The sequence below is a fragment of the Panicum virgatum genome, chromosome 3K, assembly GCF_016808335.1.
Source record: "Panicum virgatum strain AP13 chromosome 3K, P.virgatum_v5, whole genome shotgun sequence".
NCBI classification, from domain to species: Eukaryota; Viridiplantae; Streptophyta; class Magnoliopsida; order Poales; family Poaceae; genus Panicum; species Panicum virgatum.
Genome location: NC_053138.1, coordinates 22,410,399 through 22,475,819, shown reverse-complemented (window position 1 = coordinate 22,475,819; position 65,421 = coordinate 22,410,399). Strand labels below are relative to the sequence as shown.

The window sequence follows — 65,421 nt, the reverse complement described above, 5'->3', positions numbered from 1 at the left end:
GCAAGTTCCAAATCATGGGTCGGGTAGTTCTGCTCATGAGACGTGAGCTGGCGGGAAGCATATGCGACGACTTTCCCGTCTTGCATCAGTACACAACCCAATCCTTGTCGGGATGCATCACAATAGATGACAAAATCCCGATGAATATCTGGTAGCGTCAGTACTGGAGCGGTAGTCAATCTTCGCTTCAGTTCCTGGAAACTCCTCTCACACGACTCTGTCCAGGTGAATTTCTTCTCCTTCTTGAGCAGCTCCGTCATGGGTCGGGCTATTTTAGAAAATCCTTCAATGAATCTCCGATAATACCCAGCTAATCCAAGAAAGCTTCTGATCTCACTGACGTTGGTCGGTGGTTGCCAGTTGGAGACTACTTCGACCTTCTCGGGGTCCACTGCGACTCCTTCTGCGGTCAGAATATGACCAAGGAAGGCTACTTTCTCTAGCCAAAACTCACACTTGCTGAATTTGGCGTATAGCCTATGCACTCTCAACTTTTCCAATACTACCCTCAGGTGCTGCTCGTGCTCCTGAATGCTCTTCGAGTAAATAAGTATGTCGTTGATGAAGACTACGACAAACTTATCTAACTCGTCCATAAACACTTTGTTCATGAGATTCATGAAATAGGCAGGTGCGTTTGTCAGCCCAAAAGACATCACTGTGAACTCAAACTGCCCATATCTGGTGACAAAGGCTGTCTTCGGGATGTCGCTCTCCCTAATCTTGAGCTGAAAATATCCGGATCTCAGATCGATCTTGGAGAAGTACTTGGCGCCTTTTAACTGATCAAAAAGATCATCGATCCTGGGAAGGGGGGTACTTATTTTTGATAGTGACTTCGTTCAGTGCTCGGTAGTCTACGCATAATCTCATACTTCCGTCCTTCTTTTTGACAAATAAAACCGGGGCTCCCCAAGGAGACGAACTTGGCCTGATGAAGCCAATTCGTTGTAACTCCTCTAGTTGTTTCTTTAACTCTGCCAACTCAGAGGCTGCCATCCTATAGAGTCTTTTGGCTATGGGGGCGGTTCCAGGAATAAGATCAATGACAAATTCTATGTCCCTATCTGGTGGCATACCGGGAAGTTCTTCGGGAAAGACATCGGGGTACTCATTCACTACTGGGACTTCTTCCAAGGACTTGGCTTCCATGCTAAACACCATCGGGTTTGCTCCACTCTCTCGGGTATGACAGGTCACTCGGACTCCTTCCGGGTTCGTGAGGTGTACTACCTTGTCAGTACATCCTATGAGGCCATTGTGTTTGCTCAGCCAGTCCATTCCAAGGATCACATCTATCCCTTCTAATTTGAGTACTACTAGGTCTGCTAGAAACTCTACCCTACTTAAATTGATCCTTACCCGTAGACAACCCAGTTGACACCTGATGTCTCCTCTGGGCGTCCGGGTTAATAGGGGTGTTTTTAGTAGTACTGTAGGTATTTTATGTTTCTCCACAAAACTTGAGGATATGAATGAGTGTTATGCTCCATAATCAAACAGTACTGTTGCAAGAGTTGAGCTGACTAGGTACTCACCGAGCACTACGCCCTTTGCTCCTTGAGCTTCCTGCGCGCCGATGTGGTTGACGCGGGCTCGTCCGAAAGGCTGCTGGGGTTGCCTCTGCTGGCTGTTGTTGTTGGTGTTGTTATTGCTGCGGAGAGGCACTCGGTTGGCACCGGTCAGAACTGGCTTGGGTCCGTTCACTGTGTTGGAGAAAGCTGAAGTAGCTGGCTTGTTCTTGGCATAGGGGCAGTCGGCGATGAAGTGCCCCGTCTCACGGCAGTTGAAGCAGGCCCTCACATTGCTGTTGTTGTTGGTGACCTGGCTCGCATTATTCTGTGAGGCCCTCATGGTGTTCTGGCTTCTGGGCTGTGTCTTAGGGGCCCGTGGTCCTGTCGCTTGAGACTGAGTTCGGTACTGCATTGGGGCTTGGGACCTTGGCGCATTATAGCTGAAGCTTCTGGCCTTCTGGGAACGATCCTGCTGGCGGGCCTTGCTCTCCAAGAACTTGCGCTTGTTATCCTTTCTTTCATCACTCTTGGCTTTCTCGGTGAGGATTGCTTTGTTCATCAAGGTGTTGAAATCAGGATAGATCTGAGGGGTGAGCAGGGTCCTGAGTTCTGGGTTTAGTCCCTTCTTGAACATATCCTGCTTCTTCTCGTCGTCGTTCACTTCTTCTGGTGCATATCGAGACAGCTCCATAAACTGGTGAGTATATTCTTCCACCGACATACTCCCTTGCTGAAGTGCGCGAAATTCATCCGCCTTGCGCTTCATGGTGGCCGAGGGGATATGATAACGGCGGAACTCCCTCACGAATTCATTCCAGGTGATGGTGGAGGCATCTCTGGCAGCAGCGCAGTAATTTTCCCACCAGGCTAAGGCAGTCCCAGTGAGTTGATGTGCTGTCAGAAGGACTTTGTCTCGATCCTGGCACCCAAATGGCTCGAGCTTCCTTTGAATCACGTGGAGCCAATCATCTGCATCCAAGGGGTTGTTGGATCCGGCAAAAGTGGGTGGCTTGGCCCTTAGAAAAGCTGTCAGCTTGTCATTAAAGGTCTGCTCTCGTGGCTGCCTGTTCACTAGAGCGTTGGCCAGTGTCTCCAGTATAAGAGTCTGGTTATGGATTATTTGTGCTAGGTCTGTGAAGGGTGGAGGGGGGTGGCAGTGGCACTTCATTATTCTCCCCTCTGCCCTGGCTCACTTCTTGTTCTACAGGCGGCGGGTTCTGCCCATCCGGCTGCACTCCCATGCGGGAGGCTCTCGTGACGCTCCGGGAAACCATCTGCAGAACGAGTGGATTGAGACTAAGATTAGGTGATGTTTAAGTTGTTTAAGTCGTATTTTTGAAAAGGCAGTATCTAATTACTGCCGGCAAGCACACAATCAACAAGCACGCAACAACACAAACAACAAGCACAAACAACTTTATTACAGCAAGGGTGGTACAATACGGGGCAAGGCCAAACGCGTACTACATGTCCGGGTACACAACTACAAAAGAAAAGGGGCACAGATCTTCTTCGGACCACACGGCTTCATCCCTTGACGGTAGCTAGCACTTTAGGCGAACTCATCGGCTTGAGTGGGTTCCTCCCTCGGAAGAGAACTCACGCCCTCTCGTGGAATGAGCGGTCCTTGCCCGCCGTCCTCTAGATCTCCGTCTTCCCGGGGTTGCGCAGTAGCGTCTCCTGCGGCGGCGGCCGTAGACCTTCCAGGGTTCTCCCAGGGTTCTCGGGTGGGGCTTGTGGGTTTCCAAAGAGTGATCCCCATCTTATGACGGGTGTTCCGAGCAGAACATGGTCTTCTCCTATTGCCGGGACTGGGGTTCCACTTCTAGTCCATTCCAACATGCGCTGGTCTCGGGCTTGCCTGAGGCTCTCCTGAGCAACTGCTTCACTGCTGACCGCGGCTGCGGCTCTTGCCTCGGCTTGGACTGCTCGGATCTATTGCAGTCTTACCGTGAGCTCTGCTTGCTCGGCTCGATGGGTCTGTTCCCTTAGCAGGTTGGCTTGCTCGTCAAAGAGCTGATCCAAGGCGGCTAAGTAGGTAGTCACTTGGTAAAGAGGGTTCTCTTCATGGCGACGCCGTTCCAGGCTTCTCATTCGAGCTTCCCAAACCGGGGTTCTGATGGCCAGCGGAAAGAATCTCATTGGTGTAGGGGCGAGGTGTCTTTCGAAAATCCGGCACAGGTAACAGAGTGCTTTCCTGACGGCTAAGGGGTAGGTGTCCCGGTGCCTAAACCCTGTAGCGGTCACTCGCCACGACTGGATGTCGGGGTAGCGGTCACTTCTGGCGATGACTAGGATCACTCTGCAGCGGAGAGTGCCATGATGCTCGTACTCTCTGCTATAGTACCTTGGGCATTCCGTGATGCCAAGGCTTTCCAGGGCGTTGATCAAGAGCCTGGGCAAACCAGGTGCAGCTTGGCAGTCGCCCTGGGTCCATCCTTCCTCAGCCATCTGAAAACAAAGATAGGGTAAGGAACTTGCACAAATATTTAAGGTACAAAGGGGGTAGATTTTATTATTGCAACATGGTGGGGTACAACTTCATGGTTACACGATTATTAGGACACGGTCCAAGCTGGGGTGCTACTCCTATCATGGGGATTCTTCCTCACTCCGAATGGGGCGCTTCTTCAGTGGGAGGCACTGTTCTATGGTGTCATCGGTCTGAGTACCCTTATCCCAATGGGTTTCCTCGGGCTCTTCTTCCTCTGTCTGAGTACCTACGTCCCAATGGGTTTCCATGGGTTCTTCTTCTTCATCTTCCTCTATCCATCCACCTATTCCCCAGCGAGCCTCGTACCTCTGCATCTGAGCTTGGAGAGCGGCTAGTGAATTCTCGGCACGTGTGGCTCTTGCCTTTTGCTCTTCCAGTTCTGCCTCTTTTTCATCCATTTGGACTTGGAGGGCGGCTAGGGAATACTCGGCGTGTACAGTTCTTGTCCGTTGTTTATCCAGCTCCTGGGTTGCCTTTTCTGCTCTGTGGACTTGTTGCTTCAGTTGTGCTGCTTGCTCGCGGTAGAGCTCATCCAGGCCGGTGAGATAGATAGCTAGGTGAGAGACTGTGTCTTCTAGATCTTCTTCTTCTCTTCCGAGTCCTCTCATCCGGGCGATCCAGGTGCGTCCTCTTCCTTCAGTTGGCGGGAAGAATCCCATAGGAGTCCGCTGAAGGTGATGTTTGTAGATCACTCGGAGCCGTCGCAGGGCTTTACGGGCGGCTTTCCGATAGGTATCTGGGAAACGGAATCCAGTGGTGGAGATGAACCAGGGGTCCACATCAGGATAGCGGGTGCTTCTTGCTATGAAGATCATTAGGTCACATCGAAGAGTGCCCTTGGAGTTGTACTCCCGGTAAAGAAACTCTGGCGGATCCACAACTCCGATGCGTTCCAGGCTGAGTATCAACAACTTAGGAGGGCCGGGCTCTGCGAAACAGATTCCGCCGATCCATCCATTGTCAGCCATCTGGAACAGGGCAAGAACCAAAGGTGAGTGTTTGTGTGAGAAAAGGTTAAGGAAGGAATAAACCTAGTGTGGAAGGGCCTAAAACAGGGTTTCGCTCCTAGGGTCACGTCCTACGGCCAACCTACGGCTCTGATACCACCTGGAGCGTCCCCTCATAAGAGAAGACTTAAATGTGATACAAAACACCAGTCCCAGGAGGCTGATGCCACATTTATTACATCAGATGGTTCAAAACCGTACAAACCTTGGAGGACACTCGATACAGATGATAATAATAATTAACCAAGCTACGACATAACACCAGACCGCAAACCACATGGGGTCTATCACAGGCTCAGAGTATTGCGACAGCGGCGGCATCTTGACAGGGCCGATTCCACAGGCAAGGTTGGGTGTAGAACGATAACCCTACTCAGCGTCGTCTGGCACGAAGTCTGGGTCTTCTTCTGTAAAAAGTAAGATTGGGGTGAGTACAAACGTACTCAGCAAGTCCAACCATACCCACGGAGGGGGTTAAATCAGAGTAATATGCATAGGTAAATCAAGGATAAGGTTGCGGTTTAATTTACAGAAAACTATACTTTATGCAGGGGTTCATTTAACAGAAAACTTTTTAGAAAATCAGTTTTTGTAGTAACACGGAGTTCAAGTTTAAACTGCTACCGGACTCCCCGTCCGTCGTAGCACACGGCACAACTGCCGGACACAATTCCAAAACAACTCACACCAGCCCATCCCAATGAAACACTAGTTATGTGACCACACCGTAACTCGCCCAATACCGTGGGCACGGCTATTCGAATAGATTCTTAACTCTGCAGAGGTGTGCAACTTTACCCACAAGTAGGATACCACAACTCGAACACCGTCGTGTCGGTGTAGATCCCAACATAGCCATTACCCACCATAGCTAAGCCTGACTAGCCATCACGGGATGCACCAAGGGGTCATCGACCGTTCACTTAGGTATAACCGGGCATAAGTCACTCGGGGCTTATCCCTTTTCCTTAGTCACCCGTTGCTCTCAGCTCTCCTGATGGCTATCACACCAACTAGTGGGATTTATGCTACGCCGTTGCCCATTCAACGGTCGAGTGGTTTGCACGATAGTGGAGTTAGGTGAGATGACACACCAACTCGGTCCTTAGACACGACAAGATGGATATCTCCCTTCTTTGCCCTGCCACATTGGCACGAGCACACCAAATGGCAAATCCGTAGAAGTGCCATCCATCCCGTCTGAATTTTCTTTACAAAAACACCACATTTATCCCATCCCACACGCACACATTCTCTTTATAAAATAAATCGTATTATGAGTAAAGTCCTAAGCATTCTAATATCGATTAACGTCCAAGCAAAAGCAGACATTAATCTAGGTGGTCAAGGAATGGTCATCACAAATCAAGGGGTGGCTATCCAACCGTGTTTTCATGCAAGCAAAACATATGCAATTTTATAAAGCAGGCCATTGGGTTGTGTTTATAAAAACTAGGACAGAAACATGCATCAAAGGATGGGATTGAGCTTGCCGTCTTCAAAGCCTTCTGGGATGTCCTGTCCTTCGGGCTCGGGGTCGCGGAACTTATCCTCGTTCTCCTGCTCACAGTACGGCTCATTGACGGGCTCTTCTTCGTTCACTCCGTGGTCTACAACGCATACAAACAAACACTCAATCAAAACAAAGAAATAACAATTTATCGTTGACCTTGAATCAGGAACACATAAAATATGGGGCATGGAGTGATATTTTTGGGTGTGCTTCTAATGGCATGGTCAAAACTATATTAAGAGAGACGTGGTAAAGTTTTGGGTAGATCCAAGGTTGTTAGGCGCATGAAATGATGGGTTGTTTAAGGGTTTCGAGGTTAAATAAGGAGTAAGGGGCCTAATTGTAATTAGAAAAGGACTTGAATAGAATTTTCGGGGATGGTTTGGGTAACTTTGGAAAAGGTAGGCTTTCATTTGCAAATAAGTTTCTATAGAGGGGGTTTTCTTTGTAATTATTATAAGGAGTAGGGCTTAAAAGGAAAAAGGCCAAAGGATGGAGGGTCCCTTTAACAAAATAAAGGGAGGACTAGGGGGTTTTTGGCAGATAGGTTAAAGGGTGGGAGGACTTTTAGAATAAAAGGAGAAAGGCCAGGGGGCTTAGCACAAATGTGCCCTTCCCCTTCCTCCTGCTACTGGAAACAGGGGAGAGGTGGGCGGCGCACGGCGGCGTCCGTCGCCGGCGAGCCAGGGCGCGGGAACGGCCGGGAAGGAGGGGAAAAGGAGGAGGATGGTGAAGAGGTTCGATTCCCCACCTCGGCTCGAGCTGGGGTGGAGTGAGGGGGCGGCTCCGCGGGGATCGACGGCGGTAGCGGGGGTGAATGTGCGGCGGTGGTGCTGCAGGACTGGGGAGGGAGTTGGGAGTGGCGGTGGAGGTCGCCTGGGTGGCTGGGGTGCTCGGAGGGTGCTCCGCGGCCTCTTTTATAGGCGGCCAAGGCGGTGGCGGTGGGAGCGGGGTGTCGGCCGGCGGGGGCATGCTTGCAGGCGGCGTTTAATGGCGTGGGGGCGGCGACGCGACGCGACGGCACGGCGCTGAGCAGCACTGGTGGGGCGTCAACGGCGACAGCGGGCGGGGCGCGTGCGCGGGGCAGGATGGGACGCGTCGGGCGGCGGTTGACCGGCGCAGGCGAGCTTCATACGGGCGTCAACGGCGGCGGTGTGCGCGCGGCAGGCGGCGCTGTGCGGCGTCAACGGCGGCGGTGTGCGCGTACGGCTTGGCACGGTCGTGCGGTCGGCGCTCCGTGGCGGCAAGTGTGCGCGCACGCACGCGTGTGCCCGGCGCGGGGCCGGCGTGGCGTGGCGCGGCACGGCGCTCGGCCAGCGCACGGGGTGCGCGCGGGCAGGCGGCTTGGCACGGCTGTGCGGCGGCCGGCGTCACGGTCCGGGGCTCCGCGGCACGGCGAGCGCGTGCGCACGGCCCGGGTCGGCTTGGCGCGGCGCGACGCGAGCTGGGCAAGTGGGGTGAGCGCGCGCGCGAGAGCGGGGTAGAGCGGGGTAGGGCAGGCCGACGCGATGCGGCCCCGGCCGGCCACGCGCGACGGTCGCGTGCGTCGATTACAGGCGGGATTCGCGGCGTGGTCTATGGCTGGTCGGCCACGCGCGCGTCGCGCGGAGAGGAGGATGGGACAACGGGTGTTCGGGACAGAGAAACGATCTCGGGATTTGAGGTTTAGGGTTCACGGTTTTAAGGGGAAGTCGAGCTCAACGACGAAACACAACTTTAGCGCATGATTTATTTTAGTAAATTTTCGGGATGTTACACCCCGCCTCTTCATCTCGTCCTTGGTGATGAAGCAGGCATAGTCGCGCCAGGGTCCCCCGCGGCCTGGGCGCCACCATCGTAGACGGCGACGGCGACGGCGACGGCTGTGAAGGTGGCCGTCTCCATGGGGAGCTCATACGCCGCGTTGCCGGCGAGGTGTCCCGCCGCTCTCCAGAATGCAGCCTCGGTGGGGGAGCCCCGGTGGTGGAGGGACGCGGCGCCGGTGAAGGGACGCCACACCGAAAGGGAGGTAGCGCCGGAGCAGAGGAGCCGCGGCGGCGGGCCACACTGGCAGGGGAGCCGCGAGATGGGTGAGGCCGTGCCGGAGGGGAGGAGCAGCAGCCCGGGATGGAGGGGCGGCGCTCGCCGGCAGCTCGGGACGGTGGGGCGGCGCTCGGGGGCGGCCCGGGAAGTCGGAGGCGGCCTGGGAAGTCGGGGGTGGAGCAGACCGCAGGAGGTGCGCGGGGGAGCGGGCTACGGAAAATGGCTAGTGGTATTGGTCTTCTTTTTTTGCCCAGCCGAGGGTAGGGAATACAAAACTGGATAGCTAGCCAAGCAAAATACAAAGTCTGTTCGATCTGAGTTTTTGTAAAAATTTTCTTCTTTTAGCTAACTCATCAAGTATAAAAGAGCTCTTAGAGATGCTCTTTTGTTTAATCTATTCCAAGATGAATACCTGTGAGTGTCAGGAATCGATTTGTTGGGGGCTTGGAATGTCGAGGCAGAGTTGTTTGCTCGCGCTGTCGCAGGCTAGTGTTCTCCGACGATTTAAATTTGGATGGTTTTCTGAACTGTTCTGTTCATCAAGCGAATAGGCCTACAAAGCTGAAATTGTCCGCTGAGAATTCTATATTACTCCTTCCATCCAAATTTAAGTTATTTTGAAAATTTTATTAATAAATCAAGCCGCAACAAAAAAATTTGATATTTTACGAAAAAATTCAATAAGACGAATGGTCAAATTTGAAATAAAAAAATAAAACGAATTATAATTTAAAACGGAGAGAGTAGTTATCTACATCTCTTTATGACCAGATCAGATGCTTCCAGTTGCACGCTTTTGATCTCATTTTTTTCCACACAAATCAGCTAGCAGTGTCTGTCAAACTCAACACATAAACCTGGGGTGGCTTCGTCTGTTTCGCCTAACCATCATGAAGGCACCGGTCACCTTTTGGAAATCATCAGGCGAACGCAAGCTATCCTTGCCTTCAATATCTTTATTATTTTTTACTAAAATATGTCAAATCAGAGGGTTGGTTAGAGTCGCTGAAAAAATGTGGCAAGCGTGAGAACGAAGAATTCTATTTTTCAAAAAAAAAAAAAGAGAACGAAGAATTCTTCGGGATATTCTTCTTGCCCGATTTGTTCCCCTGCTTCAAAACCACGCGTTCATAACGTGAAAGATCTGCATGATTATTTCCCAGCCATTCATCGCATTAACAATAATTTTGCATGATACTTTTGTGTATGTATACTAATACTGATATACATACACCTTAAAAAAAGCCGTTTTACGGGTTGTTAGGTTCAACTACGAGTCGGGACCGGAAAAAACACAAAATACAATCATGCTTGCCCGTCGTAGATGACAAGACCCGCGCCAACCGCCAAAATCTACACTCTACCACCGGTGGTCACGGCCCGGCTTTGGCTGCACGCACATACATCGCTCCGAAATACGGACGTATCTATGCTTTGTTTTCCTGGAGCAGCGTCCAAATACTCAAATACGTATCTATGCTCCGATGCTATTTTTCCCAACAAGCCGGCGCTTTTTTTTAAAAAAAACAAAACATTCCTGAAAAAAATCTGCTCAAACATGCACGGTGGTATGAAACTAGTAGTATCATAGTATGTGTAAATTTTCAGGAACTGACCTGTACAGTTTGTCAACGCTTGTCCAAAAAGGATCACGGTGTGGAAATCATAGGAGTAAGGTCTTGTTTAGATGCTAAATTTTTTTGGTGTAAAATATTATAAGACTTTTGTTTGTATTTGGTAATTATTATTCTTTTATAGATTAATTAGGCTCAAAAAATTCGTCTCATAAATTATAGACAAATTATGTAATTAGTTATTTTATTTAACTACATTTAATATTTTATGTATGCGTTAAAACATTCGATGTGATGAGAAATCTTGTAAATTTTTAAAATTTTGAAGGCAACTAAACAAAGACTAAGTATAACACCTCTGACAAGCTGAACTGCTGAAAGATCGTGCATCAAGTGCCGCCCTTCCGATTTCTGTCAGAGGCTGTGTTTAGTTACTCCAAAGTTTCCAAACTTTCCGTCACATCGAAACATTAAATATAGCAAATGACATATGTATGGAACACTAAATATGGGTAAACAAAACAACTTATTGCACAGTTTAGATTTATGTTGCGAAATGAATCTTTTGAGCCTAGTTAGTTCATGGTAGGACAATATTTACCACATATAAACAAAAAGTGCTACAGTGTTTTTCAGCTTCAATTTTCGCAAATTTTTTTACATCTAAACACAGCCTGAATGATATACGGAACTCGATTTTCGCAGCCGCGCGCTGTGCTAAACTTTTTTTTTAAGAAGTGCGCGCTGTGCTAAACTTCGCCAGCCGGTGAGGCTGATCCTAACGCCATTGCCAGGTGCCAACTAATTATGGACGACGGAGGACATGGTGACTCATCAGTGCTCGTACCAGCCACGGTTTAAAAATGGCGGTGCTGCCCCTGCCCGCGCCGCTTTGGGCACCAGCAATGGAGGGCATGGAAAACAAAACCGCTCGATAATTACGATTATCGGTAAAATTTATCGTTATCGATGCTAATTGAAAACGTAAACCGACTGAAATTTCGCTGGATTTCAATGGAAAATTCAAAAATTTAAAAAAAATCATAAAAAGTAGAGAACTTATTTTTATAAAAAACTAGACATTCTCTTGATTCCAGAATGTTGTCACATGTTGAAAGGAACAATTGTTTGCTCAGGGAAAAAATATTTTTATCTAACTTAAGTCAGACATATGCTGCCAACTTAAGTCAGAAAAATCCGACTCGTTTTGAACATATCATGGAGATAATAGATAGGAGGATGTCCACTGTCATGCTAGGGACTTATGTGCAAGGTGCTTGTGTTTTGAATCCGATGGTGAATTATACCATGGGGACAACAGATTCCTTAATGACAAATCTTCGCAAATGTTTAGAAAGGATGTGTGATACAAACACAGCGGCTGCTGCACTTCAGGAAGCTGTGTTTTTTAAGCAAAAGCGAGGAGATTTTGCTGGAGAGCTAGCTAGGAGGATGGCCACTGATCATGCTACTTCACCGTCTAGTTGGTGGTCTATGTTTGGTAATGATACTCCAACACTTCAACGCCTTGCAATGAAGCTTCTCTCTCAATGTGCCTCATCAAGTGGATGTGAGAGGAATTAGAGTACTTTTGCCTTCATCCACACAAAATTGCGAAATCGGTTGGGACACAAGAAGTTGCATCAGTTGGTTTTTGCGAACTACAACCTTCGACTTCGTATCCAGCGAGCAGGAAGCACAGTTGAGCCTAGTGACTTTGATCCTGTGAGTAGAATGATGGATCTTTCATTCTATCGCCAACGAAGTGCTATTCAAGATTGGATGGAGCACGGCAGATCCAATGCCCCTCCAACATTGGATGAGGACTCTAATATTAGTGATGTTCCTCTTCCTAATCCAATGTTCACTTCTTTGGCAGAGGACAATGAAAATTTAGAGCAATGGGCAGGTGAGAATGTTGGTGATACACATCTTGGCAAGAGGAAGACAAAAGTTCTCCGACCTGGGCTGTAGCAGCACCGTCCAAATTAAACCGGCTTAAATGCACTAACCATCATCTTAATACTTAATCAAGTTACTGTGCACTTAAAACGGTGTAACCTGACAGGCTGTCGGGTAAAATCCCGATTAAACTACTGTACTCCAGGATCACAATTGCACTTAGACCCGTACGAAGACGAGCACAGGTGTTACCAGCATACAGGAATCTTCAAATTAATTTACAACACCAGTTTTACATAAAAGTCTTAAATACAAACAACAGAGTTCAAACGCACAGCGGAAGTTTAAAACTGAGTTCGAAATACAATACGATAGCTACGACGACGATAAAAGGTGAGCTCCACATCCTGCCCACCGATGTGACGCCAACCTGCCCAATCTTCACGGGGAAGACGGGGCCCACTCGACGGTCCAACCTGGAGGAAGCGGCTGTCCAATCCAGGACGCACAGATCTCCTCGAAGTCCGCAGGGACACAACCTGCTCAGAAGGGTTACAACAACAACCCTGAGTATACTAATACTCAGCAAGGCTTACCCGACTCTGGGTATACTTAGCCCATTACCTAGACATGCAAAGCTTTTTGGCTCTGGAGTGCTTTTGCTGAAAAGCTGCTAGAAGTGAATCCTTACTTTCAATATTTTAGCCCCATTTAGTATACCAAGTATTACTAAGTTCGCCTATTCATCTAAAACACACATGGTGGAACAGATTATCTTTTAGTAACTCCAAACCAGTCTTTTCCATTCCGTTTCCATTCCACTTTCTTACTACGATGTGACAAAGAGATCAAGGCTCTCATAACCGCGAGTCACGGCGAATCGATCCGATTTAACCTTGCAAGGTGGACCTAACTCACACGACACATGCAAGCCCCGTCGGGCCACTCGCGTCAACTGTTTCCACATTACCACGGCATCTGAACTACGCCTGCTAAAACCCAGGTGATGGGCCCCTCGCAGTGAACTCCCGGAGAACCCGGAGGCGGCATCCTATCCAACACCCGCCAACTCCCACGCCCAGCGTAGCATGGCGGAATTCAAATCACCGCTGTAAGGTGGTACACAGCTTACCGGTTTCGACTACCTCCTACTTCCGGTATGTGGTTAGTACTGTTCAATCCTCGATCAGCACTGCCAACAACGGAACGGTCCTCAATCGACACAGGCGGAGCTAACCTTCCATCCATTCCATACCAAAACCAACTCATTTCCGCCCGGTCTCCATTTCTCTTTACTCCACAAATCATTTCAAGCCAAAGCTAAGGGATCAAGATCCTAAACTCGCGAGTGACAGCAATCACTCGACTTCTACCGAAATCCTAATTAGCAAAGCATTTCTATCGACACCTGCATACTAGTATAGGCCCACGGTACCTAGGGCACATGCATACTATGGTTCCATTCAACTCCTAGAACATAAATGCACAATACTTAAATAAACGATGAATACTTTAAATTATGGTTATGCTCCGGGGCTTGCCTTGCAGGTCAGCGGGGTTAACTGGGTCTCCGGGGACGTGCTCAACGGCGTCCTCCTGCTGCGCTCCTGCTCGTGGCTCCTGGACCGGCTCAGCAACTAGCTCGTGGACAGCGTCGGTCGTGGCGTCTACACGAATAAAATATGTCATGCAACAGATAGGACACAGAGCAATGCATGAGCACATAATGCGATGAAATGATTAACTCAAATTAGCCTGAAGTGTTTCCTTTCAAAAACAACTACTGACTTTGCTTAGAGCAGCAAGGATTAAAACCGGAGTTTGCTTTGCTGAGGTACACATACATGAAAATAACAACTAACAACACTTATATAAAGAAAAGAGTAAGGCTAGGGCACAATCTAAGCAAAACCCTCAATTGCGCATAAGCTCTAGTAACAAAAATTTGCGAGCTTAACTTGAAAGCAGGAAGCATGCCACCCAAATTTTTCTAACATTTATTGATATAGAAACACATTTCTTTTAGCCCTAGAAAAGGAAAACAAACACTAACAGATGCACAACCAAGCACATAGGCTAAGCATCTGCAACTTTTACAGTGGACTGCACATGCAAGAACTAAGCCACTGCAAAATTTTCATAATTTTTTGAGTCATAGAACAAGTGGTACAAAATAAATTAGGTTAAACACAAATTGAATTTTTCATCAGAGCAAAAGTGACAATTGCTCTGCACAGCTATTTTTCTTCTAAACATCCCAGCTTTAGAAATCTAACAAAATTTACTTTGCATTTTTAGGAATTTTCTACGAATTTCTATGCAATTAAGAACACTTCAGCTGAAAATAGAAATGGAAAACATGAAAAAGGGGGGGCTGACAGCCGGGCCCCACTTGCCAGGGAGCCCAGCCCGCCCCCTCCACCTCCTCTGTTTCGCCCGTGCCCCAGCCGTGGCCGGCGAGGCGGCCTGGCACCGCGGCGGCGGCGGCGTGCTCGCCGGGCGCGGCTTGCCGGCGGCGCGGCGCGACCCGCCCGCGGCCCAAGCGGCCAGGCGAGGCCGGAGCCCGCGGCGGCGCGCTAGGGCACGCGCGCAGCGTGGCTCGCGGCGGCGCAGGGGCTGGGCGGCGGCGGCGCGCGGCCGTTCCGGCGGCGGCGGCTTGCGGCGGCCGCGGGGTGGGGCGGCGTGAGCCTCAGGGGGGCTAGGCGGCCCTAGGGCGCGCGGCAGCGGCGAAGGGCAGCGCCCAGGAAGAGCCGGCGGCGTGCGCGGGCGGCGGCGGCGCGTTCCGCGGCGGCGCGGCTCCGATTCGACGCCGGCGGCGCCGATTCGGGTGGGGAATAGGTCGGGGAGTAGGAGGAGACCGCGATTGAGCTCACCGTGAGTCGATTTGGGGCGGAGGATGGCCGGAAGGTGGTCGTCGACGAGAGGGGCGAAGCTCGGGGCGGAGCTTCAATGGTGATGGTGGTCTGGTGCGCGATTTCGGCCGGGTAGGGGCTCGGCCGCGCTCGTGGGTGGTCGGGGTGGGTGGACGGCGAGGCTGTGCAGCTCGGGGTGCGACGAATCGAGGCGGGGCGGCGAGCCGTGGCCGACGCGACGAACGGCGGCGACTCTGCTCGACTCGGGTCGCACGAGCTTGAGGATGAGGATGGAAGGGGAGGACGGGACGGGGCAGGAAGGTTCGAGGTCGTCCGCGAGGTGAAGAGCGGCGCACAGACGCGATGGCCGACGCGTGGAAGCTCGCCGCCGGCCACAGTCGCCGGTATGGCGTCAGGGCGTCACAGTGGAGAGCACAGTGGAGTTACTGTTTCTTCGTTTAAATGATTTTGCCCGAGTTTGACCAGTTGAAACTCAAATTTTCATATGGGAACATGAAATTTGGCCAAAATAAAAGTTGTAGAGGAAAAGAAGATCTACAACTTTCGTTTTGGGCGAAAGTTGATTTGGAGCTCGGAACAAGGACAAAAACGAGATCGAACACAGCTAAGTAGCTGTTTACTACGCGAACGCGATTAGCGTTAACGACGAATTTGAGTCCACGATTAGCGAGTTAACTCATGATTAGCGAGACGATTAACACAGGGGTGTTACATGGGCCACCAGAAAAGAAGGGAAAAATGATTAGGAGCCCTCAAGAGGAAGAGCTTGCGAGCAATGAGACAACACCTGAGCCTAGTGGTGGTGGTGGTGATGAAGGCAACACCGATGATGACGATGACAATGATGATGGAGGGAGTGGTTATCCTGTGAACTATGAAGTTTGTATGGACTATGCACTCGTTTATTTATATGAACTATGCACTTCGTGGTTTGTATACATGTGCAAATTCATGTGCTTTATGCAATTTCATGGGCAAAATATGTAAACATGTTTATTTCTTAGGCAATCCCATATGCAAAATTATGCATGTATGTGTAATTTATCTAATATAATATAATACATAACCTAAAAAATTAAATGCTATCAAACTTTTATATTTTTTCCACTGCCAAAACATATTTTCAGTAGGCGAAGCGATAAATCGTTCGGTTTGCATCGATTATCGACGATAAATTGTCGATTTTCATTTTTTTGAATTTGGGTCCCTTTACCAATCGGTTTTGGCGATTTTTCACCGATTTTCAATCGATTATCGTTACCGGAGCTCACTGATAAATGTTGTATCACCGGTAATGTAATCCTTGATGAAGGGTAAGAAGGGGGGTAATAAGATCTTACTACCGGTAAAATACATCGTGAAGAGAAAGAGAAAGAGAAAGCGGGTAATAGCACCATCCGGTAGTAGCACTACTACCTGCTAACAAGGAATAAAAAATTTATATTCTCTCACACCCTCGCTTCCGCCTGCTGCATGCCAGCCTGCCCGCACCATTTTTACCGGCCGTGTTTAGTTGTTTAGGTGTAAAAGTTTTACAAAGGAATTTTGCTAATTTAAAGTACTAAATGAAATTTATTTACAAAACTTTTTGTACAGATGGGTTGTAAATTGCAAGACGAATTTAACGATGATAATTAATTCATGATTAATTCATAATTAACGGATGGTTACTGTAGCATCACTGTTGCAAATCATAAATTAAATAGGCTTATTAGATTCGTCTCGCGATTTACAACCCATCCATACAAAAAATTTTGTAAATAAATTTTATTTAACACTACATACATATATCGAAATAATCCTTGATGCGTACTGCCACCTGCTCTATGGCCCCACCTTCTTACCAGTCTCGGCAAGATACACTGCGGCTGCCCTGCCTCCTTTTTTTACGTGGGGCGCCATCATGCGCCCGTGTTTCTTGTGCCTGTGCCCCGCGGGCGGCGGGCCCCAAGCTTTGCGAAAAAGGGTCCCTCTCTTCATCGTTGGGTGTGTTTAGTTTTAAAATTTCTCTCAGTAAATTTTACTATTTAACTATCACATCAAATCTTTTGTCTCATGCATGGAATATTAAATGTAAGTAAATAAAAAAACTAATTGCATAGTTTTGATGTACACGGCAAGATGAATTTTTTGAGCCTAGTTAGATCATAGTAGGACAACAATTATCACAAACAAACGAAAAACGCTACAATGTGCTACAGTGTCCGATGTAACCCTTTTTACTATCATTTTACACATCTAAACACAGCCGGATCACGCAACGGGGCTAGTAGCTAGCTGTAGCTGCTACGGCCACCCGCCGTCTCGCCGTCAGCCATCGATCCGACGAACGGTCGCGATCCAACGGTTTCTCATGCTCCGTGGCATCTGGCTGTGGGCTGTGGCGTCGACGACGGGTTGACACGTCCCACGTGGCCAAGTGGCCCGCGTCAGGCTCCCATCCCATGCAACGCAGCCGCAGGCTCGCACGTAAAAGTGTACTAGTACGAACGGGGTGGCAGCGACGGGTCGCTGCCGCTGGTAAACGGCCCCCCGCTGCCGGCACACACGGGCGCCACCGTGTTTTTTTGGAAGCCTCTTTTCTGGGTACGGATGTAGTATCTGTTTTTGTACGCGTACACACTCACACCCCTACACACATACGTAGACCTACATCTACACACAAAAAATATGATCGCGTCCTTCCTAATATCGACAGAGCCAGTTTGGTTCTGTAGACGACGGGCACGTCGTAGACCATTATGGCAACATGCGAGGGAGGCAACATGAAGCTTCACCGACGACACTCATGTACAAGAAAACTCACGGACCCAACGCTGGCGCCGGAGCACACGACAACGAAGAAGAGAGAAGCCCGTAGTACTTTATTCCACGAACGTGACACCGACTCTCTCATCCGAGCGCCGCCGGGAAACCACACCTCATACTGCCACCGGCCCGGAGGGGAAAGAAGCAGATGGGGAAAGAAGCAGATGAAACCGAAGCCTCCATCTTCGACGCCGCCTCCGGCCACGCATACGCCAAAGGAATGCACCATGCCGTGAAAGCAGCAAACTTCCTCCAGACCCCTGGAGAAGAAGCAGCAGAGACAAAAGATCCTCCGCTCCATCAGGCCGAAACACACAGCCGAAGCGACGAGGAGAACCTCACCGGAGTTGGAACGGAGGAACAAGAGCTTCGCCGCCGAAACGCGAACCACACAAGGACGTCGGCAGCGACAAAAAGGATCCTCGCCAGAGAGGACACCGCCGGAGAGGATAGATTATTCGCCGGCGAAGTGGTGCCGCGATGGCAACCACCCCGGACAACCAGCTCCACCATGAAGATGGCGAGCAAACTTAGGCGTAGACTAGTAGCAGCTACCCTATATATAGCAGCAGTCAAATCCCCCGGCTCCCCACCCTCTCCGGCGCCAGCGCGGTCGCCGTCGCCGGAGAGGCTTGGAGCCACCGGGATCGACCCCGGAGGCAGTCACCTTTCTTGTCGCCCTCGCTCTCTCCTGTAGCGTCGAGAAGAGAGTGGAAGGGGAAAGAAGAGAGCGGGGTGTGCTGCATGGCGCCACTGTGTTTTGGTCGTATGCCTGACGTGGCCACATCTTCATTGCAAGCTGCTAGCAGTTTACTACTTCCTCTGTTTTAAATTATAGGTCGTTTGACTTTTTTAACTTCAAATTTGACCACTCGTTTTATTCAAAAAATTATACAAAGCATCACTTCTTTTGTTGTGGATTGCTTTATCAATACAAGTTCTTTAAGAATGACTTAAATTTGACTATATTTATATAAATTTTTTGAATAAGACGAGTGATCAAACTTAATGTCAAAAAAATCAAACGACCTATAATAATTTGAAATGGAGGGAGTACCATGTACGGCGTACCAGTGTTGACGTGGTGCAAAGGCGTGTCGGCCCGTTTATGCCCCAACGGAATCGAGTGGAGCTCACAGTGACGATGCAGATGTTGTATAGCCGAGACGAGATCGAATCATTGCGAGGACATTGTTCGTTTCACTTTACAATGCTTAAGTGAGGTCGCCAAAAAAGTTTACCAGGTAGTAGATTGGTACTTCCTCTATTTCAAATTATTAGTCATTTTAGTTTTTCTAGATACATCGATTCATTATATATCTTGAAAAATCAAAATGAGAGACGGAGGAGCAGTGATCAACAACATAGATATCAGTTGCTGAAGATCTCGTGAGTTTATAGACTGCTGGCCACAAGCTTGCAGAGTTGCAGTTTCGGAGAAGACTTGGTCAGTCCAAACCCCCAAAGGTCAGGCTTTTTCTAGCCAATAATTTTTCTTTGAAATAAAAATGGCCAAAAATTCCAAAGATAGCTTTCCGCGGATATAGACCAAACCTTTTAGACTTCCAGAAAGCGCAGTACGCTCAAAGCGTCAAACCACCATTCACCATTGCCTTTCACTACTCCGCCTACACGATCGGTATTCGCCTATTCGGTATCATCGCCAGGGATCAGGGAACATGAGACTCCTTTCCCTGGCACAAATGGCCATCAAGTAGACGAAGTTGCACGGTTGGTGGGCCACGGCTCATCATGGCGATCGGGGCCGGTCGAGTTGGGCTTTCACGTGTCCTCGAACCCACCGGCCCAGCCCATTCTTGACAAACGCGCAGTGACGCACGGCCTTGCACGACGCAACCCCCGATCACATCGACACGACGAATCGCGCCAGATCACAGCAGGCCGACCCCGACGCTCCGTCCGCCTCCACCGGACGGAGCACTACCACCAAACCAAAGGTGCCCGACCTTTGGAGCCCCACTGACGAACGGGACCCAAATTGCCGGTTTGGATTCGGCGAGCCCACCTGGCAGCGCGACACGGGAGGCTTCCTCCCTTGGTCTTTCTCTCCCACAACCCCCGCGTCTCGAAAGGGGCGAAGACCAGAGACGGCAAGGCAGCGAGCAGCCGAAGCCGTTCCCCGCCGCGCCATGGACCGCGCGCAGCTCCTCCTCGTCGGCCTCCCGGCCCTGCTCTTCTTCTCCGACCTCACCCACATCTTCGCGCCGCCGCCTCCCCACCTCCGCCACCCGCATCACCACCCCCCTCACCACCATCCGCACCCGCCGCACCATCCCCATCCCCACCCGCCGCACCACCATCCGCACCCGCCGCACCACCATCACCACCCCGACCCCGCCGCGGCAGCCATACAGGTGGGTCATGAACGCTACCTGCCCGGACTCCTCTCTGCGCTCGAACTGCGGCCCGATCTCCGATCTGGATGCCGAACTGACGTGTTGTTTTGATGCAATTTCAGGAGCCACGCGTGGATGGGGCTGGATTCGGCGCCACAGTTGAGCTGCAGTTCTGCGCCTCCTGCTCCTACAGGTGAGCCCGTGCCGCCAGCGTGTCTTAAGGTTACTGGTGGTTGCTTGTTTAATTGCTAAGGTTATTTCATATTTGTTGCTGGCGGATCAAATGAATGTGCGCGTAGGGCTGCTGTAGTGCATACTGAGCATTTGAATGTTGCGTGCTTGCTGCAAGCGACCATACCATGAGCAATTTGTCTTGCATGATGATAGTTATTTGGTGCTCCAATTCACCACTACCACAAGTGAATGATGGATATGTGACTGTCATTCGTTGATACATAGTTAATAACTTACTATTATGGTATTACACACAACTAAACTCTGTAGTACGTTACGGTGGTTTTGGGGAACTGGGTAAGGAAGGGATAGGCATTGATCACTCTATAGTGTTTGGATTTCCATGTCAAATTGTCAATCCTTTATGTTGAGTTTCAGCTATACTTGGTGACACCCTCTCATGGTCAGATGCTTTCCAAATTTCGCAAATCTGCACCCATAGCATCCTAGCTTGAGGTCATGTATTAGATAACATTGATGAGGGACATGCATGATTCATTTTGTGTGAGATGGTAGCATAATTCATAACAATACATGTGTGCACTAATTTACAGGCTTCCAGCTTAAGTTTAGCGGGCTCTTAACTTGTTTTCTTGTTTTTATTCTTTATGTGAATGACGTCTTCATGATGCTGCCATGGGATGGGCTATCCACTTGATAATTCGTTCAACACTCCAACGCATCTTATATGCTTTACTTTGTTGATTTTGCATGGCTTGATAATTTGGCAAACCATATCAATATAACTCTGTAAGCTCATGGTATCATTGGGAGTAGGAGAGTTGATAATTAGACAAACAGCACCCTCAAATTCATTGCTACAAAGTTTGGTGATAATAGAAAGTAGTGAGTTATTTTAAAATCCATTAAAAGTTGGCTTGTTCTGCAATCTCCTACGCCTGTATGCAACTGCATTTAGCTTTCTTGCACTTTCATCTGTAAATACCATTGTAATGTTGGAACTGTTTTGCTTTCTCCTGTCTTGTCTAGGACCTTGACCACTATAAAAAGACCATGCTACCTTAGTGGTTTGAGGAAATTCCACCGGATTGAAAATGGATTCTGTGAAATTATGGTTCTAGCTACCAGGGGAGGGAATAGTTGGCTTTGAAATTTTGTGGACCAGCAGATTGGATGAAGCAATAGTTCGCATGGAAAATTTGTGGGTTGGCCCTACAAAATAAGAGCAGTGTTTTAGGATGGTGAGTGAGGCAAAATAGAGGCTGTTTCCTGAACATATGTCCAATTTTACATGAAAGGCATCACAAAGTGACATTGTGTTCTTATTGGAAGAAAACGTAATCCAATATGTGACGTGGCTGTTGGCACCTCACTTGTTTTTTCACACAACTGAGCTAGAACTTCCCCTTCCACATCAGTACGCCTCAGTTAGTTAGACCGTGTACTGTTGCTAGCTCCATTATACGCCTCAGTAAAAGTTCTATATTTGGTTCATTATGTTTCTTCTACTTGAGTTGCCATCGATTGTATTAAAAGAACATGAAAAGACATGGGGGCAAGTAACCATCCTTATATCTAATCTCCATAGAACATCTTTTGTCCTTGAAAAGAGATGCTTAGTTCAATAGTTACCATGCTTTATGTCTACATGTTATACTGATATTTTAATCAATATTGTAGGGGAACTGCAATGACCATGAAGCGCATGTTGGAAACCTCATTTCCGGGCATTCATGTTATCTTGCATAATTATCCCCCACCCTTCCCCAAGCGTGTACTTAGCAAAGTTATCCCAATTGTACAAGTTGGAGCAGTTGCAACAATAATGGCTGGTGATCAGATTTTCCCCAGACTTGGAATGGTTCCACCTCCATGGTACTACTCACTACGCGCCAATAGATTTGGAACTATGGCAACAATCTGGCTATTTGGCAATTTTGCTCAGTCCTTTCTACAAAGCTCTGGTGCCTTCGAAGTTTACTGTAATGGAGAGCTGGTATGCCTTCTGTTTTCCTTTCTGTTGACTTACGGATTGCATTTCTGCAACCTGTGTGATGATTAATTTGCCCATTATGAAATAATGAATTAGGTCCATTTTTAGGGTTTCTTTTACTTCCATCTGAGTAAAATTTACTCTGCATTCAGTTGTTTCTTGTTGTTCATGTACTCAAAGGGCAGAGTGTTGAAGTTATAGCATGTCTGTTTTCTTCCGTATTTATTATTTTGCTTTCTAGGGAGCATTTTTTGTAGGAATAAAGCTTGATTTGTTAGGATGACTAGAGTAAGTAAAGTGGTATTAAACCTAACTGTTGCTTCTTTACCAAAATCACTCCTGATTTTTCAGGTGTTCTCAAAACTGACTGAGCAGAGGTTCCCAAGTGAGTTCGAGCTGCGTGATCTCATTGGCAGCAGATTGCCTGAGTCGCCATTTGGGAGGAATCTGGGGAAAACGTGGACATGATCCCAGAAACTGGAGCTCAGAATGCCCCATTTTCATCTGTTGCAATTTAGGTATTAGTAGGTGGTAACGTTCAGATGTTGATCTATTAAAGCTGCACAGCTTTTCTGTATTCCGGATATGTGGCTTGTATAATGGATCGCCTGGGTACCTGACGGGCTGACATCACCGTTATGTGACATGCATAAACCGCTGGGATATTAGGGGACATTGTGACCACGGACCACCTGATAACTTCTGGGCCCTTTGTAATATGCTGGAGTACTACATTGGCAACTTTGTCGGTGTGACTTTTTTACGTGCATTGTGTTTGATCACTTGTGTTCGCATGGATAAAGTGTGCAATTGGCATCGACCAAACGCAAAGCATGAAACAAAGGGTTTGCATTGCACCAGGGCCCATGGGTTACTTGGGTTAGACAGAGCGCCAGTTGACAGTCTACATTAGCGAAGTTTACATGAGGCCACAGTATGCTGCTAGGACTTCAGTGATACAGTTGGGCCGCAAGTGTTCGACAAGACCTCCGCAGGCCCAAGCAGCCCAGAACTAGATCATTTCGGCGGGAAACAGGCGATGTCGAGAAGTATTGGTCTGCCCCTCTGCCGGCAGGTCGTTCAAAATCGAAAAAACTTCTTCGTCGTCTTGTGCAGCAGAAAGATGGCAAACTTTCCCCTCCCAGCCAAGCGCTCCCAAAACTTTCCCTAGACCCGTCTCAATAGACCATCCTCACTGCATCTGGGCCCAGACGGAGAGATCTGCCTCCATCAACCGGTGGAACAACCCCACGCGCACCGACGCCGCTCGAGCTGCGCTTGCGCGCACCGTCCACCGGGTCTTCCCAAATCCCAATTGCAACCGCAAACCCCCTTTCGCTTCTCACAGAAGCCAAGCACAGCGCCGCGGCGGCTCCTCCTCTCCGAGATGCCGCTCCGGCGCATCCTTGGCCTCTCCGCCGCCGTCTCCGGCCGCCTCCGCCGCGGCTTCTCCTCGTCCGCATCGCGCCCTGCGTGGGCTATGATCCACCAGCACGCGGGGCTGTCAGACTCGAGGGCGCCTGTCACACTCGGTTTTATGAACAAAACCGAATACATAACTATATGTATAGCAGGATTAAATTTCATACATATAGAGACATCATAAGTGAATAATCAGTAACAGTATCACGTAAAAGAAAATTACAACAAATAGAAGATTATCAGAGTTATACAGCTTATCCTGAAAACGAAGACTCCAAACTTCACAGGCAATCGACTGGGGGTTGTGTACGTCTAGAACTCAGCAACATCTTCAGAAATCTTTATGCACCTTCTCCTTCTGAGCAGCAGTAAGCAAGAGTGAGTACACTTATGGTTGGTACTCAGCAAGGCCACAAGAAATAACCAGAAAATAATTTAAATCCATCTTTAAGTTTATTAATCATGTGAGGGTCCAAGCCGCTCTTGACCGTGAGCACGGCTAACCGGTTAGTTTTAACTCTGCAGAGGTTGTACACTTTCACCACAATTCGCGTAAAAGTTCCGAAGAACTTTGAACCCAACCACGCATATGTGCTGATCAGGCACAATACCACACTTCCGAGGTGTGATTGCATAGGGACGCTACGAGGCCTTTACAAAGAATTCCTATATGTATGTGTTGGTCCCTACCGTGCGGTCCCTCAGAAGACGCAGCTTCCTTCACCCGCTCCACAACACAAACTCATAACCACCAAGCGGAACAACCCCAACACAACATATAGTTCATCTAATTACTTAGCCAAGACCAGAGTCATATAGTATTGTGGTTGTACGGTTTTCTTGGGTGGTTCTCCATGTTCCAATTAAATCATCATAATACTCTTGTATATAAGCATAGATAGAAAGATGGTTAGGGTCACTTGTCTTTCTCCAACGAAAAGCTATTCTTACTGCTCTTCAGCTTTTGCTCACTTGGAACTCTTGATCTTTAATCTTCGAACAGCGATCCTTCTACTCGATGCAATCATCGGGCAAACATACAAAGCAAACAACAAGTACAACTAAGAACAATACAGCAAAACAAAAGAAAGATTTTAAAAAGAGCGTACTAAAGGATAATGCTCGCTGTTACAGTTACGAAAGCGCAAGAACGCTAAAAACGGAACTAGGGTTGAAAAGATACAACAACCGAAAGATTTATATTATAACAGAAAGAAACTATAAGTTGGATTTATTTTAATTAAGAAAAAAAATACATGTAAAGGATATTTGAAAGAAATATTCAAATTATAAATATTTCATATGAATTTATGTCACAAAGATGAAGTTGAACTTAATCAAGTTTTATTTGTAAAGTTTATGTATAACTTATATCAATTAATTATTTTACTAGCAAATAAAAGACAAGTGAGAACATCTAGGTGTAAAACTTTATGATATTTGGTTTTGAACTAAACAGGTTATATAAAAGATGCATTTAAGTTGATATTTAATCGAATTAACATTAATTAGTGAAAACCGGTATAGAGCTCTAATTTACTTTTAATTAGAAAGGCTAGTTTCAAATAGTTATTAATCAAATTAAATCTATATTTACTTTAAAACAAGATCTACGATCTAAAAGCACTACTAAACGATAGCTTACACTAAAACAAAACTAACGCAACAAGAATGAACGAAAACGGATCTAAAACGGTGAGATCGAGGGGAAACTGTTTTACCGTTTACCCATGGCAGAGATGAATCGTGGTGATGGGAATCGAAACCGGAAGGAACAGCAGATCGGTGATCAGCCTGGAACTCCTCTGGTGCGTTGTCTTGTGCTCGTAGCAAAGATCCTCAATTTGAGGGAAACAAATAAAACTCACGGCGGCAGCACAGGGGCAGAGCAGCCAGCATGCAGCACAGGGGCGCGCACGCAGGGAAGGGCTGCACAGGGGACGTGCATGCAGGAGGAGCAGAGCAGCATGCACGGCAGGCAACAGCGGCAGGGAGCAGATTGGCAGGGCGGCACAGGGCGCAGGGCGCGATGGGCAGCGGCGGCCTGGGAGGACGCACATGCAGGAGGGAAAAGAGAGAGGGCTAGGGCCGGCGGCAGCCTGCTGCAGGTGCTCAGCGCAAGGAATCAGGGGGCTCGGGTGTTTATATAGGGATGGAGAGGGGATTTTTGACTTGCGTGCCAAGAGAAGAGTCCGGTGGCGGATCGGGCTGCAGAGAAAAGAAAAATGGGCTGGGCTGTTGGTTTGGGCCGAAAAGATTTTTCCTATTTTTTTCTTTTTGCAAAAAGATTCAACAAATTTGATTTGAATTTAAACTCCACGAACTCAAATTCAAATCAAACCACAAACAATAAAACAATGCAAAGCGGTATGAATGCAAACAAACAACCTCATTTAGATTTAGAAAAACAACCAATTTTTTTAATTTATTTTTACTAAAATCCTTGTAAATAAAATGTTTGCGAAAATGAGAAAATTATTGTTTTATTTTTAATTTTAATCACATTCTGAAATCTAAAAATTTCAGGGTGTGACAGCGCCTCGCGCGTCTTTCCGGTTCGCCCAGCCCCCGTGCCTCTCCCACCTCGTTATCCCCGCCCACCTCGCCGACCCGCCCAGCCACGACCGCCGCGGCGACGACGTGTCCCTTCTCTACGGCGGCCACATCAAAACATCCAGCGGCGACGGCCTCCTCCTCCTCGCCTTCATGGACGTAACCGGCATGGCCCCCATCGTCGCCACGCGCGGCGGCACTCAGGAGCGCGAGCTGACTGCCATCAACCTGGACTGCGACATGACGCGCTTCGTCTGCAACCCCCTCAGCGGCCAGGTGTTCCGCCTCCCGGACATCGACGGCACCAAGAAGACGTCGTGGTACACGGAGATGGGCATCCTCACCCAATCTGAACGCCCGGACCGGCCGCCTGACAGGTACGCTGTCGCCGTGCTCGATGAGGACCACGATGGGGAGGGGCGGAGCTTCGTCATGCGGCGGTTTCTGTCGCAAAGAAGGGAGTGGGAGAAGCTGGTGGGCTTGCCGTCCCCGCTCCCGCTTGCACGGCGGATCATTATAGACCCCGTGGTGCTGGCCTTGGCCGGCCGGCTCTGGTGGGTCGATGCGAGCTGGGGCGTCATCTCCTCGAACCCGTTCAGCGACCAACCGGACCTCCGCTTTGTCGAGCTGCCGAGGGGCAGCGTGACAGAGCCCGTGGAGAGTCTGGAGGACTGGCGGCTACAGAGGAGGTACCGCCACATTGGGGTCAGCGAGGGGAGGCTGCGCTACGCCGAGGTGTCCAAGGAGAAGCCCTTCCTGCTCAGTTCCTTTGCCCTTGATGATGATGAAAGCGGCTGGACACTGGAACACCGGGTGGCACTTAGCCGAGTCTTCCCACATGGAGATCACTTGTCTGGGGATGATACGCCACACATCGGCGCTCTTGACCCACTGAGCGCAAGCATCATGTACCTCACAGTCGCAGAACAGTCTTTCTCCTTAGACATGAACAGGGGGAAGCTGCTTTCGTGCTCTTTTACAGGTGAAGGTACTCCCACCGTGGCTTGGATCAAGCCGAATCCCTTCTGCAGGTAATGTTTTTTTTTTCACTTGTTTTCTTCTAAGATGCATGTTTGATGCCTTGATCCATCAGGGATGTATATGTACATTAGAGAGTTGCCAGATCCGTATCTTCATTTCACATTTCCTTAAACTATGTGGTTGTGCAGGCTTGTCCATAGTAGTTCATCTCCCATGTCAATTGCTTACAAGTTTCTCAAAGTGTAGAATTTTTTTGTTGTAATCTAGCATGTTGGATCTTCAAAATGGAAATGCTAATTGTCACACAAATGAAATCCATCTAAATTTCAGTCAACATGCATAGCTAATAGCCATCTGACTCTGTTTCTAGATGAGTGTGTTGTGTATCTGTGCTAATCCAGTGGGGCTAAAAGGTGACTGAAAATCTACATATTTTGAGCCAACCAAACTGAATGCATTTTGATGCAGAAACATGGTTCTAGTTCGGGTGTATATAACCTTCATAATGTTCCATATGAGGTTGCTATGATCTTGGTCAATCTCTTTGTTTGGCTTGGCATTCAAATATCTACAATATGCAATGTATAGAAATGTATACCTTTTATTTTTTGTTGGTTTAATTGTTCAAGTCCCTTAATTGAAGGAACTTTTTCAAGCACGAAGACAGGTGCCAAAAAGACTTTATCAGACATATTGGTTCGTGTTAACAGAGACAAGAGGCATTGAGGTACAGAAGCAAACTCATCATTTGGTTCGCTCTTAAGCTAACTCATGTGTTCAATTTGTTTTCTCTTTTTACAAGATAGCGCTTTTGTGGCTTCTTACTTTTCACTGCCTGTGTGTGTATTGTGTTGGTGTCATCATTTCGGGAATGCATACTCTGAATCATAATAGGCAAGAAAATGGCTATTATCCATTAAGCACCTGAGAAATTATCCTTTTCCCCTGCAATCTTGTGGCAGCACTTTGGGGTTCACTTTCCAGGAGCACAAGTTATCCATAAGGGTTAGAGTAGAGTACACTAAAATTTATCAGTACCATGTTTCTCTCTCGACCTTCAAGCAGCTGTGCATATATAATTATTTGGGCAGCTTGGCATAATTTTTTTGAAATTTCAAAAATAATTTTGGGATAAAACAGTAGGAACTTCAAATTGGGTAAATAACAAAGCAAGTAACTAAGTATGAAACTATTTAAAGCTTAAAAGATATGTAGTCTCGTTATTTTTATGCTTTATTGTCAACTAGAATACAGGACAAATATTAAAAAGCAACACTGAATTAAATTGTACACTTGAGTCATGACATGTGATCCTGTTGTAACTTTTAAGTAGCCAAATGGCTCCCTAGGATGGAGAAAGTAAGCATACTACCATGTATGTTTTAACAAAGAATATACAAATAGGCATACGAGGTTATTCTAGCGTTCTCCTTATATATTATGCTGAACCAGCAAACATGATAAAATGGCAGCTAGAAGTTCTGTTAATGAGCTTAAAGGATGCCTAGTCTTATTATCATGATGAGCCACTGTAATCCCTTTCCTAACATATTATGAGCTACTGATCAAGCCTGAGAAAGCTTGCTATTTCATAACAAGGATCATGTTGTAATCTTCCGAATCAGGCACGAGTAAAACACAAACACGCTATATTTTTAGATTTGTACAAGTCAAGGGACTAGACGGAGTGTCATATTTTCCATTTACTTGTGTTTATGCTGAATGCACTCTTTCTCCATAGCGCTCGTTGTGTTCTTACAATATTCAAATATGTCCTAATGTCTCCCATTTGATTCAGGTTTCGACAAAACCAACTGGCATGGGCATTTTAACGAATTGGGAAGCTGATGGATGGTAGCTTGCAGAACCCTCACAGTTTACCTATTTTGTCTAGTTTTTGGAGAAATCCGGAAGAGGCTTTTGTTTTCTTTGGGCTTTTCTGTGTGCTGGGGGGCTTTTAGTTGCACGCATGATAGAACTTCAAACATCGCGGTAGAATGAGTGAGTTCAGTCAGCATGTAACTGGTCATCACAAGACTATTGGTGATGTGTTCACAGCAAGATAGCACCCTCATCTTTTCAAGTTACTAATGTCGACGCGCAGTTCTATTACTTGTTCTTTCCAAATAAAAAGTTCTATGACCTGATAGGAATCTTATTTAGGCATATCTGGTTACTCGTTCTCCGTATGGGTTAGGAGTTTTTTTTTCTCTGAAGGTTTTGAATGAAGGTTGTTGCCTCATGGCTGCACGATCAGGAGGCAGGCAGCCTGCCTAGCTGACGTCTCCTGTTTGTTCAGTTGGGCCTTTGAGGTGAGGCGAGTGGATGACAGCCATGGGCAGCCTTCAAGTTTTTTTTTTAGGACAAGCCTTCAAGTTTCGTAGGCGATGAACCGGCGGGAGACAGACGAGCCACTGCCTGACTGACATGTTGACCCCCCGGAAGAAGCCCACGCTTGTTTCACCCCGCAGCCAGACGCTAAACCAGCTGCGTGCGCCGAGTCTATTGCGAAAAACAATAAGCAGCCAAGGAGTCAAGGACCGGTGCCAGAGCTCCTGCTCCGTGACCGTGAGCGGCGAACCCCCTCGCGCGGCCCTCGCCTAGTCGTCTTCTCCGGCTCCACCGACTTGCCCTCCAAACCCTCGTCCCTCCCTCCCACCCCAGTACCCCCACCGCCATTGCCGGCCTCCTCGGCTCCCCCAAAATGCAGCTCCCGCTCCACCGCGCCATCTCCGCCCGCCTGCGCCGCGGCCTCTCCGCGGCCGCCTCGTGCCCTCAGTGGGCGATCATCGAGGAAGCGGCGCTGGTCAAATCGACGTCGCCCCGCGCGTCCCTCCAGCTCGCCAACCCTCCGTGCTTCTCCAGCCTCCTCGTCCCCGCCCACCGCATCGACCCCCTGCCCCGCCTCGACGCCGACCCCAGTAGCGTGGGCATCTTCGGCGGCGGCGTACGCGCTACGAGCGGCGACGGCCTCCTCCTCCTCCAGTTCGCGGACGGCCCCGCCACGCCTGCCGTCGTCGCCAGGGTCCGCGCCGCTCCGAAAGGCGAAAAGGTCCGCCTTGACATCGACCCCGACATCACGCGCCTCGTCTGCAACCCCCTCAGCGGCGAGATGGTTCGCCTCCCTGACATCGACGGCACGAAGAAGGTCCATACCTGGCATGCCCACGGCATCCTCACCCGATCCGCGCGCTGGCACGGGCCGCCTGACAGGTACGCCGTCGTCGAGCTCAGCGTGGACGGTGAAGGGGATAAGAGGAGCTTCGTTATGCGGCGCTTCTTCTCACAGACAGGGGAGTGGGACAAGCTCGTAGGCTTGCCTTCCCCGCTCCCGCGGCCGCGGTGGATTGACATCGACCATGAGGTGCTGGCCTTTGCTGGACGGCTGTGGTGGGTTGATCTGACCTGGGGTGCCGTCTCTGCCGATCCGTTCAGCGACCGACCTGAGCTTCGCTTTGTCGAGCTGCCGAGGGCGAGTGTGTGGCCATTGCCTGGTCCTGGCCCTGCCACGAGAACGAGCAAATTCCCGGTGCAGGGTAGGTACCGGCGCATGGGGGTCAGTGAGGGGAGGCTACGCTACGCCGAGGTGTCCCAAAAGGAGCCTTTCTTGCTAAGCTCGTATGCCCTCGACGAGGATGGCGACGGCTGGACGCTGGAGCATCAGGTGCCGCTTAGCCGAATCTGGGCCGATGCAGGAAAACAGGAAGGTACACCACGGATTGGCGTTATTGATCCACTGAACTCAAGATCCATGTGTGTTCTAATGGGAAACCATTCTCTTGCCATTGATATGGATACAAGCAAGGTAGTTGGGTGTTCAATGATAACTGGTGGAGGGCCAGAAGCATTTTTGACAGCTTTTCTCAAACCGTGTGTGCTCCCACCGTGGCTTGAATCAAGCCGGATCCCCTCTTCAGGTGATTTCTTTCACATGGACCCATGTCTTTATTTCTTTCCTATTATGTTGGTTCTAGGCTTTGTGCATAGTAGTATAGTTTTGTTCAAAGGCCACCCATAGTCTGTGAAGTACTCAGTATTTTCTTCGCCGCAATAGCAACAACCTGGTCTTTGGGGAACAATGACAACACTTCTGTCTAAATTTTTGTATAACCAGCCCTGAATTTCTACTAGATTTTCTGCACTTAATTTTCTCCAGTAACTTGTTCACTTGTCACATTGTAGCATCAAATGATTCAATTTGGAATTATGCTAAACGTCTATTTTATGATACCTTCGCACTCTGATTATTAGCACTGTTATCTAGAAGAAATGTTTCAGCATAGACACTTGATATTACTATATTAATCGGTTATGCTTTTGTTCAATGTACCAGTTTTATTTTGTCACTTCAACTATGATATGGAGCATAGGGAAATGTATACTTCCATTTATTTTTCTGTAGTAAACTTATTCAAGTCCTATATATGATTGAAGGAACACTTTCAAGGAACAAAGACAATGTTAAAAGCAAGAGTTTATCAGACATTTTAGTTCGTGTAGACAGGGTGAAGAAGAATTGAGATGAAGCATCTAATTGGTTACTTGGTACTCGTCCCTGAATCTGTCTATCAGTTATTGTCTCATCCATTCTTTTTCATCTTAAGGATACTACTGGTGACTATACTTACTATTCGCTGCCTGTATTAATTCATGCCCTCATGTCTTGAAGTGTGTACCCCAAATCATTCGCAACCAGCTTATAGAATGGCTATTTTGGTTAAGCATGAACTTGAGCAACAATTGCTTTTCTTTGGTCTTGTACTAGCATTTTAGGCACTGCACTTTTAGGGTAGAGTACACTAAACACTATCATATTCTACTTTTGAGTCTTGCAGATTATAGTTAGCATTTCATAGATTACAAACTTCAAACTGGGCCAAGAAAATATACCAAGTAACTATGTACAAAATTCTTAAAAATGTTTGCCGTGTCATCAATGTGATTTATTTGTCTCCTGTTTCTGTGAGTATAATTTTTTTATGAAAAGCAAATATACTATTATGAGCAATTAATTATGCCATCCCTATTTCTTCAAAAGTGGTCTTTTCGTATTTGTTTGCTTTGTGCTGGATCAAGAGACAAGAAATTGATAGAAAGTAAGCATACTGTTTACATTGCTTTTAAAAAATACAAAGAAGTACATGGGCTTGTGCAAGGCTACGTATACATTGAATCATGAGACATGGTTAAGTGCAAACTAGAAGTTCTATGAAGCGCATTATTGTGCAAGAGGTTAAAGGATGCCAGCCTTGACATCATGATGAGTCACTGACATTCCTTTGTCCTAGAACCTAAAATAATATCACCTGCGCATCCAACCTGAAATGATGAATGCGGCTTTATACTCGATAACAAGGATCATGGTCTACTTCTGCTGAATCAAGGCACAATAATAAAGCATAAATATGCCATCTTTCCATTCTTATGAATAAAAGGGCAAGATGGACTGTCATTGTTGTTTTCAATTTATACTGCATGTTTGCTTCATATGATTAATATGATAAATTTACTATCTGATCCAGGTTCCTTGACATCAACTGACAGAGGTGTTTTAACGAACTAGGAAGCAGATGGATTGTAGCTTGCAAACTCTTATTTGGGGAACTCTGGAGAAATTTGGGTCTATTACTCTATTGGCCCTTGCAGTTTTGTTATTTTGTCTTATCTCAGAAAAGTTTGTAAGAGGTTTGGTTTTCTTGGGTTTTTTGTTTTTCTAGTGGGCCAGGAGCTTTGCCTGCACGCGAATTCAGAAAACTGCTGTAGAACGACTCAGTTCAATCAGCATGTAACTGCCGTCGCATAACATTATCCATGCTGTGTTCAGTGCAGGCCAATGGGCTCAGTTTTTTTCCATGAAAATGGACATATGGTCGCTGACTGTTACTAAAACTTGCCAGGAATCTTACTTGTGCACCTCCACTGTTTATTCATTTTCTGGATATCCCTATGACCACAAATTATGTATGACTAACTGGTACTTCTGGGGCTTTGTTTTGTTTTATAAACCAGATAACTTGAATCAATTTGATTAGTTCATGAAAACAGCTTGCAGTTCTAGTCCCGATCTTCAACTCATTGACAGGCTACACCAGTACACCACTGCACATATATCTTCGCCTGCGGCTTGCGGGTTTCTTGCAATAGAAATGACTGATGATGGATTCATTTTCTTCACCAGAAGATCTTATTTTTGGATGTACCCGTGACCTCCCAAGCCCAGCAGGCCAGCCCAAGCAAGCAGCCCAGGGGCCTGAAGATTTTGGCGGGCAAATGATGACGTGTGCACCGGTTGATCAGCCAATCAAAACGCCGCGTTCAAAATGAACCTTCTGCAGGAAGGAAGGTGGGTAGCAAAGTTTCATAGACCAACTCCAGTAGACCACCCAGACTGCTTCCGGGTTCAGCGCAAGCGTAGGACCGGTGGAACAGTTCCACGCCAGTTTCTCCTCTCTGTCAGAGCCATCACAGTTCGGTGCACCGGGCCTTGCCATAGCAAAACCAGTCTCTCGTCAGGCACCACCGCTTTACCCTTTTCGCCGCGCCGCATCGGCCTCTCCGTGTCGGAGATGCCGTTCCGGGCCATCCTTGGCCTCTCCGCCGCCGTCTCCGGCCACCTCCGCCGCGGCCTCTCCACGGCCGCACGGCACCCTCCGTGGGCGATGATCTACCGCACCGTGCTGGTCAAATCTCCAGTTCCAGGCTCGTCGATCCAGCTTCGCGTGCCCCCGGGCGCCTCCACTCTCTTCGTCCCCGACCACCTCGTCGATCTACGGCCCCGCCCCGACCCGGACAGCGACATCGTGGCCCTCCAGTCCGGCATGGCCACCGCCACGAGCGGCGACGGCCTCCTCCTCCTCCTCTATTTCAGGGATGGCAGCGGAACGGCTCCCTTCGTCACCGCACCCGACGGCAGGCGGGGGCGCATACTGGTCGGCCTCGACTTGGATCCCGACGTCACGCGCTTCGTCTGCAACCCGCTCAGCGGCCAGGTGTTCCGCCTACCGGACATCGACGGCACGAAGAAGACCGCGTCCTGCTGCAGCGTCGGCCTCCTCACCCGCTCCGCACATGGGCAAGGGCCGCCTGACAGGTACGCTGTCGCCGAGCTCAGTGAGGATCGCGACGCGGAGAAGCGGAGCTTCGTAACGCGGCGGTTTCTCTCCCAAACTGGGGAATGGGAGAAGCTCGTGGACTTGCCGTCCCCACTCCCGCTCCCCCGGCGGATGGACATATACCCCGAGGTGCTTGCCTTCGCCGGACGGCTGTGGTGGGTTGATCTGAGCTGGGGTGCCGTCTCCGCCGACCCCTTCAGTGACCGACCTGAGCTCCGCTTTGTCGACCTTCCCAGTACCAGCGTGCAGCCGGTGCCCAGCACGATGACCGACCGTTTGGCGGCAGAACAGGTGGAGGGAGTGTTCCGGCGCATGGGGGTCAGCGAGGGGAGGTTGCGCTATGTCGAGCTGTCCCAGAAGATGCCTTTCCTGCTCAGCTCATTTGTCCTTGATGAAGAAAGCAACTGCTGTCTGCTGGACGCTGGAGAACAAGGTGGAGCTTGGCCGAATGTGGGGGGAGCGTGCAGACCCACCACCTGAGGAGCTCACCCCACGGATTGGCGTGGTCCACCCACTGAATGCGAATTTCATGTACATCACTGTAGGCAACCGTGCTCTAGCCCTAGACATGGAGATGGAAATGGTGCACGGCGAGCCTATAGATGAACCGGGGTCTGTTGTCCACACCACATTGCTCATACCATGTGTACTCCCGCCATGGCTTCAATCAAGCCGGATCCCTTGTGCAGGTATTATCTTTCACATGCTTGATTCATGAGATGTGGTTATGTGTATTAGAATTGTTAGATTCCTTACATTTTCAATTTACATCTCAGTTAAATTTACATCATGTGGTAAGAGGTTTGTGCCTAGCGGTTCGTTTAGCAGCTCGATTAGTAATATATGTATATATACATACTTCAATCATATATTTGATACAGTATAATTTTGAACCCTCATGAATGTTTGAGGATTTGTTGGAACTAGGAAGTAAAAATGTTCCAGTCTATGTTTGGGAATTTGAAATTACACTACATGATCTACATTCCATTTCCATCTTTTTATAATTTGTTTTTTCATAGACTACTAGCAAGCATGCCCGTGCGTTGCAATGGGAGAGGAAAAACTGCTCACAAGTACCTAGAAAAATAAATATTATTCAATACAATAGTATAGAGATATAATTATACTATTTTGACGGCTTATGCTGCAAATAAATACAAAGTATCAGAGGCAATAATGCAAAAAATAACTAAGTTTCAAGGAATTAAGGGGTGTTTTTGGAACTCGGAAGTAACTAAATAGGAATTAGAAAATATTGCGCCAGAGTGATGCCATCATGATGCAATAATTGAAAAACTCAAATAAATAAATACAATAGGATTCTAAATTGGGCAAGATCATATTTTATAAGAATTTGAAATTACACTACATGATCTACATTCCATTTCCATCTTTTTATAATTTGTTTTTTCATAGACTATTAGACTACCACTATTACAGATGATTTATTCTTTTAATCATTTCTGCACTTCTATGTTTGTCTGGCACTCTGGCTACTTAATATTACATTTTTTAGAGTGTAAACTTGAACAAAATATCACCATATGAACTTGTTGGCAGCAATCTGGTATATATGCTAATTGCATCACATTCGGCTGTCTGTTTAAATGCTATTGAAAACAACTATATTCCCCTAATTAATGTCAGGTATAAATTTTCTATGCTAAGTTAAATTCAATATAACCTGATCTATGTCATCGGTTTGATTGCTAGCTCAAATCCTATATTTGAATGCATGGAATTCCATTTTGCTACGACTTGTTTTGTGTTGGCATTACACCAATGGTATGTTGATTGAATGAACCTATTTCAGGCAAGAAGGAAGGTGCTGGAAACAAGACTTTGGCAGATGTTCTGGTTCGTTCAGGCAGAGACTAGGAGAGATGAAGTCTATCAGGTTATCTTTGGCCTTTGGCACTCTCTCTCCATTAATGCTTCTTATCTGATCCACTATAAGTTACGTTATATATCCAGTGTTGTTCCTTCGGTTCCAGCCTACTGCATTACTCGTATATGCACCTCTTAGACAATATAAACTTGCAAAAATATTATCTTTTAGGGTACTCATCAGCTGTCAGTTAACTAGTTTGAACTGGTTCTATTCCTGCTGTCCAATATTAGTTTGTTGGGAACAATTAGATGTTCATTGTCATGCGCTGCCTTCCTTTTAATTGAAGATATGTGTTCCTCTTGTGTTGTTTATTCGTATTTTCGTCATTGGAGTCAACAGGAGAAGGTCAAACCATTCATTAAAGATAGGCATGGAATTTTGAAGTGATCTCGCGTCACAAGGAATTTAAAAGTTACAACCTACAACGCATGATCACAATGAGTATTACCTTGAGCCGTTATAACTCATAAGAGTAAGATTGAACTAAACTTGCACTGCCTCATGGTCTTGACAATGATCCTTGGTAGTTTCTGCAACAATTAATAAATAAATGGCTTGAAACAAGCATGATATGAACAGATCAACAATTTGTCATGTTTTTTGTACAAAGTTATAGATAGTATATTATAGTATCATATTAGCTATCTTTGCTTTGTGCTTATGCTTTATTCAGAGCCAACAAAGTTGTGGTTTCGTCATATTCACACTCTTTCTTTGTAACATTCTCTGATTATTCAGGTATCATGTCTAACATGTACTGTTTGCTTTTCAGGTTTCTGGAAAAATTTAGGGTTCCTTCAGGTTCCGGAAATTGACATTCCAAAATGTTTCGTGGGATTAGTAATTCTCTTTTCTGAGGCAGCTGATACTTGATGGCAGTACAATCCAAAGCTCCTGGGTATATGTTGGCTGAAGTCTGGGCATTGTTGGCATTTGTTAATGCTCGAACTAAACTTCACTGGGAGTGTTTTTGTAAGGATAGCCAAGATCATGGATGCGGTGTCACCTTTTTTGCAAGTAGTAAAAATGAGAAAAATGCTGCGCGTTGCTTCATCCTGTAGTCAATCGTGTATTCGTGTCACCAATCTGATAACATGATGGCATGGCATGGCACATCCTTCTGTCATTTTTTTATTTCCTAGATCATCAGTGGCTCCGGCCCTGCGCCCCCGCATTGTTAGAGACATCTTGCTGCCTTCGTATGTTGGTGCTCACTCTTGTACCGCAAAGAATGCACACCAAGATAACCAATTTGTATTGTTGACAGATGGGCCTCAGCCCATCACGTAGGAGAGTCAGATCAATCCCCTCTGTCTGCAATTCGATGATGTAGATCTCTACAAATTAATGCACAGGCACTCATACTTATTCAATATTTATATCAATTTGTGCATAGCAACGCAGAAACATAATTGTCTTATCATGAAAATTTTCCATTACAATTGGTCGCTGCCTCTGACCCCCAAAACCGCCTCCACCCCCCTCATCAGACATCAGTCGTGCTCAGCCGGCCACCTCACACGGACACCGCCGGCCTCCCTCTACTCCATCGTCCCCAACCTCCCCCGGCAATCATTTCCGCCACCGTGCGCCGCCATTGAATGCTCCAGCGGCGATCCGCTTTGCTAAAGCAGCTAGACGCGGTTGTTCCACCCGCAGAAAGTGAAGCCAGCATCCATTCACTTCGTAACAGTACCCTTGCGTTATGGTGCCGGCCGGCCGGTCGGCGCTGGCCGATCCCTCCCTTTTAAGCCCGCCGGATCCGGGCGTTTCTTCCCCGGCTGTGGGAGACGAGCGCGAGGGTCTCCAATGGCGGCGTTCCGCTGCGTTCTCGCTTCGGTTCTCGTCGCGGCGGCGGCGATGGCGGCGGACGCGCTCGGGGTGAACTGGGGCACGATGTCGACGCGACGGCTGCCGCCCAAGGTGGTGGCGCGGCTGCTCGCGGACAACGGGTTCCGGAAGGTGAAGATCTTCGACGCCGACGAGCGGACCATGGCGGGGCTCGCCGGGACGGGCATCGAGACGATGGTCGCCGTGCCCAACGACCTGCTCGCCGCCGTCGCCGACTACGACCGCGCCAGGGAGTGGGTGAAGGAGAACGTCACCAGGTACGCCTTCGACGGCGGCGTCGACATCAGGTTCGTGGCCGTGGGCAACGAGCCGTTCCTCCGGGCGTACAACGGCTCGTTCGACCGCGTCACCGTGCCGGCGCTGCGAAACATCCAGCGCGCGCTCGACGAGGCCGGCCACGGCGGCAGGGTCAAGGCGACGGTCCCCGTGAACGCGGACGTGTACGATTCGCCGCCGGGCGACCCGGTGCCGTCGGCGGGGAGGTTCCGCGCCGACGTGGCCGGGGTCATGGCCGAGATGGTGCGCTTCCTCAGCCGCAGCGGCGCGCCGCTGACGGTCAACATCTACCCGTTCCTCAGCCTGTACGGGAACGACGACTTCCCGCTCGACTACGCCTTCTTCGACGGCGCCGGCAAGGCGAAGCCGGTGGTCGACGGCCGGGTCACCTACACCAACGTCTTCGACGCCAACTTCGACACCCTGGTGTCGGCGCTGAAGAGGGTCGGGTTCGGCCACCTGCCGGTCATGATCGGCGAGGTCGGCTGGCCGACGGACGGCGACCGGCACGCCACGCCGGCGCTGGCGGAGCGGTTCTACGCGGGGCTGCTCCGGCGCCTCGCGGCGAGGAAGGGCACGCCGCTCCGGCCCGGCGCGCGCATCGAGGCGTACCTGTTCGGGCTCATCGACGAGGACGCCAAGAGCGTGGCACCGGGCAACTTCGAGCGCCACTGGGGCCTCTTCACCTTCGACGGCCGGCCCAAGTTCCCCCTCGCCCTCCGCGGCGGCGGCGGGCGCCCCGCGATGCCCGTCCCGGCCAGGGGCGTCGAGTACCTGCCCCGGCGGTGGTGCGTGCTGAACCCGGACGCCGGCGACGGCGCCGCGGCCCGAGTCGCGGACAACGTCGGCTACGCGTGCGGCCGCGCCGACTGCACGGCGCTGGGGTACGGGTGCAGCTGCGGCGGCGCGCTGGACGCGCGCGGGAACGCCTCGTACGCGTTCAACGCGTACTACCAGGCGCAGGGACAGGCCGAGTCGGCGTGTGATTTCCAGGGGCTCGCCGTCGTCGTAGACGAGGACGCGTCGCGGGGCAAGTGCAACTTCAGCGTGCAGGTCGTCGGGTCGGGCGCGCCGGCGGCCGCAGCGGTGGCTGCGGGGACGGCGGCCGTGCTGGCGGCTCTGCTTCTTGTGTTGCTTTGAGCTCGCGAGGTGTCAATGCGACGGTTGTAGATTGTAGGACGTGACGGCATTAAGATGTTGTACTAAGTACTTTCGATCACATGAGATGTTTTGTGCTCATATTTGAGAGATTATCAGTTCATATGTAAGCCCTTCAAAATGAAAAAAAAAGAGAACTTGGAGTTATTTGGAACAAAAAACAACTTCATCAAAATGGCAATAATCTTCAGCAAAAAATAACTTCATTATATGGTAACTATGTTCAAAAGTCTAAGTTGCATTTGAGAATCAATGAATCATGTAGCCTGAGCATGCTCTTTATTCACGCGACAGCAACGTACTATTTTTTTTAGCGAGGACGCGCATGAATGACTATATGCCCACTGGAATTTTTTCGCATGGAAATAAGATCATGCTGATGCATGTACGCACTCAAGTCGAGTTCTTCTGTGATAATAAAATGTCTATATTTTTTTATGGTGTCAACAGCAAGACGTATATGGTGACTTCGTTAAGCTCGAGAATCTGCTGGCTTGGTCTCTCGAAGATACTCAGAGAAGTAAAGATGTGTGCGCGTATTCATAGAATTGAGTGTGTGTGCGCGTATATGGGGGTCTGTGTCTGTCCTGTGTTTCGCAAAAAAAATGACTGTAATTTCAATTATGCACATAAATTGTAATTCTAATATTTTTTTGCTATAACTAACAAAATAGGATCTCACTCTGTTTTCTTTGCCTATTAGGGAAGGATTATATTTGCTTCCCTTAATTAATTGGTCAAATAATTGAGTAATGGGCTAAAAGTGTCTAGGCGGAAGAGGTTAAAGTGCTTGAATATTTCTAAAAATATTTAACTGGATATTTTGGAAATAAATGTATTGCTTGTTCTCTTTGTTGTTAAGAAAAACCATCTTTGTTCTCTTTGTTGTTAGAGTATCTCCAAAAGTTTGGCAAATGGAGTTGGCATCCTTGATTTTTGACAAAAACGCTTAAAACACCCCTCCAACAGTTTGTCAAACGACTTGGCAAAATATGACAATTTGCAAAAACCCTCCCTCACCGCGCATATTTCGCAACTTGGTAAAGAGCTTGGCAAATCCTCTTTCTGCTTGCATGCTGCGTACTGACCACGAAAATAAAGTCTTCTTCCTGCTTGCATGCTGCCTATTGCATTGTTTTTTTTTCATTTTGCCAAGTCCAAAATAGCAAACTATTGGAGAGGAATTATTTTTTTTACTTGGCAAATAGTTTTATAAGTAGAATATGGCAAATTTTTGGAGATGCTCTTAAGGAGATAAATGTATTGTTTGACTGGATATTTTAGAGATAAATGTATTGTTGTTCTCATTTACCTGTGGCAAGGTCAATTTTGTTCTTTGCATTTGTTCAGTTCTCCTATTTGGAGGTGTGCTTCTTGGACACGAAGATTGATTATGTACATATATTTTTCAAATATCCCATCAAAATTTTTACTGGATATAGATTTGAAAACTAATATTACCATGAAAAGATGAACCAGGAGGAAGGAGATAATTTTTCCGAGCGGATAAGAACCCGTAGCAACGCGGACGGGTTGCGGACAACGGTGGCTACGCTGCGGCCGCGCGGACTACCAGGGGCAGCCCGCGTCGGCGGGCGACTTCCAGGTGGCTCGCCGTCGTCGTCGACGAGGACGCGTCACCACGGAACTAGGCGAGAGCGCAAGGGCAGTCTCAAGTTTCATGGAGAGTTTAATGATATTAAATACCATCAATTTTATTGACATGACAAAAAGAGAAGGGTGGAGTTTTATGGAATATGAGAAAAGTTTTATCACCATGAAACTCTTCTGACACAGTTACTTGATTCTCAATCAATCTAGATAACTGTGTTCATAAAACTCGTACGGAGACTGTGACCAAAAACCTCGAGTTTGCAGTGACTGCCACACCGCCATCAAGTTCATATCCAGGATAACCAATAGTGAAATTATTGTTCGAGATAACAATCGATTTCACTATTTTAGAGATGGTCATTGTTCTTGCGCAATGACTATTGGTTGTATACATACGACTAGCTTGTTGCAATTATGAGCAAAGACATTAATTTTCTTGTCAAAATTAATTAACACAAGTGAAAAATGTACTTTATTTCTAACAGGCGGTGGTGTTCTTGATCGGCTGCTGCTGGATGACGAGGATGGAGACCCTTGACGCGAACTCGGCGGAGGCGAGCATGTCGCCCAGCACGCCCAGCTCTGGGAACTCGCTCCAGTCCGAGAGGCCGCTGGTGAGCGCCGCCGAGCCCTCTAGGTCCTTGTCGTCCCCGCCCCGGCGGCCGACGATGAGCAGGTCGAACTTCTCGCTCATGGAGCGCACGACGGAGGCGGTGCCCTCCGCGTCCTCCACCGTCTTCTCCACGTAGACGACGCGGTCGTTGTCCCGGTGCCTGGTCCAGAACTGGTGCAGCACCTCCTCGTCCCTGGCCTCGTCGCTGCCGCCCATCCCCACCCAGTTGCGCAGCTTGAACCTGACGACGGTGAGTGACATGTTCCCGGCGTCCGGCATCCGCGCGGCGTACGCGAGCGCCTCGCGGTCGTCGGGCCCGCCGAGGAAGTAGAGCGCGGCCCTCTGCAGGAGGCTGTTGGTGGTGGTGGCGCAGGCGGAACCGGCGGCGAGGCCGTGGTCGACGAGGATGGCGACGGAGCAGGGCGCGTACTGCAGGACGGCGCGGTTGATGGAGCGGATGGAGTTGTTGGCGGTGCTGCGCGCGCCGTCGGAGGACTTGTGGAAGGGCAGCAGGATGAGGTTGGCCTTGCGGCTGTGCGCCAGCGAGCACACGTCGTGGTGCATCGAGCTGTAGGGCGCCTGCGCCACGTAGGGGCTCACCGTGACGGCGCCCGGCGCCGCCTGCTGCTCCAGGTGCCGGAACGCGTTCATGATCCGGTCCGACGGCGTCGGGCCGCCGGATGAGCTGTTCTTCCTCGCGGCGCGGTGGGGCTTGAGCACGGAGGCGGCGCGGCCGACGAGCTCCGTGAGGTGGAGCACGATGAGCGAGACGGGGCTCTCCCGCGAGGCCCCCGCGGACGCCTCCAGCAGGTCGATCAGCGGCGCCGCGTGGTCCTCGCTGTAGAGGCAGGTGAGCAGGCGGAGGTCGGCGCTGGGACGCAGGTCCTCGAGCGTCCGGCGCTTGGCCCGCATGAACTGCCCCGACGGGTCATACAGCAGCTTGATGAGCGGCGTGGACACCGCCGTGATGAGCACCATGGACAGCGTCAGGATGCTGTAGTGCTCCGCCGTGGCCTTCATGGTGTCGCCCCAGTTGTTGATGGCCGCCACCTCCACGATGCCGCGGATGTTGAGCATCAGCGCCAGAACGGCGGCGTCCCGGAAGGGCATGGCGAAGAAGAGCCCCGCCGCGACGCAGCCCACCAGCTTGCCGGAGACGCAGAGCCCCACGAACAGCTCCAGCGCGCACCACTTCTCGGAGGTCTCCTCCTTGGTGAGCTCCGCCAGGTCGGTGCGGTAGCCGGAGAGCGCCATGTAGACGGGCAGGAAGAGCGCGATGAAGAAGGAGTCGAGGCGCTCCGTCATGGTGGCGCCGATGGGCATGCCGCCGGGGAGCGCCAGCCCCAGCATCATGGGCCCGATCATGTACTTGAACCCGATGGCGTCCGTGACCAGCGCCGACAGCAGCGCGGCGATGACCACCACCACGAAGGACCCCTCGGAGAGCAGCGCCCCCGCCGGGGTGCGCTTGTAGGCGATGTAGCGCCCGGCGGGACGCGCGACGAAGCCGACGAAGAGCACGAAGGCAACGAAGGAGGCGAGGATCTGCGCCGTGAAGGCCGGCGACTTGGCCTCGGAGATGAGGAAGACGGCGGCGGAGCAGGCGCGGAGGAACCAGGAGGTGACGTCGGTGATGAGCGAGGCGGTGAGCGCGATGCGGCCGAGGTCGGTGTTGAGGAGGTCGAGGTCGGAGAGCGCGTCGGCGATGACGGGGAACGACGACAGCGACAGGCGGACGGCGAGCTCGGTTATGAGGGAGGAGCCGCGCAGGTCCTCGGGGAGCGACGGCTGGAGGGCGTGGAAGACGGGGAGCGTGACGGCGAGCGGGACGAGGGATCCGGTGATGCCGACGGCGACGGCGCGGCCGCTGGGGCGGCGGAGGAGGCTGAGGTCGGTCTTGACGCCCATGGAGAAGAGGAAGAGGATGAGGGCGACGAGGGAGACGCTCTCCAGGATGTAGGTGCCGCGCTCGGAGAAGAGGACGCCGCGGAAGGACTCGCTGCGGCCCAGCACGGTGGGCCCGAGGAGGACGCCGACGAGCATGTGGGTGACGAAGCGGGACTGGCCGAGGCGGCGGAGCACGAGGTTGGCGACGGCGGAGAGGACGAGGATGAGGGAGACCTGGACGAGGAGGAGCGGGAGGGAGAAGCGCAGGGGCTGGTCGCCCAGGAACATGCCCTGCGAGTTGACGAGGTTGTTGTCGTAGCACGCCGCCGCCAGCGGCTTCACCGTCGGCTCAAGAGAGCCCGATGAGAGGTTGGCAACCTCGGCCATCACTTACTTTCCCTAGTTTTTTTATATATTTTTTTATCTGGCTCCTTCCTTGAATTCACTTCAGTTCAATTCCTTTCCTCCTCTGATTATGAATATAAGATGATGCTTAGAAGGGTTTGGAATGGATGCTAGTGCTGCTAAGTGATGTGGTGGCCGGGTAGGCTAGCTAGGCAGCGCCATTGATCATCCCTTCCATTTGCTTATTTCTTGGCTTTGCTCTCTTCCTGTTTCAGGGGAGGCAATAATGGGGAGCTCTGATTCTGCTTCTTCTTCTGCCTCTGCATGCGGTGCGCATCAATCACTGTGTTGTGGCTGCGAGAGACTCAAGGACATAACAATGAGAGGCAGGAGAGGCTCCCTATTTTTAGCTGTGGATGCTCCAACACCGCTTAAATGGAGCAGAGAGATTGAATATTGTTATCGGTCCAACATAATAGAGTTAATTAGAAGACAGCATGTGTTGTTGCAGTGCAGTTGAAGGCCGCCGTGAATTGGACTGAATTTTGACGTCTGAACAAGGGATGATGCAAATTCATGCTTGTTGCTTGATGCTTGATGCTTGGTGACTTGGTCACAACTTTGTGCTGCTGCTGCTGCTGCTGATGATGATGATCGGTTTTTTAAGGGGAATCACGGCAGGCAAGAAGCCGGCCTGAACATATTATCGATGCCAAGTTGTTGCGTATATAGATTTAGGAAGAAGAGGTGGAGAGGGAGTGAGCAGCTAAGCTAATTGACTACATACGCGCCCCATCCGCGGCAGCCTCATCACCGAGTTCGCCCGCGCCACAAACTCCAGGGCTCTCCACACCGCCGTCGTCCCCTCCGACTCCGACGCATCAACGCCCACGGCCGCTCACAAGTCACAATCTTGCTGAACGACGACACGGCCTCAGGTGCCTTCTCGTCGGGAGAGGCCACCCTCGGGTTCAAGAAGAGGCACACCACCGCGCAGTCGTCCACCATGGACATTGGGTACTTACGCCGCCATGCTCGGATCACCTGCCTCGCCACCTTGGATGGGTCGCTTGCTGAAGACACCATCTTCACCACCTCCTTGTCGATAGCACGTCCCAAATCTGCAACACATTCCTTTAGTTTCACAAGCATTTTTTTTGTTCGAGAAAATAGTCGAATTCGTTCCTAAATTCTTGTGCTTGGCTCAATTTCGTCCCTCAACTATAAAAACATCTATTTCAGTCCCTAAACTATCCAAATTGGACCAACTTCGTCCGCCACGTTGGCTCGCCTCGTCGCCGCCCAGTCATCTTTGGGTTTCAACTTCTATTGAATAACCATTTTACCCCGCCCACGTTTTGAACAGACCAGCCGCATCTCATTTATGCCAACAGATCTGTTCAAAACGAGATGACTCTAACTGGTCTAGTCTATGCCTACTGGCCTGTTGAAAACAAGATGCTGTTGTGGTCTGTTCAAAATGAGGATGGGCAAAATGATCATTTCAATAGGAGTTGAAAAACCTAAACTGATTAGACGGTGACGATGCAAGTCAACGTTGCGTGCCACGTCATCAAATAGACGAAATTGGGTCAACTTGGATAGTTTAAAAACTGAATTGGACACTTTCATAGTTGATGGATGAAATTGAGCCAAGTACGATAGCTCAGGGATGAATTCGGCTATTTTGCTTTTTTTCATCAAGTTGTTCTATGTCTAGCAATATTTTCTGTATCTCTAGACAAATTAGATCTCACTACTGCAAAAAAAAATAGAGACGGGTAAAAACATATTTTTAGAAAAGAGCAACTAAAAATTAATTTATAGGGCTCATCCGCCCCTACAAATCGAATTGTAAGGGCTCCGCCTCCCTACAAATCATTTTCAGAACATGAAAAAAAATTAGAAAAAAAACTTGAAAACAGCAAAATAAAAAATATTCCTGCTAACCTGCGTAAATCGGAATTCAAACCGCTTACCTAAGCCTTCATGCGTACTCTCTTCTCCATCACACTACATACTTATTTGTGACTCTATTGGATATTCTATGTTTTTGCTGTTGAATTTTTAGTAGTAACATTTGTGTAACCAAGCGAGTAAATGCTATGTTATTCCAAAGCCATCAACTTAGAGCTCCTTCGAATAAATGACTCTAAAATTAACAAACTTCCATATGCAAACATTCGTGACCATCTGTTCAGTCTGGAAAACATGTACTCCATCCGTTTCTAATTATAAGTCATTCCAAGAATCTTGGAGAGTCAAACCATCTCAAAGTTTGACCAAAAATATAGAGAGAAATATAAAGATTTATGACATCAAATAGGCGCACTATGAAAATATAGCTAACAAAGAATCTAATGATACTTAATTGGTATCATAAATGTTATTATTTTGTCATATAAATTTGGTCAAACTTGAAAAACTTTATCTCTCCAAAATTCTTAGAATGACTTATAATTTGGAACGGAGGGAGTATGTCCTGACTAGCTAACAGACCTGATCTATAACTAAATCGCCAATCTATACAATGCCAGTTCTTACAAAACCCAACCTACATCTAATAACCCTGACTACTATTTCACTTGATGAACTTGGGGATGTGAGACTGGACGACGTGGTCGGCGAGCGCCTTGTAGGTGGTCTGCGTCGGGTGCACCGAGTCGAAGAACATGTACTGCGCCGGCGACAGGCACTGCGGCAGCAGGGTGGTGCACAGCACCCCCATCGCCGGCAGCCCGTCCCCGCAGCAGCCCTGCTCCGTCTGCGTCAAACCTGCGACGACGCAAAGCCACACGGCAAAAAGGATAGAGATCAGCAGGTGCCTCCATGCGTGTGGCGGTTTGGCCAGGCTATATATATAGCTGTGTATTGACCGTCTGATCTGCTATGGCTCACCGTATTTCTGGGGGTGCGTCACCATGTCCATGAGCGGGGTGTACACGTCCACGTACGCCAGCGTCGCGCCGGGGGAGGCGGCCTCCAGCTTGGCCAGCGCCTGCTGCAGCGCCGCGTTGTAGCTCTCCGCCGCCGCGTTCTGCTCGGCGATGCATTCTCCGGCGCCCGAATTGAGGGTCTTGGTCACCGGGAGGCACCCCACCGGCGGCAGCCCGGCCACCATGAAGTTACGAGCTCCCAGGTCGTACAGGGTCTGCATTGTTAATTACTAGTAATTAGTACTTGACAATTAGCATGAAGCAAGGCAGCATCAATCTCATAGTGTCGAATCGATCAACTGATTAGCTCAATTAAAGATTAGATCGATCAGTTGATCAATCATCCTACGCACCTGAATGTAACCCTGGAGCCTGCCGATGAGGTAGTCGCTGTACTGGCCGAAGGTGGGGAAGCTCCCGGTCCGGACCTGCAGGATGAAGTAGTTCATGGTGACGTCGTTGGTGCCGGCGGAGATGACGTAGAGCGACTTGTTGGCGATCTCGTTGGCTCTGGGCGCGCCGATCCTGCGGAGGAGGATCTGGAAGTCGACGATCTGGGAGCCGAACGTGGACACCAGGGCGGTCTGCGCGGTCAGGTCGTCGAGGCCGGACCCGCCCGACGCGAAGCTCACCCCCGTGGCCTGCTCCTCGACGGTGACGGCGGGGTCGTGGTTCGCCGGGAGGAGGTCCTTGATGCCGAGCGACTCCACGATGTAGTCGGTGATGAGCTTGCCGTCCGAGAACCGGCCCGTGGCCGCGCCGCCCGGGAAGTCGCGGCCGTAGGGCGCGTGGTCCGCGCGCACCAGCGTGGGCATGCCGTTGTTGTTGCCCGGGTCCAGCGTGGAGTCCCCCGAACGCGAACACGGCCGGGATGTCGTGCTGGCCGGCGGCGGCAGCGGCCGGAGGCGAGGCGGCGAGGAGCGCGACGAGGAGGAACGCGACGGCGGCTATGGCTCGCGCCATGGCTACGTGCGGCGGTGCGGGGCGAGGTCGATGGGCTTGGTGTGGGCTCACGGGGCAAGGCATCGGGTGACTTTATATAGTCCGCGGGTCCCGGGAGAGGCAGGAGGTTACAGGTTAGGCAGGCACGCCGCGCGCATTGGGACACCGGATTGGTCGGAGACTTGGGAGTCCCGTCTGAATTGGGACGAAAACGCGCGAGGCGGTTCAGCTCAGGTGCCCAGCGTTTCCTGCTTTCGGAGCTACCCTTGTTTTTACAGTTTGAACCGAAGTTCCTGAGTCCTGACAGAAACCAGAGAGAGTACGAAGTAAGCTCGATGTTTTTCTCATCTCTTCTAGGCTTCTAGCTCCGTCTGTAACTTTGGTTCGGTGAAATAGATAACTGTGTATAGTGTCCATCCCTAGTAAGATTGTTTCGCAACAGAGAGAAGTAAAGGAAAAGGATCGGTTTGACTTTCGAGCAACCTACGAGAGTCTTGCCAGCTCAAAATTGCTTGTCATCGAAAGAACGAGCAGATAACGCAGACAAATTGTTTGCCATGCTATTAACTCCTTGGGGAAACCGGAACATTGGCTGTTTAAGACCAAAAAATTCTCCATATCTTGTTTCCATATTCGTCCAATTTATTTACCGACTCAAGGAATTCAGAAAGAACGCTGTGCAATTTCTTAACAGACTATAAAAGATAAAAGATGATGATTTTTAGGCAAATGTTAGGTTGTTCGGGCTAATGCAGTCGCTCTCGCGGCGCGCTCTTATCCCCTCTCCCCCCTCCCGCTCCCTCGCCTCTACGGCTCTACCCGCCGGCCCGCCCGTTTCCCTCCCCGCTCTTCCACCGCCACCACCACATCATGGCCTCTCGCGCGCAGCCCCCTCCCCCATCTCCGCCCGCGCACCTGCGCCCGCGCCTCCACGCGGCGCCGCTCTTCTCCCCGCGCGCCCCGCGATGCCGAGGCGGGCGCAGCCGGCTCCTCTCCGCGCTCCCGTCGCCGTCCCCTTCGCCGCCCTCGCGCTCGCAGCGCGTCTCCACCGTGCCGCCGCTCGAGCGCGACCCCGGCCCCGCGCACTCCCCCGAGCACCACCCGCAGCCGCGCGGGGACCCGGCGCTCGCCGAGGAGATCGCCCGCCTCTCCGCCGCCCGCGCGCGGCTCCGCGCGGCGCGCACGCTCGGGGACAAGCTCGGCGCGCTCGACGCCGAGCCCCGGGTCGCGGCGTTCTTCGGCGAGGAGCCCAGCCGCGGGGTTCTGGGCGCGCTCGAGCCCCGGGAGGCGCTCCTGCTGAAATGCCTCGTTGCGGCGGGGCAGGAGCACGTGCTCGGAGACGAGCTCGAATGGTACGGCTGCGGCCATCACGAGCACCACCACCGCAACGGGGCCAGCGGCGGGAGCGCGCTGCGGGAGGCGCTGTATAGCCTGGCCGGTTTGGTCGGGAAGTGGAGCTCCGAGGGAGTGGCGGGTGCCGAGAAGGGGAGCGGGGAGATGGAGGCGCTCCGGAGGCTGCTCAAGTTCCTCGGCGACATCGAGGAGTTCTACGACTGCATTGGGGGCATCATCGGGTGAGCACTGCTTGTTTGGATGCATTGCTGGAGTTGGAGACTTGGTAAACGACGAAGTTGCACAAGTTGCCAAATGTGGTCCATGCTGAAACTGGAAGTTAGTAACCGTAAAGTATTAACAACTTTTTATGAGCTAAGGTTGGCTCGTGTTTTGAATTAACAAGCCTTGGAACACATTTTGATTAGCAGTAACCTGATGGCCCTAACTTGTCATGCTCGGGCCGTTCCATTTATCTGACAGTTATATCAACTAATAGAATTGACATTCCTTCTATTCGCTTCAGCTATCAAATTATGGCATTGGAGCTCCTTTCAGCATCAAAGGACCGCAAGCACCGACCTAGCAAAGACAAGTTTGTTGATTTCCATGTTCCCAGTGGACTCAATCTATTGGAGGATACAGAGTATGCATCTCAAGCAGCTTTGTGGGGAATCGAGGTTATTTCATTTACCACATTAACTTAAAGTTGATGATAAGGATACCATTACTTATTTGTACTAGCTTTGATATTCTTATTTCGAATGCAGATTACTTAACACATTTGTATTCTCTCATAAGGTACAAACTGAAATATGATCTTTTTTAGGGTTTGCCAGAACTGGGTGAAATTTATCCGATTGGTGGTGCGGGAGATCGCCTTGGTTTAGTGGACTCAGATACTGGCGAATCCCTTCCAGCTGCATTGCTTCCTTACTGTGGGAGATCTCTATTAGAAAAGCTGATACGGGATCTGCAGGTACTTTCATTCTTCATATGAAACTTTTTTTTCATATAGTATACTGTTTACCAACTGATGACACCAACATACAATGTACATTGATGCTTTTTTTCTACTGTAACACCTGTTTTTGCGGATTTTGATCCTGTCCCTTTTTAGGAGAGAGAACTGTAGCATTTAGTTTTTTTTTTCAGTTACTTTTCGGTTTGTGAAATTGTCATGGTATTTTTGGACTACTTATGTTGATAAAGGCTTAGATTGGCTGTAAAGCTCTATAGGCAGTTATTTAACTATGTGGAGTGCTACTTTGTTTGACAGGCTAGAGAGTTTCTCCACTTCAAGATCTTTGGAGGTCAATGCATAACCCCTGTTGCAATCATGACAAGTTCTGTGAAGAATAACCATGAGCACATAATTGCGATATTTGAAAAACTTGATTGGTTTGGCAGAGGCCGTGATAATTTCCGGTTGTTTGAACAGGTATATGTAACTGGGGACCTTCGGTGATATCCATTCCACAGAATGTTCCTTTGCATCCCATAAAATCTAAATTTACTCAAACTGCCCAGGAGTTTTATATAGCTCTAATGAGATTTCTTGAATGGTTTTTGTAGCCTTTGGTACCTGTAGTCAGTGCTGAGGATGGTAAATGGTTAATCAGCAAATCACTTTTCCCTGTTGGTAAACCTGGTGGTCATGGTGCTATTTGGAAACTTGCATATGACAGAGGTATATTCCAATGGTTACAACAGCGTGGCAGAAAAGGTGCAACTGTACGCCAAGTCAGGTTTGTATTAAGAATGAAATATTTTTTCTGGTGTCAATTGGTAAATTATTTTGAAGGGTAATAACTGTGGATATTGTTTGTTATTTCCAGCAATGTTGTTGCTGCTACTGATTTGACCATGATGGCATTGGCAGGAATAGGCCTTCGATGCAATAAGGTAAAATAAACGTTGGACAAGTATTATCCTATTCTGAGATGGCTTCATCAGTTGCTGATATTATTCTGAAATACAGTGCTTAATTTTGCACAGTAAAATTCTTTTATTGCATTATTTTTTTTAACTTCTTGAGTTCTGACATATCGTTCTTCAGAAATTAGGTTTTGCATCTTGTGAGCGAAGACCGGGTGCTACTGAAGGGGTGAACGTCCTTATTGAGAAACAAAACCTTGAGGGACTATGGTCATATGGTATCACTTGTATTGAGTACACGGAGTTTGAAAAATACGGCATTCCAGAACCTACAGTAACTGGCAGGTAATGTTTCTTTGGATCATTCCACGCAGAAATAAAAATCATGTAATCTTAGTCTTGACTTAGTGATAGTGGAAATGCAAGTGTACACTGTTATGGGGAAATAATGATTATGTAGCCGTAGCAAAATACCACTTGGAGTGCACCAGAAAAGTTGAGTGGCCTGTCAAGCCAAATTTAATACTCTTTTTTGTTAGCAAGGTGTATAGGCTGGCCCATGGGCCTTGGTTAGCTGGCCGTGTTGGCCTTTAGGGTTGGGCGCCGCACCTGTTTAGGTGCGCCCCCCCCCCCTCGGGATTTCCCTCGATTGGTTAGGATAGGCAAGGATCCCTTAGATAGGATATTTCCATATTCCTCGGCATCATTGCCTATATGTACTTGTACTAGTGCTTTGCACCCTAATCAATTCAATCTATTCCCAGCCATACCTTCCTTCATGGTATCAAGAGATTGGGTTCCTCCCCGACCTCGCTTCCGCTCCACCTAGCGCGCGCCGCCCGCCCGCCGCGCCTACCCCTGCTCCGACGATCACCGTCGCAGCAGCCATGGTTGGGGGCCCTCCAGCCCCTTCCTTCCCCAAGACGGAGGAGGAATGCCAGGCTGCCCGCGCCAAGGCCCGGGCTGATGCCCTTGCTCGCGCCGCCGAGGCCGAGCAGCTCGCCGACGCGGCGGCCAAGGAGCGCGACGCTGCTGCCGAGCGCCTTCGCCAGGCGCTCCTTGCTGCCAAGGAGCGTGCAGTAGCCGATGCCGCCGATCCACCCCCCCCACCCCCACCGCCGCAGGACGAGGACGACGACAAATCTGTCCACGCGCCCTCTGACGTCCACGACGCCATGCTGCTCCATGAAGCAACCACCGTTCTGAACCTGCACGCTCAGGCTGTCGCGGTTCAGAACATCCGGAGCCTCGTTCCCGTTGTCCTCGACGTCGCCGCCGGCAACTACACCCGGTGGCGCGAGCAGTTCTTGCTCACCGTCGGCAAGTTCTCCTTGCAGGACCACGTCCTCCTCGCCGATCCACCGGCTGCCTACCCTGACTGGGCACGCATGGATTGCGTTGTCCGGTCCTGGATCTACGGGACGATCTCCAAGACTCCAACGACCTCGTCGAAACTGTGATGATGCCCGACGCCTCCGCCCGCTCCGTCTGGACTGCTGTCGAGTCCCAGTTCCTCGACAACAGGGAGACGCGAGCCCTCCTCCTTGATGCCCAATTTCGCGGCTTCAAGCAAGGTGATCTCCCCATTGCAGATTATTGCAGGCGCCTCAAGACCATGGCCGATCAGCTGGGCAACCTCGGCGAGCTCGTCTCCGATCGGACCCTCGTCCTCAACATCATCTGCGGCCTCAATGCCAAGTACACCACCATCGGCCGCCACATCCACCGTGGGCGTCCCTTCCCCACGTTCCTGGAGGCCAAGAACGACCTCCTGCTCGAGATCACCCTGGGCGCCTCCGACCCCGACCCCTCCACCACCCTCCTCGCTGCGGGCGCCGGCGGCTCCTCTGCGCCCGCCCCGCAGCAGCGCCCCAGCGGCTCCGGGGGCGGGTCTGGCGGCAGCTCCTCCAGGACTTGCCGCTCCGGCAGGCGCAACAACCGCCAGCCCAAATCCGGCGGCTCCAGCGGCGGCGCCAGCGGCAACGGTGGCACTGGCGCTGGTCCACAGGCCGCCAGCAGCGTGGTCCCGTGGCCCACTCTCCACAATCCGTGGGTTGGGGTCATCCAGCTGTGGTCCGGCCCACGTCCCCAGCAGGCCGCGCCCACTGCTCCCCAGGCCTTCCTCGCCCATCAGGCCCAACAGGCTCAGCTCCAGCAGCTTCAGGCCTGGTAGGCGGCCCAGGCGTAGGCGCAGGCGCAAGCCCTCCAGACTCTTCAGCCTGTGCCTGCCCCCCCCTCCTCAGCCCACCGGCCAGTGGGCTGGCTCTCCAGGGTTCTGCAACCCGGTCGCCGGGCTGCCGTCCTGGGATCAGCAATCCCTCGCCTCTACGTTCAGCACGATGACGCTGAACCAGCCGCAGCAGCACGAGTGGTACTTCGACTCAGGTGCTACCTCTCACATGACATCTGATTCTCGTACTCCTTCACATAGTTTTCCCCTGCGGTACCCTTTTCCTTCAGCAATTGTTGTCGGTGATGGATCTTTACTTCCCGTCACCTCCACTGGCACAGCATACCTGGCAGTCCCCTGCATCTTAATAATGTTCTTGTTTCTCCAAAACTTATTAAGAATCTTATATCTGTTCGCCAGTTTACCTCTAACAACAACTGCTGAGTGGAATTTGACCCCTCTGGTTGTTCTGTGAAGGATCTCGGGACTCAGAACGTGATCGTCAGGTGCAATAGCTCCGGGCCCCTATATCCACTTCATCTTCCTGCTGCTGCCACCGCCCTAGCCGCCGGCTCCACTTCCACTCTATGGCACCGCCGTTTGGGTCACCCTGGTCAGGAGGCCCTGGCCAAATTAGCTTCTATGCTACCGTCATGTAATAAAGATGTTAGCCCCTCTATTTGTCATGCGTGTCAACTCGGGCGCCACACTCGTGACTCGTCTTCCCTTTTGGGTGTCGACGTCCCGAGCGTCAAACAAGTTTGATCTTATTCATTGTGGCCTGTGGACCTCTTCCGTCATTAGTGTTTCTGGTTACAAATATTATTTGGTAATTCTTGATGACTGCTCACATTATTTGTGGACGTTTCCCCTACGTCTCAAGTCTGACACGTATGACACCCTTGCTAACTTCTTCTCTTATGTGACTACACAGTTCGGTGCCACTATTAAAGCCGTGCAGTGCGACAATGGGCGCGAGTTTGACAACTCCAGCACCTGAACCTTCTTCCTCACCCGCGGCACACACTTGCGCATGTCATGCCCCTACACTTCGCCTCAGAACGGTCGAGCTGAGCGGATTATTCGTTCCACCAACAACATCCTTCGCTCGCTCCTGTTCCAGGAAAGTTTGCCGCCCTCCTACTGGGTCGAGGCCCTGTCCACCGCCACACATCTCCTCAACCTCCTCCCGACCAAGACGCTGGACATGTCCACGCCTCACATGGCTCTATACGGCTCGCCACCGTCCTATGACCATCTCCGCGTCTTTGGTTGCCGGTGCTACCCCAATATGACAGCCACTGCCGGTCATAAGCTAGCGCCCCGCTCCCTCCCTTGCGTCTTTCTTGGGTATTCAGCTCATCATAAAGGGTACCGCTGCCTTGACACCTCATCCAACCGTGTCATCATCTCGAGACACGTGGTGTTCGACGAGTCCAGTTTCCCTTTCGCTGAGCTGACGTCCCCCCCTCCCACCACTCACGCATATGATTTTTTGGAGGATTTCACTGACTTTGTGCCGCTTCCAATAGGACCGTCACAAACCTCTCTTTCTGCAGGAACTCCACCGGTTCTCCCCGCCGGACCGCCGCCCCAGGTGCCGCCACCCCTGGCGCCGGCGTCCGTCGGCATGTCGACCACCGCACTGCCATGTGCGGCCCCTGGAGCACTCTCCCCCGCACTGCCACGTGCGGCCCCTGGCGCCTCCGCCGCACTGCCACGTGCGGCCCCCGGCGCCTCCCCCGCACTGCCACGTGCGGCCCTCGACGCCTCCCTCGCACTGCCACGTGCGGCCTCGACGGTCCCGCCTGGCTTCGCCCCACGCAGTCCGGCCACCCCAGCAGGCACATCGCCTGCACCTGGCCCGGACCACCAGGCGGTGCGTCCCCTCCCACCGGTGCAGCCCTACGACCGTGTCTACTCGCGGCGAGGCCGGGCTGCTCCACTGCTCCCCGTCAGCACCGGCGCCCCTCCCCTGCCCAAGGGAGCCGTGCCGGTGGTTCCCGTCGTTAACGAGCATCGCATGGTTACTCGTGCGAAACTCGGCTTCCGGCAGCTTGCGCTCTGTTAGGTTTCATGCACATGAAACCTAACATGGTATCAAAGCCAGAAGTCTCGAGTTCGAGTCTTGGTAGATGCATCTTTTAAGTCCTCCGCTCCCTTTAAGCTTTTGGGTTCATCTGGTTGGTGCATGAAATCTAACATGGTATCAAAGCCAGAGGTCTCGAGTTCGAGTCTTGGTAGAGGTATCTTTTAAGTCCTCCTCCCTTTAAATTTTTGGGTTCATCTGGTTGGTGCATGAAACCTAATATGGTATCAAAGCCAGAGGTCTCGAGTTCGAGTCTTGGTAGAGGCATCTTTTAAGTCCTCCGCTCCTTTTATTTCCACATTTGCGCCTTATTCCGGCTGCATGTGAGTGGAAGTGTTGTGAAGTATTAGTGGATTGCCCACCTCTTCCCAATAGCTTAAGCTTTTGGGTTCATCTGGTTGGTGCATGAAACCTAACACGCTCTTCACCGCGGCCCCTTGTCTCCCGTCCCGAAGACCTTCCGTAGTGCCCTCGCCGACCCCAATTGGCGGGCGGCTATGGAAGAAGAGCATGCTGCCCTCCTGCGGAATCAAACCTGGGATCTGGTTCCTCGGCCACCGCGTGCTAATGTGGTCATCGGCAAATAGATCTTCAAGCACAAGCTCCAAGCTGACGGTTCCCTGGAACGGTACAAGGCTCGCTGGGTTCTGCGTGGATTCACTCAGCGGCCAGGTGTGGATTTTGATGAGACATTCAACCCTGTGGTGAAGCCAGCAACAGTCCGCACTGTTCTATCCCTAGCGCTCTCTCGATGGTGGCCCATTCACCAGCTCGACGTCAAGAACGCCTTCCTCCACGGCACGCTCTCAGAGACAGTCTATTGTGCTCAGCCCGCTGGTTTTGAGGACCCTGCACACCCTGATTTCGTTTGTCAGCTCAACAGATCTCTCTACGGGTTGAAGCAGGCTCCCCGAGCATGGTACAGTCGCTTCGCAGCATACCTTCTCAGTTTGGGATTCGTCGAGGCCAAGTCAGACACCTCTCTGTTTGTCTACCGCCACGGCACCGACACCATCTACTTGCTCCTATATGTTGATGATATCGTCCTCACAGCCTCCTCACCAGCTATTCTCCAGCGCACCATTCAGGCCTTGCAGCAGGAGTTCAGCATGAAGGATCTAGGTGAACTTCATCACTTCTTGGGGATGCACGTACAGCGATGTGGTTCTGGACTTCTTCTCTCTCAGCGGCAGTACATGCTTGACACCCTGGACCACGCGGGTATGGCCGAGTGCAAGCCTTGCTCTACTCCGGTGGACACCAACCCCAAGCTGGCGGCTGATGGTCCACCTGTTCCGGATGCCTCTGACTTCCGGAGTCTCATCGGTGCCCTGCAGTACCTCACCTTCACCAGGCCGGACATTGCTTATGCCGTTCAGCAGGTTTGCTTGCACATGCATGATCCGCGTGAGCCGCACCTTGCTGCCTTGAAGCGTATCCTGCGCTACATTCGAGGCACACTGCACCTAGGACTCCTTCTCCGGCCGCCTTCGCAGGGTGAGCTGACTGTGTACTCTGACGCCGATTGGGCAGGCTGTCCAGATACTCTCAAATCCACATCGGGTTATGCGGTTTTCCTCGGGGACAACCTGGTTTCCTGGCCGTCGAAGCGACAGAACACAGTGTCCAGATCCAGCGTAGAGGCAGAGTATCGTGCTGTGGCTAATGGCATTGCCGAAGCCACCTGGTTGCGCCAACTTCTCCTCGAGCTTCATGCACCTCCTCGGCGTGCTTCTTTGGTCTATTGTGACAACATCAGCGCCGTCTACATGTCCTCCAACCCGGTCCAGCATCAACGCACCAAACACATTGAGATTGATCTTCACTTCGTGCGGGAGCGTGTTGCTGTTGGTGATGTCCGCGTCATGCATGTTCCAACATCGTCACAGTATGCCGACATCTTCACCAAGGGGCTTCCGTCTTCAGTATTCTCGGAGTTCAGGTCCAGTCTGAACGTCCGCGGTGCCGACGATCAGACTGCGGGGGCGTGCTAGCAAGGTGTATAGGCTGGCCCATGGGCCTTGGTTAGCTGGCCGTGTTGGCCTTTAGGGTTGGGCGCCGCACCTGTCTAGGTGCCCCCCCCCCCCCACCCCAGCGGGATTTCCTCGATTGGTTAGGATAGGCAAGGATCCCCTAGATAGGATATTTCCATATTCCTCGGCATCCTTGTCTATATGTACTTGTACTAGTGCTTTGCACCCTAATCAAGTCAATCTATTCCCAGCCATACCTTCCTTCATTTTTTTTGTTGAAGCTACAAAATGTAAATTGCAATCATTTGTTGCTATTGTTGCTGATAATTGCACTTTTATAATTTTTCTTTTTGTGTTTCTTCCCTTTCTGAAAAATAACTGCTTCAGTTCAGTCACTTTGGTTGGATGCAGAGAACTACAGATGTATTTTAACATCGATTTTTTTCCTCTTTAGATATCAATAATTTGATATTGGCAATATCTTATCGATTATGTTATCAACTATTCTCAAAATTTAGTTCGCAGGTTAGCTATCCAGCAAATACAAACATTCTCTATGTTGATCTGCAAGCAGTAGAGGAAGTTGGATCCTGCAAAAATGCTAGTTGCTTACCAGGGATGGTGCTGAATTTAAAAAAGGCAGTATCTTATGTGGACCATCTGGGCTTTGAGTGTAGGTACTTTCCATTACATGACCTTAAACTTCCCACCTTTTTATATGCCCACTGGCAACCATTGAGTTTTTGGTACTACATGCTTAGGCTTAGACTTATTACACGACAATTTGTGAAGTCAGCATGGCTACTTATTAACATGTTGCTGCATCATTTATTTTATTTATAGAAGACTTATATTATTGTTTTGACCTAAAATCATTTTATAATGCTTTAAGATTGATGTGAAGGAGCAAGAAAACCTGCAATAGTTTAACAATTGTGCTGAGGTTAGCTATGGCTTATATTTGGCAAATTATAGATATACCCCTTAGGCCCTTAACATGCACCCAAACCAAGCAGAGCAACACAACCCGTTTTGGCAACCACTCACCGCAGCACCACACTCACCAGTAACCATAGCCATTGTCAGTGTTCCTCATCCTTGTGCTCTTCTGCCTTTCGGCCTTGAGACATAAGATAATTTCACACATTGTACAATCCAAAACCAACCATGGTTGTTGATTGTTTGGCGTAGATCAACTGCTTAACTTATTTGCTTTATAATGCGTGCAGTTTACGGGAACCTATTCACATTTTCCTGAACATGTCAGGGTCTTGTGTCTTGCCATGCACAACTACTGTTAGCCTATACAGATTCAAAGAACTTGTTTAACAGATTCAAAGTTCTTGATTGCACAATTTTGATGATCATGCCTTACCTGCTTCAGATATTCAAGGAATCTGCAATAAATCGTTGCTTAAATCACTGTAGATCTGACAGGTTGGAATATTCCGAAACATGCTTCTGCTTAATGATGCATAGTGTAGACCTTATTTGTTATTGCATGTGCTGAATATTAATTACAGCTTGCTTGCGTAAGATGTTTGACTTGTGGGTGGGCATAAATTGGCAGATATATATAATTCTGATCAGTTATTACGATCTTACTTGTTCTTCCTTTTAAAGAGCTTATTTTGTTATTACTCTACAACTTATTATTTTAAAATTAATTTTTGTTTGTGACAGCGCTGCTGGAGGCAGGTTAGAGTGCACAATGCAAAATATTGCAGATAATTTTGTGAACATGTATAACTACAGATGCGGCAAAGGAATAGAAAGTATGTAAGTAGTTACAAGTTTGCTAACCAATTTGTTGATTTATCTGCGCAACTACTTGTTCCCTTTGTTATTTTTGTGCTTAAGCTTTTCCTATTTAACAGGTGAGCTTGACACTTTCATTGTGTACAATGAAAGGAAAAGAGTCACTTCATCAGCTAAAAGGAAGCTGAAATCAGAAGACAGGTCATTGCACCAGGTTAATATTTCTTGCTCTGTGTTCCAATGCATAAATCACATGCTATCCTATCCCCTGCAGAACTGCAGATTAGAGATGCTGGCCTTCTACCTGACTTGTTGTAACTTCTAATTTTAAATTGATTTATTTCTAGGGGGGAGGGGGGGCGGGGTGCTTACACAGTTACATTATTTTTAATATAATTATGATAAATCTTTTTTTTAGACATCCCTGTGTTGGTGTACATTGATAATTTGTCTGGAAATCTGGTGCTAATCTCTAAATAGAGTACAAGTTCAAACCAGTGAATCACACAAACTTGCTTTTTACAGACTGTAAAAGTAAAGTTTGATCTTGTGTTCTTAGTTACTTAGTGTTCCTGTGTTCAGTATTGAGTAGGTCAGCACTCAGCACTCAGTAATGCGTATGCTATGCATGCGGTGTGATATGCTGCTCTTGACTTAAATGAGTTTGATGGCATCAAGTGGTCTACCAGGCAGGCCTTATTGCCTTACTGGAACGACATTCATTCTGCATCCAAGTTGGATAGCTCAGCCCATTTTTCTTAGATATAAAGAACTGCAGACTCACCTAATTTCTTCTGGAGACACATTGTGTTGATAGATCCAGTTACCACTAAAAAAACTGTGCTTATAATAGCATCGCAATATTAATTTAAGATCCTTTTGGGACCATTATGTTCATATGTAGCAACTTAACAGCTGAAAAGTCTTTTCTGACTCATTTTTCGTAATATGCACTCTGCTTGCTCTACAGACTCCAGAGGGTTCACTCCTTGACATTATGCGTAATGCTCATGACCTCCTTTCTAGATGCAGCATAGATGTTCCCATGGTAAATGTCCTTCCACGCCTTGCTTACCTAGTTTCTACCAGTTTATTTCACATTTAACATGAGGTAGTGTTCCATAAGATATTACCCATAGTCATAGGTATTTGATCATCTATCTTTCTCATAATTTATTTAAATATTTTTTAGTTGCGAGACATTTTCTGGGTTACCTTATAATTTATTTAAATCATTGCAAACAGGTCAAAGACAACAGCGAGTATTTGCATTCTGGACCACCATTTCTCATATTTCTTCATCCTGCTTTAGGCCCATTTTGGGACATCATACAGCAAAAGGTATGCTCCTTTAGCAGACTAGCATTAAATGGGTAAACATAGGACCTGTAGCTTTCTTCTCTCCATTATTAAATAATTTATTCTACATGAGACATGTCTTTGAGATGCAACCGGTCAAGCACAATTTAGAAGGGCAAACTTATTTTCTTTATAGCCCGCTTTGCTTGTATAGTTTTGGCAACAACAAGAAGATTGGCAATGCAACTGCTTGCTGTCTCTCACGAACTTTGAGCAGAACAGTTAGCTGTCATGTGACAGTTCTTGACACATGTCATGATATACTCTTTAATCTGCGTTTAGCTCACACGTACCGAAGTTTCTGTAAAAAAGTGATAATCTGTTGTTTGGGATAGAACACATAATACCACAACATCTCAATCCCTATCAATTAAGCAGCATTCTTCTGTTGGGTGCCGTTGCCATGACATAATGACATGTTCCTAATCTGATACGCATAAAACATAATGACATATTCCTTCTATCTGGTACGCATAAAACAAAAATGCCATACTTTACCTTATCTACTCTTCGTGGTCACCCAACTTTTCCTCCACGCAGTTCATAGGTGGCTCTGTTTCTAAAGGTTCAGAGTTGCAAATAGAGGTTGCAGAATTCTTATGGAAAGATGTTGAGGTAACAATCAAAAAGATAATTTTGCATCTGCTTTGCCCATTTGTATTTTGTACCAAACTAAGTTTATATGTTAAATTCTTAAGCTGGACGGAAGCCTTATTATTCTAGCTGATAACATCATGGGTTCAACCAAGAAGAACAAAAATGGTGAACAGATACTGCACTATGGTGTCAGGTAGCATCCCACTTATAAACATAGTTGCTATAAACATATATCCAATAAGTATGGAGTTTTAATGCAACTTTTGTTGAAAGCTGTGGGAGATGCAGATTGCAAAATGTCAAAATTGTGAATGAAGGGATCAACTGGATTTCTCCTAGTAATGTCTATTGGAAGCATGACGTTGAGAGATCAGAATCTATAAAGATTATTCTTCATGGAAATGCAGAATTTGAGGCAAAAGATGTAGTCTTGAAGGTGCAATTATTAATAAACAGCGCAATTGTTCACAATTCATTGTTCTTGTCTTATTTTCTGACCGCCTTGTTCTATCAGGGTAACCATGTATTTGAAGTTCCTGATGGTCAGAGAATGTGCATCGTTCAGGACACAGCAGGTTTTTGTTAGCTGTATCCTATGATGCTTTACGTGCTCGTTTGTACTCCATTCCAAATTATAGGTCGTTTTGGCTTTTATAGATACATAGCATTTGTTATGCACCTAGATATACGCTATGTTTATGTATCTAGAAAAGCCAAAATGATCTACAATTTTGGAACGGAGGGAATAGTAAATAGTTTATTACTAGTTAATGAGTGAGGAAACCTTTTCTCAATATAGTTACCCTTGTCCTCCACTTTAATATAGTTCAATCCATTGTAGTTAAAATATGTGTTCTGAAGTGTATATCATTATATTTGTGCTATTACATGCAAATGATATGACTTTTTTAATTTTATAATAAGAGTAACTGTATCTATATTCCAGAAGGGTCATGAAAAATATGCATAAAAAATTATGTAGGTTTAGTAGTGCATCAAATTGTTTTTTCAAAAAATCCTATCTAAAAGTTCACTTCTAACTTTATTTTTTTTCCTACTAATAACTTGTATCATGCATAGTTTCCTGAATGAATTTATTGTTGTCATCAGGTTTTCTTGTTAAATTGGAACCTATAAGCAAGGAACTAATGGAGAGTGGAACCTGGCACTGGAAGTATACAGTTGATGGCGCCCATGTGAAGTTGAATATGGTAGACCTATAATATCAACCACATATTCTTGATTCATTGATTTCAAGCCAACTTAATTTTATTGAAGGCAAATTGAGGGCACGCTTGTCACTTGACATTGGTTGACTTTAGTCTAGACTGTAGGTGGTGTTGTAAAAAGATAAGGGTGGCATTGATTTTGTACAGTACAAGTGAAACTATTCTCTTCACTGAAGGGTGATGTACAAGAATAGATATTTGTCAAACATGAGGAGAATACTCGTTCTCTGAAAGTTTTCGAAGAACATTTTTCTGTGTGGTTTCAATCATTGTTGTGCTGTAGTTTCTGGGTGTCATGCAGTTGTAGCTTCTTCCAGTAGACTTCAGGTATGTCAAGACTCAGGACCCTCTTTTTAGTAAAATTCCATTCTTTAAATTATATCTTTTCTTCCAGGAAATCTTTACATTTTTGTTGCCAACATTGTCATCGATCTGGAGCAGTGGTGATCGAAGCCAGAACTGGCTTCTGCACAGATATGGAAAACTATGTGCTCTGCCAAATAGTTGGTAGTTCAAAATTATAGAATTCAACATGTTGCTGACAGTTGAGCATTTATGGGCACAGGTTTGTGTGTTGTCAAATGTCATTGTTTTGAAATGAGTAACACAGTAATTGTAACTAATCAAAATCAACCTGCCTATTCTCTTATTGTATTGCTGTTAAAGATGGAGACCTATATTTGACAAACAAAAATGATGTGTCAAGTTCTATTCTTTATTTCTCTGAAAGAACTGCAGTTGTAGACTTGCATTTGCAAACACTTATTACTTAGAGAGTGTTACTGAGTTATTACTAACATAAATGGTAGATTAATTCTATTTGGGTAAATTTGTTTGGACTTTTTTCAAAAAGAATGGATAATCACTTGATTGTTCAGATCTTCTATCCATGGCTGACATATTCATTTGCAATTGTGTGTATTCTACACATATCTAAGCCTGTTATATAACATTTTCATGGGTTGTTATTTGTATAATATAAGGTCAAGTTTTGACATTTTCATTGTACGAGGCATGCACATTGATTTCAGACATGCTCTTCTCTGTTTAGAGAAGCTGGTGTGCCTATGTATAGTGGTTCCTCCTGCTGCAGCATCTGGAGCAACAAACACACTATCAGCATTGCAGATGGTTTCCATTTGACTGTTCATTTAACTCCATCCCAGTAATCGGAAGGTTGCCTTCTGGATTTCTATTAAGCTTTCAAGACGTTTGAAGGAGATACCTAATGCAACACTGTCTTGAGGCTTGGTTGATTTGATGCATAATCAATTTCATGGATCGCCGCCGTATTAATCTGGTAATTCCTGTTCCCCAGATACCATCTAAAGCACTGACGTTACCCTCTAGATTCACCTTGCCAGATCCAGGAGGCAAGCTTGAAATTGATTACTTTATTGTGGCACCAGAATAAATTTATCTCAACTTGATGCCTTTCGTAATCCAGCAATGTTGCATGATGGTGGACATGCCTCCCATCATTTGAGCTCCGGATAGTGTTCCGGTGCACTTGGTCGCCTTGTGTGATCTGCTCATCTGCATCTGCATAGTTGCATGCAGAATACTAGTAGTGTTATTCTGATACTGGTCTGGTCTCCGGCTGTTTGCCACGGCCGTTCATGTGCTCCACCTGTTGCAAGCATACAGGATTGGCGTTGGATGATCAAGTTGGGTTCAGAAAATTCTCTGGCGGTGATAGCTAGAGAGGAATCATCGATCAGTATTTAGCGGACAATACCAGTTGGGATTAACTACAACTCGAATTGATTACCACGACCATGATAATGCTTTGGAATTTGGACTAGCGCGGTACCGTGCCTACTACGTAGTAGTAGTTGTCTCAAGAATTCGGCAGCACGGTCATTCTGATATTGAAGTCCCATAATTCTGTCACTTGCGCTTGAAATGAATAAATCCCTTAATTATCAAAAAAAGTCGATTATACTACTAGAGTAATGGCTGGAGCAGAGGATGTCTTAGAGTTCATAAGAGAGGCCATAAACCCAGCATAACGCTGATAAGTTTGACGTGGACTGACATAAACCCGGCAATGTACAAGCTCTTTCCAAGAAACCGCCTAGGCTTTGCCACACCGTACGCTCGCTCGCCCATTGCCTAACTCGGTTCAACGTGATGGAGGGCCATAGTCAGTCTGGATTGTCAGAGCTAGTGTACCAGCCGTTGCCACCAGCGAGCAGCGACTCGACAAGTCGAGACAAGCAAGTAAGCAAGCAGCAGATTCCGAGAAGATGCGGCGCTTGCTGCAAGTATGCAAATCCCACCATCATCTTCTTCCATCAGACTGCCTCTTCTCCAACACAAGTCCCTGCCGCTCTTGGTTTGGCAATTCTTCGACCTGGGAATCTCCTCGACTAACAAAAAGTCTAAAACGTATAGAAATGACAAGGTGGACGTGTACTAAATAAAACAATTCCAAGCCGCGGAACGGCCGATCGATTCTTCTCATCTTCAGAACAATCTAAGGGACATGTCGCCATCCAGATTCTAGCGGGGGAAGGGAAGGGGGGGGGGGGGGGGGAGATCATCCCATAAAGAATTGTCGATGGGAAAGTGCTCTACGCAACACGCCGCGCGCCGTGTGCCATTCGTGGCTGCCGGGTTGACCTTCCTGGCCGGGTCTCTCTTCTTCCTCTCGCAATCCAATTGCTCGCTTCATGCCGCTCACGAACTCCCCTCCAATTACGATCCACTTGGTTTGCTTAAACTGCATGGTTAATCGCACATCAAGCCACGGGCCAGCTTAATCTCCCGTATAAAAGTCCCACCAGTCGCATCGTACTAAGGTTAAACGCGCAGCTAGCTAGCCAGCCAGCCACACCACCGGGTCCGCGTCTGCTCCCGGCCCGCCCGCCGGCACCGGGGCACGCGCAGCACTCGTGCGGTGAGCTCAGCTCAGGTGCCATGGCGGCGTCCGGCGGCGCGTACGCGGCGCAGCTCCCGGCGGTGCCGGAGTGGCTGAACAAGGGCGACAACGCGTGGCAGCTGACGGCGGCGACGCTGGTGGGCATCCAGTCCATGCCGGGGCTGGTGGTGCTGTACGGCAGCATCGTGAAGAAGAAGTGGGCCGTGAACTCGGCCTTCATGGCGCTCTACGCATACGCCTCGTCGCTGCTGGTGTGGGTGCTGGTGGGCTTCCGCATGGCGTTCGGGGAGCGCCTGCTCCCGTTCTGGGGCAAGGC

General features: G+C 49.0%; 7 protein-coding genes and 2 pseudogenes across 10 annotated transcripts in view; 7 read left to right on the top strand and 2 right to left on the bottom strand.

The window, feature by feature from the left end:
- Positions 1 to 19,748: 19,748 nt before the first annotated feature.
- On the top strand, positions 19,749 to 23,034 carry LOC120698404 (selT-like protein). Its single transcript, XM_039981980.1, has 4 exons — positions 19,749 to 20,082; positions 20,187 to 20,257; positions 21,940 to 22,255; positions 22,604 to 23,034. The coding sequence occupies exons 1-4, from the start codon at positions 19,858 to 19,860 to the stop codon at positions 22,718 to 22,720; spliced, it is 729 nt and encodes a 242-aa protein (XP_039837914.1). The 5' UTR covers positions 19,749 to 19,857; the 3' UTR covers positions 22,721 to 23,034.
- A 2,865-nt stretch (positions 23,035 to 25,899) lies between these two features.
- LOC120700730 lies at positions 25,900 to 29,355 on the top strand. Its single transcript, XM_039984968.1, has 4 exons — positions 25,900 to 25,911; positions 26,201 to 27,258; positions 27,852 to 27,935; positions 29,007 to 29,355. The coding sequence occupies exons 1-3, from the start codon at positions 25,900 to 25,902 to the stop codon at positions 27,913 to 27,915; spliced, it is 1,134 nt and encodes a 377-aa protein (XP_039840902.1). The 3' UTR covers positions 27,916 to 27,935; positions 29,007 to 29,355.
- A 472-nt stretch (positions 29,356 to 29,827) lies between these two features.
- LOC120698402 lies at positions 29,828 to 33,050 on the top strand. The gene is made up of 3 exons (XM_039981979.1): positions 29,828 to 31,125; positions 31,643 to 31,753; positions 32,731 to 33,050. Exons 1-2 carry the CDS (start codon positions 29,913 to 29,915, stop codon positions 31,726 to 31,728), a joined length of 1,299 nt encoding a protein of 432 aa, XP_039837913.1. The 5' UTR covers positions 29,828 to 29,912; the 3' UTR covers positions 31,729 to 31,753; positions 32,731 to 33,050.
- Positions 33,051 to 33,710: 660 nt separating this feature from the next.
- LOC120698403 lies at positions 33,711 to 37,274 on the top strand (annotated as a pseudogene).
- Positions 37,275 to 37,746: 472 nt separating this feature from the next.
- On the top strand, positions 37,747 to 39,609 carry LOC120698401 (glucan endo-1,3-beta-glucosidase 8-like). The gene has a single exon (XM_039981978.1). The coding sequence runs from the start codon at positions 38,024 to 38,026 to the stop codon at positions 39,479 to 39,481; it is 1,458 nt and encodes a 485-aa protein (XP_039837912.1). The 5' UTR covers positions 37,747 to 38,023; the 3' UTR covers positions 39,482 to 39,609.
- A 1,881-nt stretch (positions 39,610 to 41,490) lies between these two features.
- Positions 41,491 to 43,972, bottom strand: LOC120701330 (cation/H(+) antiporter 15-like). Its single transcript, XM_039985431.1, has one exon. It carries the CDS (start codon positions 43,899 to 43,901, stop codon positions 41,592 to 41,594), a length of 2,310 nt encoding a protein of 769 aa, XP_039841365.1. The 5' UTR covers positions 43,902 to 43,972; the 3' UTR covers positions 41,491 to 41,591.
- Positions 43,973 to 46,439: 2,467 nt separating this feature from the next.
- Positions 46,440 to 47,857, bottom strand: LOC120701329 (annotated as a pseudogene).
- Positions 47,858 to 48,656: 799 nt separating this feature from the next.
- On the top strand, positions 48,657 to 62,490 carry LOC120698400 (UTP--glucose-1-phosphate uridylyltransferase 3, chloroplastic-like). Of its 4 annotated transcripts, XM_039981975.1 has the most exons (18): positions 48,659 to 49,410; positions 49,695 to 49,848; positions 49,998 to 50,147; positions 50,448 to 50,609; positions 50,744 to 50,916; positions 51,007 to 51,073; positions 51,228 to 51,391; positions 57,797 to 57,955; positions 58,962 to 59,053; positions 59,156 to 59,250; positions 60,007 to 60,084; positions 60,282 to 60,377; positions 60,936 to 61,010; positions 61,094 to 61,185; positions 61,266 to 61,428; positions 61,507 to 61,567; positions 62,103 to 62,203; positions 62,320 to 62,490. In XM_039981975.1, the coding sequence occupies exons 1-18, from the start codon at positions 48,707 to 48,709 to the stop codon at positions 62,344 to 62,346; spliced, it is 2,613 nt and encodes an 870-aa protein (XP_039837909.1). In that variant the 5' UTR covers positions 48,659 to 48,706; the 3' UTR covers positions 62,347 to 62,490. The 4 variants fall into 4 exon arrangements, 3 of the variants coding, with proteins under 3 accessions (XP_039837911.1, XP_039837909.1, XP_039837910.1); XM_039981977.1 differs by lacking the exon at positions 57,797 to 57,955 and having other exon boundaries at positions 48,657 to 49,410; positions 62,320 to 62,487; XM_039981976.1 differs by having other exon boundaries at positions 48,660 to 49,410; positions 62,103 to 62,487.
- A 2,322-nt stretch (positions 62,491 to 64,812) lies between these two features.
- LOC120698399 (ammonium transporter 2 member 1) overlaps positions 64,813 to 65,421 on the top strand; it is a 3,482-nt gene continuing 2,873 nt past the window's right edge. The window contains exon 1 of the mRNA XM_039981973.1: positions 64,813 to 65,421. This exon is cut by the window's right edge and continues 349 nt beyond it. Within this exon, the coding sequence (XP_039837907.1) occupies positions 65,144 to 65,421 (278 nt within the window). The 5' untranslated portion in view covers positions 64,813 to 65,143.

What these genes read in the sequence shown, in the direction of transcription:
- LOC120698402 (XM_039981979.1), top strand. Translation starts at nt 29,913, where the DNA reads ATGCAGCTCCCGCTCCACCGCGCCATCTCCGCCCGCCTGCGCCGCGGC. An exon ending in AAGCCGGATCCCCTCTTCAG is followed by an intron (nt 31,126 to 31,642) that starts GTGATTTCTTTC and finishes ATATGATTGAAG; the next exon opens with GAACACTTTCAAGGAACAAA.
- LOC120700730 (XM_039984968.1), top strand. An exon ending in AAGCCGAATCCCTTCTGCAG is followed by an intron (nt 27,259 to 27,851) that starts GTAATGTTTTTT and finishes CCTTAATTGAAG; the next exon opens with GAACTTTTTCAAGCACGAAG.
- LOC120698404 (XM_039981980.1), top strand. Translation starts at nt 19,858, where the DNA reads ATGGACCGCGCGCAGCTCCTCCTCGTCGGCCTCCCGGCCCTGCTCTTC. An exon ending in TGCGCCTCCTGCTCCTACAG is followed by an intron (nt 20,258 to 21,939) that starts GTGAGCCCGTGC and finishes TCAATATTGTAG; the next exon opens with GGGAACTGCAATGACCATGA. An exon ending in TTTACTGTAATGGAGAGCTG is followed by an intron (nt 22,256 to 22,603) that starts GTATGCCTTCTG and finishes CTGATTTTTCAG; the next exon opens with GTGTTCTCAAAACTGACTGA.
- LOC120698401 (XM_039981978.1), top strand. Translation starts at nt 38,024, where the DNA reads ATGGCGGCGTTCCGCTGCGTTCTCGCTTCGGTTCTCGTCGCGGCGGCG.
- LOC120701330 (XM_039985431.1), bottom strand. Translation starts at nt 43,901, where the DNA reads ATGTTCCTGGGCGACCAGCCCCTGCGCTTCTCCCTCCCGCTCCTCCTC.
- LOC120698400 (XM_039981975.1), top strand. Translation starts at nt 48,707, where the DNA reads ATGGCCTCTCGCGCGCAGCCCCCTCCCCCATCTCCGCCCGCGCACCTG. An exon ending in CAGCTTTGTGGGGAATCGAG is followed by an intron (nt 49,849 to 49,997) that starts GTTATTTCATTT and finishes GATCTTTTTTAG; the next exon opens with GGTTTGCCAGAACTGGGTGA. An exon ending in TAGGCCTTCGATGCAATAAG is followed by an intron (nt 51,074 to 51,227) that starts GTAAAATAAACG and finishes ATCGTTCTTCAG; the next exon opens with AAATTAGGTTTTGCATCTTG.